At 53.7% G+C, this 69,419-nt stretch overlaps 2 protein-coding genes across 12 annotated transcripts; both read left to right on the top strand.

The window, feature by feature from the left end:
* Positions 1-18,504: 18,504 nt before the first annotated feature.
* TCF3 (transcription factor 3) lies at positions 18,505-54,932 on the top strand. Of its 11 annotated transcripts, none has more exons than XM_036423691.2 (19): positions 18,505-18,816; positions 20,833-20,964; positions 24,340-24,412; positions 37,386-37,459; positions 37,702-37,780; positions 40,461-40,528; positions 41,677-41,809; positions 43,265-43,314; positions 44,514-44,616; positions 44,695-44,864; positions 44,952-45,081; positions 45,573-45,631; positions 45,758-45,836; positions 46,618-46,691; positions 47,062-47,223; positions 47,306-47,429; positions 50,806-50,941; positions 53,575-53,798; positions 54,133-54,932. In XM_036423691.2, exons 2-19 carry the CDS (start codon positions 20,893-20,895, stop codon positions 54,273-54,275), a joined length of 1,953 nt encoding a protein of 650 aa, XP_036279584.1. In that variant the 5' UTR covers positions 18,505-18,816; positions 20,833-20,892; the 3' UTR covers positions 54,276-54,932. The 11 variants fall into 11 exon arrangements, with proteins under 11 accessions (XP_036279584.1, XP_036279586.1, XP_036279583.1 ...); XM_036423693.2 differs by lacking the exon at positions 54,133-54,932 and adding an exon at positions 51,102-51,330 and having other exon boundaries at positions 53,575-53,791; XM_036423690.2 differs by having other exon boundaries at positions 18,506-18,816; positions 53,572-53,798.
* A 7,264-nt stretch (positions 54,933-62,196) lies between these two features.
* LOC118710900 (cytochrome b-c1 complex subunit 10) lies at positions 62,197-65,005 on the top strand. Its single transcript, XM_036423700.2, has 3 exons — positions 62,197-62,360; positions 63,865-64,005; positions 64,842-65,005. Exons 1-2 carry the CDS (start codon positions 62,311-62,313, stop codon positions 63,980-63,982), a joined length of 168 nt encoding a protein of 55 aa, XP_036279593.1. The 5' UTR covers positions 62,197-62,310; the 3' UTR covers positions 63,983-64,005; positions 64,842-65,005.
* The last annotated feature ends 4,414 nt before the right edge of the window (positions 65,006-69,419 follow it).

Genomic DNA, 69,419 nt, shown 5'->3' with positions numbered 1-69,419 from the left:
CAGCTGCCTGCGGGGAGTGCCGGTCTGGCCTCAGCCTGATGCCACCTCTGAGAGGGAGAGCCACGGCCGGAACTCGGTGGGTGCTCAGTTATGCTGCCATGTCTCAGGGTCCCGGTGGAGCTCTTACACCCCGGGGCGAACTTGTAAACCTGGAGGGCAGATCAGGCACGTCCCTGCCTCGCCTGAGACTCTCCATGGCTCCCCAGTGCTCTCCCACAAGAGCGCAGAGCCCCTGTCCAGCTGGAGGGGACGTCTGCGGCCGCCCCTCCACACCTCTGAGCCTTTGCCTGTGCCGGAGGGCCGGGAATTCCCAGGGAGGCCCAGAGACTTGGAGGGAGAACAGACCCTCCATTGCCTACAGGCAGCTGCCGCTGTGCTGGAATGAGGCGCCGAGGGCCGGATACCCAGGCCCCAGGGTCTGCTCAGTGCCGCCTGCTCTCCGGGATGGGCAGGGTCCCTCTCCGTACCCAGGTGAGGCTGCTGGGGGAACACCAGGGCCCCGGGTGATGGAGAGGTAACGGGGCCCCTTGGCTTGGGGAGGGCCGGGGAGGGCCACGGAACAGGTGGATTTGGGTGTTTTCTGAGGGCGCTGGCGAGCCATGAGTGGGTCCTGAGCAGAGGAGGAGTGTGATCGGACTTTTGTCCTTAACTGCCTCCCTGGACCAGCCCACCGGGCAGGCACCCGCCGAGGGCACAGCGCTGGGAGGAGAAGGCCAACCTTCCAGCATGGCCGCCTGTACCCTCCGGTGGGTGTGGTGCCCCGGGGTCGCCAGGAGCAGGGCGGCAGGAGGGGGTCCTGTGAGCCGGGGCGGGGTGTCCAGAGGGGTCAGTCTGAGGTCGCCCCGCCCTTCTGGACGGACAGGAGCCTTCAGGCAGGTCCCCTCCCGCGCTGGCCTCAGTCCCCCCATTAGCCCTCCCCCGTGGGGACATGTACCCCAAACCCTGCAGCCCCCCAGGCCCCGGCCGGAGCCCCTCCCTGGCTCCCGGCCCCGCCACCTGCCGGCCTCCCCTCTCAGGCAACATCTTCATTACGGAGCCGAGTTGTTTAAATAAATGAATTAATATTGACGAACCATCAGGGCCCTAATAAATGATTAGTTAAGGCGCACATACATCACGCCGAGGGGACGCCACAGCCCTTAATTACTGCTTCGGAGGGGCCAGCGGGGCCCGGCCGCCGCCCCAAACCCTTCCCGCGCCTGGACCCCCCCCCCCGGGGCCCCCAGCGCCCTGGGTCCCGGGAGGTGGGCGGGAAGGCGGACCTGGCCCGTCTCTCCCAGCTCTCCATCTCAGACCTGGTTTAGTCCTGCCTGGTGTGTGTGTGCTCTCCGCTCAGCTTTGCCCCAGATTCCTCATCTCCCCGCCTGCCCCCCCCCCCACCGCCTCTGCCCCCCAACATCCCTCCCCTCCCAGGAGCCCAGGCTTAACACGGCTCCTTCCTCATCCCTTCCTTCCTGTGGCTCCAGAAAAAGACCTGGATCCTCCCATGGATCACGACTCCCCCACTCCCCCCACGAAGCCTGGCCAGCTCCAGAGCCTCCCCCCCCCCCCACATCCTGATTCCGGCCTCAGCCTCAGGGCCTTCGCAGCTTCTGCTCCCTCTGCCAGAAATGCCTTTCCCCTGGGCCCAGCGCTCCTGCTCACCTCTAGCCTGCAGCGGAGAAGCCCGTGGAGGGAACTTGTAGGGAGAACCGGGGTGAAACCTGGGGAGGGGCTATGGGGGGCAGGGGGGGGGGTAAGAGGGACCTGAGGGGGAAACCTGGTGGGGACCTGGAAGGAACCACCAGGTGGGGATGGTCCAGGCCCAAGCCCCTGACTGAGGAGTCTCTACCGCCCCCGGGAGCAGCAAGGGGGACCCCAGGCCTTGGAAGCTTTGCCCTCCTCTGGCACCCCTACGCTGTGCCTCAGTTTTCCTAGGGCGGAGGGAGACCCCTGAGGGCTCAAGCCCCACCTGGGGATTTGGCAGGAGGCAGGGGAGACCTGAGAGATGAGCAGCTGGTTCATTTATTCTCTCCCTTCCCCCACCCTGGTGCCCCCGCCATGGACTCACGCATCCAGCCTGCAGTCAGGGCTGGGCCAGAGGGAGGGATAGGGCCCTGCACAGCCCCTCTCAGAGGCCCAGTGACTCAGCCCTCGGGGTCCCCCGCCCGCCCCGGCCTGATGTTCACAGCGCGGTAACATTGTCCAGAGCGGGCAGGGGCCCAGCCAAGGGCACACACCTTGGCGGCTGCAGACCCGGCTCTGGAGGGGCAGGGGGTCTGTGTGGCCCTGAGCGTGAGCCAGCGTCTGCGCTAAGGGAGGCGGCGGTGAGCCCCACACACGCCCTGCCGGGGGCTCTTCGCAGCTGGCCAGCAGGGACACCTGGAGACACCACAGCCAGTGGCTGCTGAGCGGGAGAGGGGAGGGTTCGAGCAGAGCTGAGAAGTAGGGAGAAATGTGGCTAAGGACACAGGGAGAGACATGGGAGCGGGGAGGGGAGACAGAGATGGAGAGAGAGACAAAGAGCAGTAGAGATATACAGAGGGGGCAGAGAGAGACAGAAGGACGGGGGAGAGAGGAGAGTTACGAGGGGCAGGCAGGTGGGACCTCTGGGGAAGTGCGGGGCATGCTCTGACAGGACGGGGGCCCTCCCACCCAGCCTGCCTCTGACCCTGCCCGAGGCCCAGGGCCGGCTCGCAGGCAGTCCCTCCCATGGTCATTGCTGAGCCTCCCTCTGCCTCGATTAAGCGCCTGCATGAAGGCCCTTGTGTCTGGCTGGTCTGGGATCCCTGAGGGAAGCCAGGACACGCTCCCTCCCTAGACCTCCCTGTACTGAGACCCCCCCGAAGGCAGGCCCCCACCATGGCAGGCCCTTCTCCATGGGTAGCCCCTGGTGAAGGCTCCAGGTCGTTCGATGTGGCTGTGGCCCAAACCTGGTACATCTCCAGCTTTTGCCTGGAACCTCCTCCTGACTCCTCCTGGAAGCTCGGGGGGACCCCAGGCCCCTCTTTGGCTCGGTGCCTCAGTTCTCTTAGGTCCAGAGCCTCAGAAACACACGCTCAAGGCCCTTTTCTCAAAGGCAAACCCAGGGTCAGACACAGACGAATCTGGGTTTAGACTCTCATCTTCTGGACTCTGAACAAGCCCCCCATCATCCCTGAACCCCAGATTCCCCCCCTCTTTATAGACCTGACCAGTTATGTTTTCCGCTCATAGACTGTTGGGGTGGAGGGGGTGCCTGGGCCATCCAGTGAGCACCCTATAAATGTTGGAGGTGGCTGAACGATAGAGGTTTGTGGAGACAATGAGGCCGTGGAGGTTATCACAAGTAGAAGTCCGTTCTGAGTGGCTACAATTTAATTTACTACCAGCACCATTACCGCTAAGTACTATTGTTTAGTCAATTGACAAACGCTAGCTGTGGGAGCATTTGGAACTGGGCTCTGAGGGCGTATCTGGGGTGAGGGTGGGTGGCCACCCGAACCAGCTCCCCATGTGCCTCCGCTCACCACCTCCTCAGCCCACAATGAGGCTAAATCTGCCTCCAGCCCCCCCCCCAGGCCAAGCTCCTCCCAGAGGCCTTGCTGTACAGAAGGGGGCGGGGTGGGTGAGAGAGCTGGCCCTCCAAATCCAGTTCCTTCCCTCACCCCCCCACCCCTCCCAGGTTCTCTCCTAAGTTCTCGCCCAGGTGTCACCCCGGTTCTCCCCACAAGTTCTCCGCATGGGCTTCTCCGCTCAGGCTGAGAGGTGAGCAGGAGCGCTGGGCCCAGGGGAAAGGCACTTCTGGCAGAGGGAGCGGAAACGGAAAGACCTGCATCAGGAATCAGGATGCGGGGGCGGAGGAGGCTCTGGAGCTGGCCAGGCTTCTGGGGAGGTGGGGGTGCTTCGTGAGTCACATGAGACGCAGGTCTCTTTCTGGGGTTCACTGGACACATGTGTCAAACACAAGGCCCGCGGGCCAAATCCGTCCCGCCAGGCCTTGCAATGTGGCCCGCACCGCGCTGTCATCACTGCACTCCGCTGTGTTTCCATCACAATGACAGTTTATGACTGTTCAGTAAACCATTCGGCCCGCGATTTAGGCTGGATTTTAGATTTTGGCCCCTTCTCTGATTGAGTTCGACACCCCTAGTTTAGAGTGAGGAAGGGACGAGGCCCTCAGGCTCCTGGAGGGGAGGGATGTTGGGAGCAGGCAGGGAGGCTGGGATGAGGCTGAGCACACACACACCAGGCTGGGCTGAACTGCCGAGATGGAGAGACGGGAGAGACAGGCCAGGTCTGCCTTCCTGCCCACCTTCTGAGACCCAGGGGGGAGCGCGGTGGCCCGGAAGGGGTCCAGGCTCGGACAGGGCTTAGGGCAGTGTGTTCTGGCCCAGCCCTCTGGCTGTGGGAGCGCAGGGTCTCAGTTCCCCCGCCTATATCATGGGATCGTGGACGCCCCCACCCCACGGTGGCAGTGACCAGAAACAGACCTCTAAAGGACAACAGGGCCAGTCGTGAGCCACAGTTGTTATTTATAATAATAACAGCCCCAGCTGGTTTGGCTCAGTGGATAGAGCGTCAGCCTGCGGACTGAAGGGTCCCGAGCTTGATTCCAGTCAAGGGCACATGTCTGGGTTGCTGGCTCGACCCCCAGTGTGGGGTGTGCAGGGGGCAGTCAATGGATGATTCTCTCTCATCATTGATGTTTCTATCTCTCTCTTCCTCACTGAAATCAGTAAAAATATTTAAAATTTTTAAATAATAACAGCAATCATAGTGACGATGGGATGAATGTGTCCCCACATACACCCCACGTACGCCTGCCCCACGAGGCACCCCACAAAAGCAGCTGGATAAAGGGGTCTTCCCGGCGATGGCACCCCTCGGAACCTCCATCTCTAAACCCACAGAATGGGGGCCCCTCCTCGTCCCAGGAGCCCCCACACAAGAGGCCGCCCCCCGCCTCCGCCCCCTCCCGGGCCCTGCGCCCTGGGGAGCCGTTTACAAGAAGCCTTGTGCTTCTCTCTCCCACCGCCCCAGCCCGGCGGCCCTACCCAGCCGGGGTAATCTAATCGTGTTTCCAAGACTGCAGATCAATAACCCCCAGGCGGCGCCAAAACGAGGCTCTTAAAGGGCCAGCAGCCATCCCTGGCCAGCAGGGAGAGGGAGCCCCATAGTCAGGCTCAATGCTGTGGAGAGACAGGCTCCCTGCACCAGCACAGCCGGTGGTGACCCCTCGCCCCCGGGCTGTGTGGTCCTGAACTGCAGCCTGGCCTCCCCAAGCGGCCTCCCCCCTGGAAAGGGTCCCAGGAGGCCCCTGTCGCCACCTGCTCCCATTGCCTGGACGGGGAAACTGAGACCCAGAAAGGGTTTATCCTTTGCATTCTGCTCTCCCTCAAACCATCACCTCCCCACTCTCATCCCCACTCAGCACCCCTGCCCGGAGGCCCCTCTTCACCCCCTCCCGGTGGGCCCAGGCCCAGGATCCATACAAACATACTTAGTGATCAATGTCTGTGCCCATCGGCCTGTGTGGAGCCCCCGCGGCCCCGCCCTCCCACCTGCCTCCTGAGTGCACCCCATCCCTCTGCCAACAGGGGAGAAAGCCGACTCCTCGGCGGGGGGGCCTGCCCTGCCTGGCCCATAAAGGAAAGACAGACGGAAGGCCCCTCCCTGGCTGCTTGCCTGGGACCCAGAACGGTGAGGCGCTCAGAGCTGGAACGGAGGGCTCTTCCAGAAGCAGTGACGGCAGCCGGTTCCAGAGTTCGAATGTGAATTCGGTGTCTGCTGTGCTGGGGAGGCAGCCCTGTGTCTAGTGCCGGCCCTGCCCAGCGCCTGGCTCGGGGGCCTTGTCCTGGGCTGTGAATTGTGACAAGGACCTAGCCTTCCTCCCGGGGGCTGAGGAACTAACTGTGCCTCGCACACAGTGAGCGCTCCAAAAACCGGCCTGGGTTGGATTTGGAGTCTGGACATGCTTTGGGAGAAACCGAGGCCCAGGAGTGCATACCATCCCTGTGTGCCCCAGGGCTCACTTGACCTCTGACCCTGCTGACACGACGCCCAGGGACCCACGCACCCTCTCTGCGTTGCACCACCTTTGCTCTGGCTGAGGGACCCTTGTCCTAACCCCACGGTGTCCTCCCCACATCGCACACCCAGGCCTGACCCCACTTCCTTGTCCCCTTCTGGGACCAGAGCGAGGGCTGCAGGGGTGAGAAAAGATTGATGGAGTGGAAGACCCTGTGGCCACCGTTGCCAAGGCGATGGCCCATGAGGGCTGGGTGGAGGAAGTGGCCAGGCCAGGGGGTGGCAGGGGGACTGAAGGAGGGAAGACAGGGAGGGAGGGGAGAGAGGGAAAAAGGGAGAGGAGAGAAGGAGGGAGAGATGGACAGAGGGAAGGACAGACAAACAGCAGAAAGGAGCCACAGCAAAGGGCCACAGTCTTCACACCAGAGCCTCCTCGGGAGCACGTCAGCTATATTGACAGCCATGGTCAGGCCCAGGAACCAGCATCCACCCACCCCTGGAGGTCTACCTTTGAAGAAGCACTGATGACGGGCTCTTGTCTGCAAACTTTGCCTGGACCCCCTGAGGCCACCTGGCAGGGCTGGGGCCGCGGAGCTGGCACCTGCCTGCTCTCTATGGTGGTGTTGCATCTATTCAGGCCCAAGAGACTAGGAAAGGTGCCCTAGAAGAGGGGCCAATGGCGCAGGGCCCTGCAGGGTGAATAGGAGTTTGTGAGGAGAGAGGGACCGGTAAGAAGGAGGGCGGCAGCTCTGCATCCAGCCCTGGGAGTGGAGAGGAAGGGGGTGGATGGGATGGCAGGGAGGGTCCCTGCTTTGCTAATGGCCGTCTGTAATGCTGGAGCCTCTGTTTGGGGCTGGCGGTGGCTGTGTTGTTGGATCTGGGCGTGGATCCCCGTTTTCACGGCGAGTGTTGGGCTTGTCTCGCAGCCGGGTGCGCCGCCAGGCACGTGCCTGAGCCAGACACACGCCCAGGGCCCCGGGCAGCGCGGGCAGCACGTGCGCCGGGCTCCGCGGGCTCCGTCCCGAATTTCTGGGCGCTGGGCGCCCTCTAGTGGACAGTGGCCGTGGGGCCCCACTACATGTTCATCCCTGAGAGCGCAATTGAGGATCCTGGTTAGGTGGTCCCTTCTCCAACCAGGTCAGGCCGGAATCGATGTGGGGGTCAAATGGTTACAGGAGGGTGAACAATCAGGCGGAGGGTTCCCAGGAATTAGAACGGGAGCCGAGTAGGGCCCCCATTTCCTTCCTCACCATTCAGCCCCTCCGTCCCGCCCTTCGCAGCCCACGTGCCCTGGTCTGGGGGAACCTCTCTGACTTGGTATCCCCTCACCTGGGGACTTCCTGGGGGTCCCGGGGTGCGGGTTGGGCTCCGTGGGGCGGGGGCTCCCAGGAAGACCCGCGGCCTCTCCTCAGGGCGCCACCAGGTGACAGCAGGTGCCCAGGTGACATCTCCACTAAACATGCAGCACGAGCACCACCCCCCCTCGCTGCGCCCTGCCTGTTCCCCAGCTTGCAGTGGGGACGTGCGTGGTCCAAGGTGGCACGGGAGGCCTCTGGGAAGGGGGGACCTTGTAAGAAAAAGACCGGCACACAGGCAGGGCAACAGCATTGCGAAGGCCTAAGGTAGGCCATCGGCACAAGTGGGCATCCTGAGGCTGAGCCAGTCGGAGGACACATGTGGAGGCGGGAGGGTTGGAGAGAGAGACCACAGCTGGGGCTGGGGAGGGGCCCCCGGTTCTGGCCTGAACTCAGGAGGTTGGGTTCATAGCATCCTTCAGGCTCAGTGACAGAATCCAAAGGTTTGAAGGTAGAGTTTGGTCCTAAATTCTCAACTTTTTCCAATATGGGATCCTCAGAATGGAGCCACCTATCGAAATTTCTGTAATCCTGGTCCCCTGGCTGATGCCAAGATTGATGCCTTTTATTTATTTTATTTTATTTTATTTTTTACAGAGAGGAAGAGAGAGGGATAGAGAGTTAGAAACATTGATGAGAGAGATACATCGATCAGCTGCCTCTTGCACACCCCCTACTGGGGATGTGCCCGCAACCAAGGTACATGCCCTTGACCGGAATCGAACCCGGGACCTTTCGCTCTATCTACTGAGCCAAACCAGTTTCGGCAGATTTATGCCTTTTTTTTTGGGGGGGGGGGACGGTGAATGGGGTCCCTGAGATCCCAGGGACAGAGGTACACGGAAGAGCAAGATCTTGTACCCACAGGCAGGGTGAGGAAAGCACCCAGCTTCACCCCCTGGGTACGTTCAGAGTTTCTGTGCCTTTTGTTGGTTTTCAGAGAGGAAGGGAGAAAGAGAGATAGAAACATCAATGATGAGAGAGAATCATCTATCAGCTGCCTCCTGCACACCCCCCCACCAAGGACTGAGCCAGTAACCCAGGCCGGAGGGGAAATGAACTATGACCTCCTGGTTCATAGGTTGATGCTCAAACAACTCAGCCACTACAGCTGAGCAGAGTTTCTGTGCCTTTAAAATAATGCAGCAAAATTAGCAACTCTGCCGTCATTAATATGCAGAAATGCAAATCAGAGGGTGATTAAGCCCCAGCCCCCAGAGGATATTTCTGCAGTGATGTATTCTATTGTTGGTGAGGTTTGGCATATTGATGTGCTAGGGAGGGAAAGGGGGCTGTAGATCTGGGGGTGGGGGGTGAGGGTCCTGGGGGTACCCACCCAGAGCCCTACTTGATCCTTGCAAACCCCTCTCACCCTCCTCCCCTTGGCCTGACCTTGGGGCCTGAAAGGGGGAACAGTGGGCAGGTTCTGCCAGGCCAGCTGGCCAGGTGACCTGGGCTTAGGGACTGGCACTTGGCTGAGGATGGCCCCTGAGCCTCAGGGCCTTTGCACTGGCAGTGTTCCAACCAGCATCACTTCTGGCCTTCACGTTCCCTCCCAGGGACCCCCTGGCCGCCCAGCTCTGACACCACACCAGCCTCAGATGCCTGCAGCAGCGCCGTCAGGGTTGTTTCCCCGTATATGCCTCCTTCTCCCCCGCCCAGGGCACATACCACCAGCCTGCGGTCCCACCAGGTGCCTGTGCCCTGCACTTGTGGGCCCAGAGAGGGTTCCCACAAGCACTCAGAGAGACAGAGGAAGAGACAGACAGACAGAGACTTAGACTAAGAGAGAGAGACAAAGGCAGGCAGAAAGACAAAAAAGAGAGAGACAGACACTGAGAGAGAGAAATAGAAAGACAAAGAGAGACAGGGACACAGACAGAGAGACAGACAGAGAAAAACAGAGAATGACAGAGAGAGAGAGAGAGAGAGAGAGAGAGAGAGAGAGAGAGAGAGAGAGAGAGGAGACGGAGACACAACCCTTCAACAACCCCTCCCAGCAGAGGCTCAGAGTTGGCCCGGGGCCAGCTGCCAGCTGCTGCCTCCCTTCCTCCCTCCTCTGCCCTCCCTCCTGCGCTCCTGGTGGGGGCTGGGGCCCCAGAGGAGCCCCAGCTGCTGCTGCCACACACACAGGCACACAGGCTTGCTTGGTGGCCCTCCCAGCTGCCCTGGGACCCCGCAGCCCCTGGGCTGGAGAAAGTGCCCCCAGGCAGGGGCTTCTGGGCGCCACGAGCTGTGGGACCGGCCTCTGGGCCCCACCTGTGCCATGAGAGCACCTTCACTTCATCCTCTCCATCCATTGGTGCCCACCGTGTGCCAGGCCTAGGTGGGGTGCTGGGGGTGCAGGGGTGGCCTGGCTAGGCCCAGGGGCTGTCCTTGTGAAACTGGAGGCTTTCGGGGAGGAGAGGGGGGCAAGCAATGAACAAGCCGATCAGATGGTTCGGGATATTGATAGGTACAAGGGCGAAAGGTAACAATGAAGCCTGATAGGCTGGAGAGTGGGGAGAGAGGGTGTTCTTGGGAGAGGGCCCAGCCGTGCAAAGGCCCTGAGGTCAGAATGAGACATCAAGTCCAAGGAACAGCGAGGAGCAGCCAGTGTGGCCAAACGAAGGCCAGGCCTGAGTGCACAGGGTATGTGCTTTATGCCCTCCCCCACCTCCGTTTCCTTCTCTCCCCAGTTTCTTTCTTTCCTCTGGTCCTGCCCAGACCCCATCCCTGGCTGGGGGTGTCTGCCCAGAGCTAGGCCCCTGCATTACTGACATAACCAAGCCACAGGTGGGAAGGAATTAGAAACTGGCGGGTGAATTTTCTTGTTCTTCTTTGTGCCAACTCTGCAACCCTATAAGCAAGGCACGGAGAGGCCCAGGCTGGCCTGGGACCCAGCATTCCACTGTGCTCTGCCCTGGGGCTAGCTTGGGGTGGAAGGAAACAGAGAAGCAAAGAGGGAGCCAGGTCCCCCCTCCCCCACCAGACAGTGTGGTGATGGGGAGGCCAGGCCCAGGAAACCACAGCTGAGGGGCTTACAAGGATCAGAGGCAGGCCCTCGAGATAAATGGGGAGCCAGGCCAGCGTGGCTCAGTGGTTGAGCGTGGACCTGTGAACCAGGAGGTCACTGTTCGATTCCAGGTCAGGGCATATGCCCAGGTTGTGGGCTCGATCCCCAGGGTGGGGCATGCAGGAGGCAGCCGATCCATGATTCCCTCTCATCATGGATGTTTTTTCTCTCTCTCTCCCTCTCCCTTCCTCTCTGAAATCAATTTTTTTTTTTTAAATGCTGAGTGGAATAAGCCAGTCAATGAAAGAGAAATACCACATGACCTCACTCATTTATGGATAATAAAGAACATTATAAACTGATGAACCAAAAGTTAGATATAGAGACAGTAAAGCAACAAGCAGACTGTCAAATTACAGCGGGGAGGGTAGGGAGATCTGGGGGAGATAAGAGATCAACCGAAGGACTTGTATACATGCATGTAAGTACAACCAATGGACACAAAACTCTGGGGAGGGAGGGTATGTAAGGGAAGGGGGGGGGTAATGTTAAAATATGTACACAGATAAAATTTAATTTTTAAAAATCTAAAAAAAAAAAAAGATAAATGGGGAAACTGAGAGCAGCAACCGTCAAAGAGGAGGATCTACAACCCCGTTCCTGCCTCCAGGCAGGAGCTCCTCCTTGTTCTTGCAGACCCAGCCTCGACCCTCTTGGGTGTTGTCACTAATCCCCTTCAATTTATGAGAACTCGGGCCCTGAGGAGGATCATGCTGGGCTCTCTGCAGTGCTCCTTGAGCCCTGTTCATTCTCAGGACCGCCCTGGGGCGGGGCAGGGGGGTGCTTCTCAGGCACCCTCAGTTTCCCCCAGAAGACCCCAGGGCAGTTAGGAGCCTGCCCCACCAGGGAATCCCTAGTGGCTTTGTCACTGAAGTGGTTGGGGGGCCCTCCCCGTGGAAACCCAACCCCCCTTTCCGTATCTCTGCAGGGTTACACAGCTTCACACCGAGTTGCAAAACTAAACTTTCTTTCAATTAAAAAAAAAAACAAAAACTCCCCACGCAGAGAGAAAATAAAGCCCGCCCTCCGTTAATCCCACCTCTTAAATATAAACATAAAGAAAGAACTGAAAGTGCCCCCCAACCAGAGGAACCACTGAAACCTTGGCATTTCCTCCTGCACGTTTTTAATACACGCTTTCTTCCTTTACAAAAAAACGCCACCCCAAACCGTGCCGCGGTCTGACATAACCAAGCCACAGGTTAAGCGTGCTGTCTCTGCAGCGCCTGCCTCAGGCATCGTCCTGGCTCAGAGCACACGGGCAGGCCCCTCTGCTGTCCGGGGAGACAGTGCTCGGCTCTCAGCCATGTCCTCTCCCGTGTCCCCTTTGCTGGACGTAGCGTTTTTTCCCGAATATTTGCTGCCCTAAACCACATTCAGATGACCATTCCAGCCTGTGCTACCGCTTCTATTACATTTATGGGTGTTGGCCCTGGAGCTGGAGGAGGGTTCAAAGGGATATAGAGTTCCTTAATCCCAATGAGCACCCCAGGCTGGTCCCCATGTCCACCTTCACCATCGCAGGAGGCGACCAACCTTTTACTGTTTTCCCGACACAAGGACAGAAGGCGGTTTCTTGTTTCTGTATGTGCATTTATGCTTTGTTTTCTCCGTCTCTCCACTGGCCATTTGCATTTCTTCTTGTATGAACTAATTGTTCCTTTCTTTGCCCAGTGTTTTTGTTTGTTTGGTTAGTGTTTTGTTTTGTTTTGTTTGTTTGTTTGCATTTTTATTGGTTTGCAGGAAGGATACACATCTTTCTTCCATTACGATGTTGCAAATATTTCCTTCCCAGCTGTCACACCTCATCTAACCTCATGTGTGGCTCTATTACAATTCAGAAGGGTTTTGTTTTTATGGAGTCAAACTGGAAGGTTTTCCTCCTTTTATAGCTTGGGGCTCTGTCTTTTTTACCCCCAAGAAGGCAAGGAGAGGCAGGGGGAGGAGGGCAAGGCCAGAATTGCATATTCCCCTCCAGTCCTGGGAGTATCCGGAGCTCCGTGGAGTCCAGGCACCGCCTGCCTCTGGTCCTGCCTCACGTACACCCTGCACCGGCCATCTGAGAACGGCCACCCACACAGCAGCAAGCGGGGGCCAGGCCTGAACCCCGACGCCGGGGCAGCCGGTAGATCTGCCTCCCTTCCCTGCTTCTCGATGACCCATTTGTGCAACTTATTTGTTTTCTCTGCAAACACACAGCCGGGCCACGTCAGGCCCAGCCAGGAGGGAGCACAGGGAGTCGGTTCAGCTTCTTTAGGCCTCAGTCTCCTCCCCTGTGATGTGGGACCAACCGCAGCCCCCTCCTCGCTTGGCGGGCAGGAAGGCCACAGCAGATACTGGGCGTAAAAATTGCATCCAGGGCCAGGCACAGAGCCAGCACCTCGGTGACCCCATTGACCTGTCCCTTCTGTAAAACTGGCCTGTCGCTTCTCGGCCTTTTGGCTACTAAGATCGAGTGTAAAACTGGCCTATACACCCACCCACCACCACCGCCCACCCAGGTTCCACGCCCTCAGGAGGTCCCTGGCGCAGAACCCTGCCTAGACTTCCCACCCAGTTGTGTAAGCGGCTGCGTTCCTTTGTGTGTCCGTTTCCCCGTCTACAAAACGAACCGTTACCACCTCACGGGGCTGGGGGTGTGGGTGTGGGGGATTCAGTGAGGTGATACACCAAGGTAAAGCACAACGTGGCATCTCTCGGGCCCAGCCCCCTGATTTTCACAAGGGGAAACTGAGGCCCCAGCGGAGCAGCCCCTGCTTACAGTCCTACAGCCAAGACAAGGAGAGCCAGGATTTATTATTATTTTTTAAATACATTTTATTGATTTTTCACAGAGAGGAAGGGAGAGGGATAGAGAGCTAGAAACATCGATGAGAGAGAGACATCGACCAGCTGCCTCCTGCACACCCCCCACCAGAGATGTGCCCGCAACCAATGTACATGCCCTCGACAGGAATTGAACCCGGGACCCTTCAGTCTGCAGACCGACGCTCTACCCACTGAGCCAAACCGGCCTCGGCCAGGGCCAGGATTTAAACACAGATCTGTTGGTGAGCTGGGCCAGAAGGCTGGGAACAGAACTCATTCTCCATTTCCTCCCCTGGACACCACCTCGCAGGCCCCCCAAACCTTCCCATAAAAAGCAGGAGGCTTCCTGGAGAAGGCAGCAGCCAGTCTAAGGGCCAAAATACGAGGAGGAGAGAGTCAGGCGCAGCCAGAGGAGGGATGGCCTGGGAGGAGGGCACAGCCCGGGCAGAGGCCTGGGCACTCACGGTGTTTGAAGGACAGTGCGGAGGGGAATCCGGAGGCTGCTGAGGCTTTGAGGAGGGAGGTGGGCTGAATTAGAACGAGGGAGGAGGCCGGGGTGGGGGTGGGGTCCAGACAGCGTGGCCGGAACTTGGGTCAGTACCACGAACGGCCACAGGCTTTCCGTGGCCCTCGGCGTGCCCAGGGGATGGCTTGCCGTGCCATCTCCCCGCCTTTACCCAGCTGTGCCCTCTTTCTGGTCACCGTCACCAGCCCGGGGACACCTCAGCGTTTCAGGCTCGGTTCCCAGGCCCCCAGTGAGACCACGTCACCCTCCTGGCTTTCCCCCAGGGCCCTTGAGTAAGACCCACCCACACTCCTCAGCCTAGCAGGTGCTAGCAGTCCGGAGCGCCCTTCCCCCGTTTCTGGAAGGCGCCAGGGAGCTGGTGAGGAGCTTGGGAGGCCAGGTGGATCCCGTGTGGAAGCCCAGCCAGCCTCAGGCGGAAGGCCCCAGCCTCAGTTTCCCTATCTGAACAGTGGGTGGCTCCTGCTTCCTCTTTCGAGGCCGGGGGATCTGGAGAAAGCTCAGGCGGAGCGGGGACAGGAGTGTCTTCCATCTCACCATGAGCAGAGGTCAGCGAGCTCCCCTGTGGGTGGGTGCGTGGGCAGCAGGAATCCAGCCAGGCTCCCTGTCGCCTACCCCTCCCACCACCCCCCTACCACCTCAGGGAACTGGGCCAGACAGTGCCCCTGGGGGAGGTGGGGAAGCACCCCGTGTTTTCACAGGCTGCCCCGGAATGCAGTGGGACAAGCCCTGGGGCCCCTGACTCAGGAGCTTATGAGCTGCCTGGGGCACCAGACCAGGAGGGGGCAGGGTCTGCCCTCAGCAGGTGGCTTGGGCCCTGAGGACGGATGTTCACAGGGTAGGAGAGGGGGTCCCGTGGAGAGAAGCAGTGCCATGGCCAGGTTCTGTCTGGGTCAGGGGACCCAGCCTGGTTTTGGGTTTAGTTCAGGTCACTGTTTGTCCATGGACTCATTCATTAATTCATCTACCCATCCATTCATTCATTCACTCACTCCTCACCACCCTCTGCCACACATCCCTCCTGGCCAGCCCTTTGCGTTAACTGGCCCCAAGATGTCCTTGCTGGGAGAAGGGCAACCACTGTTTATTCATGCAGGTCCCAGCCCCACACTTCAGTTCCTCCTCAAATCTATCCCAAATTTACCTGATTCATCTGCCCAGGGCCAGCCCTTCTCTCCCCCAATGACCATCCCACCTCCTCCCTATGCAGCCACGGGGATCAGGTCCCTTCCAGGCCCTGATGTCCTCACCATGAAGCCCTAACCCCTCCCTGTGGTATCCGAGGCCTCAGCCTCCCACCATGGCTCTTTTGCCTCCATTCTGGGGGCTCCCGCCTCACCGCTTCCGGAAATGCGCCCTGTGCAGCCCGCCTCCCTACCTGTGCCCTGTTCTCCCCCTGCCCAGAGTGCTCCTCTCTCTCTGTCCATCAGCTTCACTCCTCCTTCCGGCCATACCCAGTGTCCCTGGGTCAGGGGATCCATCCCACAGTCAGGGTCCTGTAGAACACATGCAGAGAATCTTCTGGATCTTTATCTGACACCCGGCACTGGGAGGCATGAGGCTGCGGCTCCAGTCACCCTCAGAGCCCCCTGCCCGGCTCTCATGGGCCAGCTGCTCCCCGGTACAAGTCCAAGGTGAGGGGCAGGGGCCAAAGCATTTTGGGGCCCCCTTCCTTCCTCATATTCACCCCTGGGAGTACCAGCGGAGTCAGGCCTGGGGAGCAGCTGGCAGAACTGCTGCCTCACCATCCACTGAACACACCATGGTCAGCACCCCCGCCCTCATCTGGAGAGTTTAATCAGCCTCTTGTCCCATCTCCTGGGGGACCCCCAACCCCAGGCCCAACCAGCAGGCCCAGAAGGAACTCCCAGGGAGAATGAATGAATGAATGAATGAACGAACGAACCCTGGTCCAGGCCTGGGCAGAGGGATCCTGGTGAACACGGATCTGTCAGCACAGCTGGGATGAGAAAGCGAGGTGTGTGTGAGGGGTCTAGCGTGAGTGACGTGTTTCTCCCTCCTGCCACGTCTGAAATGTAGAGAGGAGTTGGGTGGGGTGGGAGAGGGAGAGTGTCTATTCATACTCCAGGAGAAGGTACCCACTTTAGAGACCAATGAAAACAGATGTCAGGAGGGTGGCCCCTTCTCCCCATGAGCAATCGTGGCCCAAATACATATCGGGACTGTCCGCTAGCAGGTTCTGCCACCAAACACTCTCATCCACACAAACACTCGTGGGAATCTGTCCAATGGCATTGATTCCCCCCCCCCCCCCCCCCGCATCCTCACCAGAAGATTTTTTTCCCCCATTGATTTTTAGAGAGTGTGGAAGGGAGGAAGGAGGAGAGAGAGAAAAAAAAACATGGGAGTGAGAGACACATCAATTGGTTGTTTCCAGCACGAGCCCCGACCAGGGCCTGGGATCAAACCGCAACCAAGGTACATGCCCGTGACGGGGAATCTAACCTGAGACCCTTTGGTAACATGGGCCTGTGCTCTAACCACTGAGCTTACCAGCCAGGGCATGGCATTAGTTTTCCAACCAGGAATGGGGTGGCCTCTCTCACCACAGGGTCCTTTACTGGAGCTCTCTGGCTCCAGCCCAAGGCATCCAGATAACAAAGGCCAAAGTCAGGTGGACGGGTGTGGGCTGTGGGCCTACCCAGAGGACCCCTGGCACCAGCCGTTGGCTGCTTGTCCCTGTGCCAGGACCCTGTAGAGTGCACCCGAGGCTTGAGGCTGGGCAGAGGCAGCAGCCTATTGGGGGCCAACCACAGGCTGCTCCACCCAGTGACTCAGCCCCACACCAGGCCTCCCCAGGGAGGACAATGGTGGCTTATGGATGCCAGGAAGACCTCTTGGCAGGTGTGAGCCCTGGGGTGGACTGGCCTGGCCCCCAGGGAGGAGCTCTCTGAGCCTCAGTTTCCTCATCTGGACAAGGGTTTAATCACCCAGGTACGTGTGAGGACCTGACAGTTCAATGTATAGATGGAAGGTGCCACATTTGGAACTAAATCGGGGGAGCTCTGATGGCCCAGCTTGCCTTGGAGGACAGGGACTGGACCCATCAAAGGTATCTCTGTGCCCTACTGTGAAACACTAAGCCTGGCACACAGTCGGTGCTCAGTAATCGCATGGTCTGTGAACGGACCATCACCCACTTCCAGTGCCACCCCAGGAACACTGGCTAGACTCTACAGTTTAAAATCATAGCCTTAGGAGTCTGGCCCACCCTCAGCCCCAGCCTGGTCCCCCGGAAACCACTCCCAGCCTGGGGAAGCCAGAACAGGCCACAGAACTGTGGGGTCAGGATTGGGCCACCAGGAAGGGCTGGGGGCTATGGGGCACTCACGTAAAGAGTCCCAGGTTCATTAGTGTGAAGAGGCCTAGGGATCCAGGCAGGAGCTGTGGGGGCCTACTCTATGCCCATCACCGCACCCTTCCATTTTCCTGGTGGAGAAACTGAGACCCAGGGTGTGGCAAGAATTTGCCCAAGGTCACAGTGAGGTGATAAGGATGAGGGTTTCAAACCCAGAAACCAAGACTCCCCTTCCCAGGCCTGGGGCAGGTGGGGGAGTCTCTGGGCCAGAAGGAAGGCAGTGTCAGGGTGAGAACCAGCCTACGTCAGGCGTATTAGGAGGGGCTTGTGACTTTATTAGGAACCCCTGCCTCTCCCTGGGTCTTCACCCCCTTATTCCTCCTTTCCTTCCTTTCAGCCCAGCTCCCTGGACTTCCTTAACGAAGGCTGATTCAGTGGCTTCAGGTGGAGGCGGAAGAGCCTTGCAGCCAGGGCTTTCCAAGGACAAAGTCCCAGAGGTGGGAATGAGGCTGGCACGTTCCCCAACAGCGAGGAAGCCCTGTGTCCAGGGGCCAGGGGGGGATGGTAGCCTCTTCCCAGGCCTGTGGAACTATTTCTCTGGGGGCGCAGAGAGCCATGGAAGAGTGCGTTAGTTAATTTATACAGTAGTAATTATTATTCCTATTCCATAGGGTCTGTGGTCTTCAAAAGTTGAGGAGCCCCTGGCTTGTGGGGGGGAACTTTGGACCTACAAAGAGATCACGGAGAATCAGAGGCCTTGGTCTGGCCTTAGTCCTGTTCAAACTCAGGTCCAAATTCTGTATTACAGACGGGGAAACTGAGACCAGCGAGTCAGAGGCACAGAGCAAGTCCCACGTGGGGCTCTGACCCTGAAACAGAGCTGGCCTTGGTTTCCCTGCCCATAACATGGGTCTGATTCGTTCGCCCGCTCGCAACACCCGGCACCTGGGCTGGACCTAGGAACGCAGACTCGACGACGCCCGAGAGGCCGCGCGGGCGCCCACGCGAACCTGAGAATGAAACTGCAGAGCCCACCCCCGCCGTTTCTCGTGGCCTCTCTCTCTTGGAGAGTCCCGCCTCTTTCTTCGCTGTCCGTAGAGAGGGCGTGGCCTCTTCGCGAATGGCCGGCGGCACCGCCAATCAGGCTTTCGCGCCCTCCGATTGGCCCTGACCGCTCTGCCTTATTTTCCATCTCACGGTCCTTTCCCGCTGGCGTCATGGATGCTCTCATCCCAACCCTCGTGCGCCTCCGCGCTAGGATATAGTCCCTGTTCGCTCCCCGCGCCGTTCGCCGACGGACCCCCAGGGGAGCCCCCATCCCCAGACTCCGGGCTTCGCGACGCTGCAGCCGCTTCTCTGCGAGCGCAAGGGAGGTAGAACCGGGGCAGGGGGCCCGCTCGGACGGAGGTGGCGGAGGGATTCGCGGCGTCCCGGGACGGGGCGGGCCGTAGGCGGGCCCCGGAGTGGGCGTGGCCGGCGCGCGGGCGGGGGACGGAACATGTCTCCCGCCGCAGGAAGATGAGGCAGCGGTGGCGCCCGCGGACGTAGCGGGCCGGACCGAGCCGACCGGACGCGGCCACGGGCCCCGCGTACTCCACGTACGCCTCCTCCTCCAGGGCCCCGACCGCGCGCGGGCCCGCGGGGAGGGTCCCAGGCCACGGGCCGCCAGCGCGCGACCCTCGGGGTCGGCGGGCACCCCTTTGTCGGGGCGGGGGGAGCCGTACGTGCGCCGCTTCCCGTGAGCGGCGGGCCGGTCCGCGCTGAGCAGGTAACCGCACCGGGACCCGGGGCCGCGCGGCGTCGGGAGCCCCGCGTCTTCCTGCAAAGTTGCTTCGGGCCTCCCCGCGCCCCGGGAGCCGGGAAGTTGGGGCGGGAGGGACGCTGTGGGGTGCGCCCCCCCCTCCCCGGCCCCTGTGGGCCGGCTGCTGGGCGGCGGCCCGGAGTCATTGTTCTCTAACTTTGCGCGCCGGGAGGGAGGTTGGGGCGGACGACGTGGAGGGTCCGGCGCCCGCGAGGCCCGCGCGCACCCCGTCCGCGGCCGGGCCGGCCACTTCGGGAAACTTTGCAGACCCCGGGGCGGCGGCGTGGGGGGCGCCCGAGAGGCCGCCCAACTTTGCGGCTGCGGGCCCCGGCCCCGACACGCGGGCTGGGGGCGCCCCCTCCCCGGGGAGGGGCGAGCCGGGCGCTGAAGTTTGGAGGGAGAGCGCGGGAGGGAGGGAGCGCCTTTTGTCTGAGCGGGGAAGGTGCGGCCGCGCGGGCCGCGCTCAGGTTGAGGGCCGGGGACCGAGGGGGGGCGCGGAGGGAACATCTGCTCCGCGTTAATGCGGGGGGAGGCGGCCGTGGCGGCTCGGTGTGGCGAGCGGAGGGGCGGCGGCGCCCCAGCTTCAAAGGGCTCCTGGGCCGCGCCGCCTGCACCGGCTGTGGCGGTGGAGGGGGTGGGGGGGACGGTTGGTTTCCCGGGCCTCCCCCCCTCAAAGGAAGACTTTCCGATCCCCCTCTTTCGAAGTGGTTCCAAATACTTTCCGAGTCCCCAAAAGTCCTTGTGACTCCCCAAAAGTCTTAGCTCCCTAGAAAAGCCCGTTTTAGCCCCCCCACCCACCACCAGGCTGCCTTAAAATCAGTTTCATCTATCCTACAAAAAAATTGCGGTTTCGTACTCAAAAAGTCGGTTTCACATGGCCTCCCCAAAAGAAAAAAGTTAGCGGGGGAGGGGGTGCCCGGGGGCGGCCGTTTCACACCCGGTCTCTAGTTGACAAACAAAGCGGGGAGTTCACTGAAGTTGGGTCTCCCTCGGGCTCGGAACCCCCTCTTCCCGCAGCTTCCGCGGGGTCCCCACGGCCACCCTGCCCACATCTGGGGACCCGGGAAGGAAGCCAGAGGGGTGTCTTGTCCGTCTGCGGGACAACGGAGACCTGCTCTGCGCCTTTCTCGGGGGGGGTGGGGGGAGGGGGAGGTGGAGGGGGGATGGGTTCTGGCAGGTGGATCCCCCACCCCCGGTTCTAGAACGGAACCCCTGGGACCATGCAGAGAGGATCCTGGTCTAGGAACCCGCTTTCCCCAGTGGCGGGTGGCAGGAGATGTTTTCAAAGTTGCTTAAAAATAATTCCGGGAAACATCAGGGTTGTTTTTTGTGGGGGGAAGAGGAGGGGAGCTTTGAGGGTAGGCCCCCCCCCCCCCCAATCCAGTCATGAAGAGGGCAAAGGGCTTCGCTTTGAGGATTTTTTTTCTTTGAATTTGGGGTGACGGAGACTTCAACGTGCTGTGACAGCTGTTTGGGAGGGGGTCAGCAAATTTCCTGGGGCGGGGTCTGAGTCGCCCCTCCCCCTTCCCAGAGGCGGGGCCAGGGCTGACTGGGGAGGGGGGGTGGAATGGGAGATGTGGCGGGAGAGGGGCCTAGTAGTAAGTGGAGAAGGGACTACTCCCACTCTGCTGCCAGTTTAAAATTTGCGGCTTGAGTCCCTGGTGGTCGCAGAGGGAATTAGGAAATCTGCATTTGCTTACTCCCCCTCTCCCTCATTGTTCAAACTCAGAGGGCTCTGGGCAGGGGTCTCTCAGGGGCTGGGATTTAAAAGCCCTGTGCCACCCCCATGGTCAGGAAGGAACTCAGTCTAGGAGGACCCAGACCCTCAGGATGGTTAGAGGGGCTTTTAAAAACAGCTTCCTCATTCCCCATCTGACTACTTAGGCCACAGTCACTCAAATTTTTCCCCTCTGTTCGTTTCTCCTTATGTGTCTGTCCCTGCCCCTTCTGCTTTCACCACCACCACCGTGGGCTACCAAGCAGGGCCATCTCCAGGACTGAGGTACCCACCTTGGCCCCTGAGCCCACCATTGCAGCTGGAGAATGAACCAGCCGCAGAGGATGGCACCCGTGGGCACAGACAAAGAGCTCAGTGACCTCCTGGACTTCAGCATGGTAAGCCAGGCTCCGCCCATCTCTCAGATACCCCCTGCACCTGCAGGATTCCTGGGAAGGAAGCACCAACTGAAACAGCCCCAACAGCCAGACCTCACACTTGTTTAGATGGAGGGATCCCTAGGGGGAGTTGGGGTGTCCCTCTGGGAGGGGGGGGGCCTGACACCCCATGGCAGTGGGGCCCTTGTCAGCTTCCAAAGGCACCTGTCACCAGGCATTTGTTGGGGCATAGAGTGGGTCCAGTCTACCACTCTACGGGTGGGGAAACTGAGGCCCAGAGAGTGGAAGGGACTGCCCAGAGCTTCCATCTTCTCCAAGGGGAGGCTCAGCCCTGATCTGTAAAATGGATGAGATGGGGTTATTTGCTACATTGTGGATTTTCTTTAAAAGGCGGGGAGGGGTGTCCATGGTTTTAACTAGTTATTGAGCCACAGGGTGGCTAATGCATTCAGGTGATGAGAGGAGACCTCATGAACAGTGAGAATTTGTGGGCAGCACTCAGGCACCACTACTATTACTGCCATTGTTACTGTTGGGGAGAGGCAGGCCCCATGGGGGAAGGGGTTATACTTTAGGCGGTTTGATCCACCCTGATCTGCCCATTTCCTTGCCAGGTAGGTGGAGGTGCAGGGAGAGTACTGGCTTCCATAGGTCACACAGCTCAGACAGGCCCAGTGAGACCAGAAACCAGAGCAGAGCTGCGTTGGGTGCTGGGAGCTGGAGTGCACCTTGCACCAGGATCCTGGGTTTGCTCATCTGTGCAGTGGGCCACTGTGTCAGATGTTAGGGTGATCGGTGTTTCCACACAAATGGAGGAACCCAGTGTGGACGGCTCCCTAAGTCCCCCCCCCCCCCCCCCAAGCACCATTTTTGGTTTGAAATAGGTTGGGGGAGGATACTTTCGGTCTGAATTTAACCCTCCACTAGCATGAGGCTCAGGCCACTGAGGTCTGTCAAAAACAAGTCCCCAAACTGAAATATCAGCCATCCTGCCGAAAAGCAGCCCTTGAGACGGGGCCTCCGCTCAGGAAGGGTCAGACTCATATTTTTAAGCCGTTTTATTTTTGCCTCCCTGGCTGAGTAACCACGTACAGCACAGCTCACTTGTTTTTTTGTTAAACTGACAAGTCACAGACTACTGGGCCAGAACAGACCCGCTTGGGGATGGGGGAGCACAGTTTTAGAGCTGGCCCCTTTGCCTTCTCTATCTCTGAGAACCCCAAGCCACTTGTCAGCCTTCCTCTCCTGCCAAAGGGTCTGAATGTTTCCCCTTCCCCAGCTGAAAAACAGCAACTCGTTTCACAGGCCGAGGGGGTGTGACTGGGGTCTCCTCTCAGAGAAACTCCGAGTGTGGTTCTCATTGTCCCTCCTTGTTATGAGAGCGCGGCCTGGCCAAGTGGGCACAGAGGCAGCCACCTGTTTTAGCTCAGATCCCTTCCTCTGGCCTCCACAGCGCCCCCTCTCACCTGCCCCACAGAAACTGAGTTCATTTATTTCTTTGAAACGCTTTGTTTTTAGACTGAAACAAAGAAACTTAAAGGGAAGCAGCTCTTTTTTGGGTTAGTTTCTCAAAAGTAGAAAAGGCAGCAGTCAAATACACAGAAACAAAGGAAACCCAATTTAAATTGGCCCTAAGTTTCCTGAGTTAGAAAAGAAAGGTGTTGGTGTGATGGTCCCTGAGTGGGCTAGAGATGGTCCCTCTGCCTGACGAGGGGCTGGGGAGAAAAGGGGTCTGGCAGCCCTTATCCTGGGCCTAATTGTGCTCCCCTCTGAGCTTGGCATGTGTCCTGAGGCCCTGGTGCGCAGGACACCTATTTGCTTTGGGGTTTCCCAACATCCCATGTGGTCAGAGCCCAAGTCCATTTCACAGGAGGAAATACTGAGGTTCAGGGGTATGGGGCCCAAAGGACACAGCCCACTGCCCCCTGTGGCAAGTGCCACGTCAGCCCCGGGTACTCTAGGGCAGTGGTCGGCAAACCGAGCCTCAAGAGCCACATGCAGCTCTTCGGCCCCTTGAGTGTGGCTGTTCCACAAAATACCATGGCCTGAGCGAGTCTATTTTGAAGAAGTGGAGTTAGAAGAAGTTTAAGTTTTAAAAATTTGGCTCTCAAAAGAAACTTCAATCGTTGTACTGTTGATATTTGGCTCTGTTGACTAATTTGCTGACCACTGCTCGAGGGGAAAAAATACAGAAGACAAGTCCTAGGGGTTAGCTACTGACCTCCAGGCATGGGGCCCTGCTGGTTCTGGTCCTGGCTTAGGCCAGCCCCTCCCCCAGTTAGGCCTCAGTTTTGCCAGTGGGAGAGGGTCCATCTTGGAGAAGAGGGCCCTGGAGAGACTGGCCCAATTGAAGGAGCACAGCCACACACACACATTTCCCAAGAGGGTTGCAGACCGCATGAGCCCATGCTCCTAACTGAGCATGTGGCCTTAGTTTCTCCTCCTATAGGATGGGGCATGGGAGATAGGACCCCACTTCCCGGGCTCCTCCCAAGTCTCATGGTACCCACAGGAGAGTCATGCCTTCAAGTGAAACACAACGGGCCTCTGGCCTTGATTCCAGCTACTTTAATCACTTGAGCCCCAAATGAAATCTAAAACCCAGATCTGTGGGAAATGGCAGATTTTTTGTGTGTTGTGTGTGTGTGTGTGTGTGTGGTAAAGAGTTTGTTGATGTTGGGTTTTCCCATTTAAACTACTAAGCTGTTTAATCTATAGGGACTTAACACCCAGGGTTTGGGGATGGAAGATGGTGCCCAGGGAACCACTCAGTCATGGGGGGTATAGGCCTTGGTGCCTTCAGCTTCCTACCTCTGTGAGCCTCAGTTTCCTCTTCTGAAGGGCAGGCAGGCATCAAGGTCTGGCGGGAGGGGGGTGGGGATCGAGGGCTGCCCAGGCAGCTGCTGAGCAGAGCCCCGCATTAGAAGACACTTCATCGCGGTCATGCTGTCTGACCCAGCAGTGGGCCTGACGGTCTTCCCCATATCGCTGCCGCTCACACAGGGATGTGCACATGGTGACCTTCGGGTGGCTGGAGGGGCTAGGCAGGGTCTACCTATTGGGTGTAAATGGTTTCGCTTTTTAAGTTGAAACTTAAAACTTTGTGTCACATCTAACAACAAGTAAATTTTATCAAGTATCTAAGTAATTAGTCCATAAAAAAAAAAAAAAAAACCTGGAAAAATATAAACCTTGTGTAAACAGCAGGTTTTAACTTCCACTTGACATTGTTGCCTGTGGCGGGCTGTGCTGTCAGGGGCCTTGGTTAAGGGCTGCCTCTTCCTGCCTGAGCCTCTGATGGGATAGGACCCTAGGTAATGCTGCCTCTGGATTTGCCCCCCTCAACCTCATTTCCCTCTCTCTGCCTCCCCACAGATGTTTCCCCTGCCAGTGGCCAATGGAAAAGGCCGGCCCACCTCCCTGGCTGGTGCCCAGTTTGGAGGCTCAGGTAGGATCCCACTGCCTTGGGGCTGCGAGTTTGCATAAAAAGATGAGCTTGTGTAGAGGGTGGGCTGGAGCAGAGCAGGAACAGGGTACAGCACCGGACCTGGAATGTGGAGTGGGCTGAGTTTGGCTGCAACCAGAATGCCAGAGGAGGAGGTGTTGGGGGAGTGGCGCTCAGGTCCAGCAGCTGGAGTCGGGGCTGGAGAACAAGCTGCTGTCGCGGTCGCACAGCCTGCGTTGAGTACAGCGAGGGGAGCCTGGAGGTCAGCATATCATCCTTTGTCCAGCACTTGGAACCTGGCCCCTGGACCGGGGATGGGAAGCATCTGTGTCACTCACAAGGGGTCCTGTGTGAGACAAGGACTTGAGCCTCTGAGGTCTCTTGGCCGCAGTGAGGTCCTGGGTCTCCATTCCATCCCCAAAGGGGAAGCTGTGGTCTAGAAGGGGCATGATGTAGAACTTTAGCCCTTGACAAATCTTGCCCATCCTGCAAGCCCGGGAGAGGCCCAGCTCCTGGCCTTACTGTATACAGGAGGATTCAGAGGGTTACAGGGACTTAGAGCATTCAAATTGGGCATATCCAGGCAAACCTGGATACCCAAATTGGTCGCTCTACCTGGAACTGAGTGCCATTGACATGCCTGTGGGAGGATGGACAGTGTGGCCTGAAGGAACCTACAGCAGGGGTCAGGGAGGGAGCTTCTACAAAGCCAGGCCAGTTGTGGTTGGTCTCCAAGGAGAAGTTTGAGTAGAGACAGAGTGAAGGAATTCAAGGCAGGGGGCATAGCACATGCAGGGGCCCTAAGGCAGGAACTTGCTTGGCATCTACTGTGCTGGAGAAACAGGGAGGAGGCATATGTGGCTGGAGCAGAGTGAACAGGAGAGGAAGATGAGGGAAGGGAGAAAATGCGGGCTGGTCATGAGTACCTTGTGTGCTATGGTGAGGATTTGGACTTTCATCCCAAAGGAGATGGGAGCCCCGGAGGGCTGTGAGCGGAGAGTTGCCATGTGCATGTTGGGGAGTCCACTCTGGCTGTCGGGAAGATTTGCGGGGAGCCTTTGGGGGGCTGGCTGTTCCGGTTTCCAGCACCTCCGACACTCTGTGGACTTCGGCATCTTTCTGGGATCCCAGGATTGGCGCCATGCCATTCCGCATCTCTGAGATGCAGGAAAGAAGGTTTTGTCTTGGAATCATTTCTGAATCCCACTGGGATATCCAGTGAGGTCTGGTTTATGTTCATGCACCACCCCAAAGGGAGAAATATTGTGTTGCCACCCCCATTGCCCTGCACTGGCCTTCCTCTCTGCCTGAGGAAGTGGCAGCAGGGACAGCCAGAGTCCTCCTTGAGGTATGGAAATCCCCACATCCCTCCCCCCTGAAATAGCCCCCAGGAGTTAGGGTGCTTCCACTTCCCTGCCTCAGGCAGAGGATCTGCCCCTGGGAGCTTCTTGGAGAAGGTGTCTTTATCTTGTCCTGGGTCTCTGCCCTGAGCTGTCTTCTTTAATTTGGTGTCCACTCACAAGGCCAGCAGCCCTTAATAGCCAAAACCGCCCTAGCTGGTTTGGCTCAATGGATAGAGCATCAACTTACAGACTGATGCTCTATCAGTTCAATTCCAGCCAAGGGCACAAGCCTGGATTGCGAGCTTGATCCCCAGAGGGGGTGTGCAGGAGGCAGCTGATCAATGAGTCTCTCTCATCATTGATGTTTCTACCTCTCTATCCTTCTCCCTTCCTCTCTAAAATCAATAGAAATATATATTTTTTAAAATAGCCAAAACCATGGCCCAAGGTATAAAGGTCCCCTCTAGGAACTTCTGTAAGTATTTGAAGATAGATTTTCTGTGGTTTCTGCAGCCCCTGCCCTCCCTCTGGACAGGGAGGGTCTTGTTCACACATGCCCCCCTCCCCCTTTTCATCAGTAAGTGGGTCACCCTTCTTCCAGACAGACTAGGTCAGTTTAAGGGGGGCACCACTATTTATCAAGAGTTTTCAAATGTGCCCGATGGTGTAGCTCAGTGGTAGAGCATCAACCCATGAACCAGGAGGTCAGGGGACCATTCCCAGTCAAGGCACATGCTGGGGTTGGCTCGATCTCTAGTAGGCGGTATGCAGAAGGCAGCCAATCAATGATTCTCTCTCATCATTGATGTTTCTGTCTCCTTACCTCTCTCTGAAATCAATTAAAAACATATATTATATATAGATATAGGTGTTTTTTTTAAGTTTCAAAATGCTAGTAGGTCCTCTACCCACAATCTCCTCACACCTCCTTGTAAGTCCCGGTCTGGCATTTTCCTGTTGTTGGCTTTAAGTTAACTTGCTTCTGTTAAGTTTATTTCAAAAGGTCATTTCCTATCAGAAAATCAGCAGCCTGGCCCTAAGTACTAAGTAGGAGTTGTCTCTGAAAGTAACTGAAATAGTAGCTGAGTGGCATGTTGAGAGTCTGTGGGCAGCCTTGCCCATGGCTGCCTGGGTCATCTCTGCTTTGAAAAAATGGTGTCAGAAAGGCACTGATAACCAACCAATGCCAGGCTGAAGCTTTCTAGTTATTCTCTGGATTGGAAGACATTTAAAACAATAATTTTTCCAGTTTTTCCCCTTGGGAAACCCTGAGGCACAGATCTCTACTTGACAGTGTGTTCTCTGCCAAAGACTACAGGGTTCAAGGCCACATGAGACATCAGGGAGTGCTCATTGTTAGACTAAAGGAAGTGTCTGTTTTTAATTTCTCATAGTTTTCTTGGTTTGAGTAAACCTGGCGTGCTTTGGTAAACATCTAACACTTAGGAGAGGTGGCTTCCACATTGGGTCTTTGTAAGGACCCTGCAGCATATGTGTGTGATTGTCCTCTGGGGAAGTCACTAGCTGACTGTGGCCGTGTATTTGCTGTGAAATGCCCTCACCCCTTAACCAACCTTGGGTCTTTTGAAATCATCATGGATTCACAGGACATTGCAAAGATTGTACAGAGGGACCCCATGTTCTCCCCCAGCCCCCCAGACATACTGCATGTCTGTAATATCATACGGGATTGGGAAGATGACCTTGGTACAGTCCACCATTTATTCAGGGCTCACCAGTGCATGTGTGTGTGTGTATAGTTCTATGCAATTTGTCCTACATTTAGCGCCATTAAGCCACCACCACAGTTGAGACACAGAGCTCTTCTGTCATCCCACTCTCTTCTGTTGCCCCTTCAGTCACTTGCATCCAGTGACCACTAATTTAGTGTTCTCCATCTCTACTTGTGTCCTGTTGAAAATGTTAGATACACAGACCCATATAACTTCTCACCTTCTAAAGTTGGCTTTGCAACAGAGGCCAGGCCCGGAGCAGCCTGGCCCAAAACAGCTCGCTCCTCGCCTGCCCCTGCCCCACGGCTGCCTCTCAGACATGGCTGGAAACTTTTGCGGGAACTTGAGGGTCTGCTGAATCAAGTGATGAAGGCTTAGATCTGGATGTGTTGAGTTAGTATAGGGCTGGGGTGTTGATCTGTGAGTGCCTTCGGTGGGGCCTGGATGAGGCTGGCTGTCCTATTAGGAAATGTCTTTTGTGTGAAGTGTATCATTGGGCATGTGGAGGTATTATTGATATGAGAAAATGCTAAGTAACAGATTTGTTATCTGAAAAGGGATTTACTATCGGGGAAAGGGAGGGAGGAAGAGACTGAACATAAACTGTGCACCAATGGATGAGGATGAGAGGGCAGAGGGTGGGGTGGGAACCTGGTGGAGGGGGGAAGAAACGAGGAACCTGTGTAATAATATGAACAATAAAGATTGATTAAAAAAAAAAAATTAAAGTTGGCTTTGTCCACTCAGCATAAAAGGAACCAACCATTGAAACAGCCAACAACTGGAGATCTGTCCCAGTTGTTGGCTGTTTCAATGGTTGGTTCCTTTTTTGCTGCTTTATAAACATTTTAGCAAAAGCAATCTTAACACTTAACCAACAATAACTTACGTCACCATTTCTTGAACACTGTATGCCAATGGGTCATTGATTGAGAGTCTTCTGTCCCCAGAGGTCAGTAAAATAGGTGTTATTATCATCCCCATTTTAGTTATGGAAAAGCTAAAACAAGTTTAATAACGATCCCAGGTAACCACTCAATGCTTCTCCCCACAATGTGTCTTAGTCCCAACCTATACTGACTTGTTTGTTTGTTTGTTTGTTTTTAAAATATATCTTACTGATTTTTTACAGAGAGGAAAGGAGAGAGATAGAGAGTTAGAAACATCGATGAGAGAGAAACATTGATTAGCTGCCTCCTGCACACCCCCTACTGGGGATGTGCCCGCAACCAAGGCACATGCCCTAGACTAGAATTGAACCTGAGAGCCTTCAGTCCGCAGGCTGACGTTCTATCCACTGAGCCAAACCGGTTTTGGCCTGACGTTTTTTATTTGCAATAATTTTTATATAAGAAGAATGCTTATCGCCGAAACTGGTTTGGCTCAGTGGATAGAGCCTCGGCCTGCGGACCGAAAGGTCCCGGGTTCGATTCCGCTCAAGGGCATGTACCTTGATTTCGGGCACATCCCCAGTGGAGGGTGTGCAGGAGGCAGCTGATCGATGTTTCTCTCTCATTGATGTTTCTAACTCTCTATCTCCCTTCCTCTCTGTAAAAAAATCAATAAAATATATATATATTTTTTTAAAAAAGGATGCTTATCTTTTATTTAAAAAATATTTTTATTGATTTCAGAGAGGAAGGAAGAGGGAGAAAGAGAAACATCAATGATGAGAGAGAATCATTGATTGGCTGCCTCCTACATGTCCCCAACTAGGGATCTAGGTCACACTGGGAATCAAACCATGACCTGGTGCATAGTTCAGTACTCAATCACTGAGCCACCTGGCCGGGCAGGATGCTTATCTTTTGTGATCTATATTGTAGCTGTTTTTTCCCAACTTACCAATTATTGTTAATAATGGAGGTTTTTCATTTGTCTCAGGAGACTATTTATTTATTTAGAGCACATGTGTCAAACACAAGGCCCGCGGGTCAAATCCGTCCCGCCAGGCCTTGCAATGTGGCCCGCACCTCGCTGTCATCACTGCACTCCGCTGCGTTTCCATCACAATGACAGTTTATGACTGTTCAGTAAACCATTTGGCCCGAGATTTAGGCTGGATTTTAGATTTTGGCCCCTTCTCTGATTGAGTTCGACACCCCTAATTTAGAGAGAGGAAGAGAGAGAGAGAAAAAAAATCCATCTATTCCTTCCATATGTCCACATCTAGGAATGTGCCCTGACTGGGAATCTAAATTGCAATCTTTTTGGTGTACAGAACAAAGCTTCAGTCAACTGAGCCAACCAACCAGGGCTGGTTTAATTTTTATGATGTCAAGCCTTTTTCATTTATGATGTGTTTTAGACTTGGTGCCATTTCTGAGAAATCCTTAAGAACTGGATGATAGTCCATTCTGCAGTTCAGATGTGCAGCCATGAATGTGTCTGCTGTTTGTTACATCAGGTTGAGGGCTATATGGGAAATATGCTGGAGGGTAGGAAAGCATGCTGTCACCGTTCTTGTCAGAGCAAAGACATGAAAATTTACTAGGGGACAGCAACCTTAACAGTGATCGCAGCTGAGCTAAACATCTCCCGCCAAGCGCACACACCTGGCTCATTCACAGGGCTGCTCAGAACACACATCCCTGGACCCAGTACCCCCAAAGACCGTGTGGCCTCCAGCAGGGACAGCCCCCAAACCTGGAGGGCAGGAGGCATGTGGTCTGTGTGGTCCCTACTCCATTTCACAACTCACCGAGGGTGGAAGACCAGGCGCCACCTTTCGGACTTTCTTGGGCTGCGTATCTGCTAGGAGTGAAAGGAGTGAGCCACCCGTTCAGCCTGGCTCCTGGCCCTCAGCCAGAGCCCTTCCAGGCCCAGGGACACACCTATCACTGGGGGTGTTAGGAGACAGCGTACCCCTGCTCTTTGGGGAGGAGACCTTTGAACTTCCCCTGGTTCTTTTGTTTTGTTTTGTTTTTGTTGATCCTCACAAGAAGGTATTTTTCCATTGACTTTTGTTGTTAATCCTTACTCAAGGATATTTTTCCATTGATTTTTAGAGTGGGAGGGAGGGGGAGAGACACATCAATTGGTTGCCCCCCACCCCTGAATGCACCCCAACATGGGCTAGGGATTGAACCTGCAACTGAAGGGACTGGAATTGAACCTGAGACTTTTCAGTCCACGGGCCAATGCTCTAACCACTGAGAAAAACTGGCTAGGGCTTTTCAATCTTTTTACCTTTTTATCTGTTACTGTGTTACTGCCGCAGTACTACCCAGTGTTAATACTGTAGCTTTAGGATGTTCTTGTAGTCCTACCTTAGTTGTTCATTTTTAGGGTATTTTCTCACATATTTTCAGAAATGCTGATTCTTTTCCATGATCTTTATTTTATTTAATATTTTTATTATGTTCAAATTGTTATTTTTATAATTCTTTATTGCTGAAAGTATTACATATGTCTTTTCCTAATCTTCAGAATAATTATGTCATGTCTCCTTTCCCCACTCCCCCCATCCCAAAAAAACCTGTTGGGATTTTGAAATGTTAAATGCATAGATAAGTTTGTGAAGAATCATTTGACTTTCCGTTGTAAGAACCTGGTATCTTTTCCATTTATTTAAGTTTTCTTTTTTTATCCATAGTAGTGTTAAAGTAAACTTTGAAGATTGAAGTATAAAGCACTTGTAGTCGTTTTATATAGTTTTTTAAAGATCTGATCATGTCCTTTTCAAGTGAGGGTTATTGCTAGGTATTCCAATAATTTCTGGGCTGTGGTTTGGGATCTTTTTTTAATCATATTTTCCACCTGATCACCTCCTGCCACCCATTAATTATTTGCATTTTCCCCTTGGTTTGCTTTTCCAAATCACTCATCCTAAGACACCTAGCCTCCCCGTCCCAATGCAGATACCATGTCCCTTTTTGCAATGGCTGGTGTTTCTAGAACCATTACAACACATGCTGTTTGCTTGGTAAGCAGGACCAAGTCTGACACTGGCTATTGATTAGATATTGATCTTTCTTGTCTATGTTTATCTTGTTAGGGCGTTTCCTTCCTGTCCAATATGCCCACAACAAAAAATGTCTCAGAATGTCCCCCAGTTTTCCTCGTGATGTCTGCTAATGAATGGTTGTTGTAACCCGCAGACGCTCCTTGAATTCTGTGCATGGCCTATGTTCTTTGTTACTAGGTCTATTTTGCATTTTGCCCGTTTCTCAGTCGTGTTGGCCTGTACTTTTAGGCACTACTGTATGTCTGAGCCAGTCTCCAACAAGTGGTACCTTGTTCCTCTGAACTTGGGACAGCGACCCTGCCCAGTTAGACCCCCATCGCTTATAATCAGCCTGTTGAGATTTTGTTTGCTCCTCTTGTCCATTTTACTTAGACAAAAAATAATTCATTTCAGACACGTTTAAAAATAGTTAATGTTGCTTTTTTTCATCACATATAAAGTCACCTGTCCTTGTAGCGTCAGGAGGTAGCAACCGTGTCTGTCCTAAATCTGTGTTTTTCTGTTCTTTTGTCCTTGATTCTGCTTCCTTGTCCTTTATTCGTTATTGATCTTCCTTCCAATCTGCTTCATTGTTGGATCATTATTTATCAACTGACATTTTCTCCTACCTCTTCTTCCGTGTTGCCTCCTCTTTTTAAAGTTTTTATTTTATTTTGATTTTTAAGTCAAAGACCTCATTTGTTTGCTTCTGTTCTCTCTGGTTTAAAATCAGAGCCCGGGATTATACATTTCCCTCTGAGGACCACGTTAGTTGTATCCTGTTGATTTCAGTAATGGGTATTTTCCTTAGGTTTTAGAGATACTTGATAATTTAATTTTTTTTTCTCTTTGAGTCTTTATTTTGGAAATTTCTGATTTCGGTTGGAAGTGGAGTATCTGTCCCTGGATTAATGAATTTCAATTATAGGTCACCAATGCAGAAATCAATGCAGCATGAGCTGCTGCAGTTATCCAAACAGTATAGAACGTTCCTGCTCTCACTGAAGTGGAGCCATTTTGTCATTCTTCACAAGTACTTGGGGACAGTTGGGTGTGGGACCGTGAGGTCTTTGTCCCACCTGACCACATTTAGGGTTTATTTATTTATTTTAAATGTATTTTATTGTTTTTTTACAGAAAGGAAGGGAGAGAGATAGTTAGAAACATCTATTAGCTGCCTCCTGCACACCCCCTACTGGGGATGTGCCCTCAACCAAGATACCTGCCCTTGACCGGAATCGAACCTGGGACCCTTCAGTCTGCAGGCTGATGCTCTATCCACTGAGCCAAACTTGTTTCGGCTACATTTAGGGTTTTAATTTGTTTGACATCAAGAGAGCAGTTCAGCCCTGGCCGGTTGGGTTCAGTGGATAGAATATCGGCCTGCAGACTGAAGGGTCCCAGGTTTGATTCTGGTCAAGGGCACATGCCTGGGTTGCAGGCTCCATCCTCAGTAGGGGCGAGCGGGAGTCAGCCTACCAATGATTCTCTCTCTTATCGATGTTTCTATCTCCCTCTCCTCCCTTCCTATATTATTGATTGTTTACAGAGAGGAAGGGAGAGGGATAGAGAGTTAGACATATCGACCAGAGAGAAACATCAATCAGCCGCCTCCTGCACACCTCCTATTGGGAAAATTTGCCCACAACCAAGGTACATGCCGCCAACCGGAATCGAACCCAGGACCCTTCAGTTTGCATGCCAACTCTCTATCCACTGAGGCAAACCAGTCAGGGCTTAATGAAAATATTTTTTTTAAGAGAGAGAGAGAGCAGTTTCATCTCTGTGTTTGTTGTTCTCTCGGTGTTCCCCGGGCTCCTGCTTATTTGATTGTACACTGGGTTATCAGCACATGAAACTTGGGTCAGTGGGGCTTCTTTGTGAGGTAAGCCCATCCCAGCAAAAAGCCATCACCTCTCTCCCAGTGAGCAGTTGCCTCTAAAAAGACAGGCTTTTCGCCCTGGCTGGTATTTCTCAGTAGTTGGAGCACAGGCCTGCACACCCCAGAGGATTGTGGGTTTGGTCCCTGGTCAAGGGCACATACCTCCCCTGCAGGTTCCATCCTGTTGGGACGAATTCAGGAGGCAGCTAATCAATGTGTCTCTCTCAGATCAATGTTTCTCTCTCGCTCTTCCCCCCTCCCTTCTGCTCTTCCTAAAATCAATGGAAAAAATATTCTTGGGTGAGGATTTAAAAAAAAAAACCACAGACGTTTAGATGAATATTACAACTCCACCTTTTTGTTTCATGCTTTGGTTCATCTTTGTGCAGCAGATTATTTCTTGTCTTCGGATCTGCTTGTTCCAGAATGTCCTCTGTAGGTGCTGTGGCTTTAGTTTTCAAGAAATTAATTGTGAGGCTTACATTTTCAGCCCCTCATACTTCCAGGTTTGGTTTTCCTGTCTTTCTACCTCCTCCTGTAGTTGCATATATGTCTGACATGTTTTCTAGAATTGGCTTAGAAAGGTCTGTGCTGGTTTGCAGCTCATGGTTTTAAAGAACATCTTGAAAACTCCCATTTCTGGTTTTTCACCCGCAGAGGTGGAGTCACGTGTCCCTCCTGAAGTGGAGGAATGAGCTCTGCATCTCTCCCCACACTGGTATCCTACAGAGCAGTGGTTGCCAGCCGACGGACCGTGAGGTCTGAAAGGTTGGCGACGGCTGGTTTAAGGAAACCTTTGGAGCAGAGTTGCCAACCGGTGATCCTCAGACCACTGGTGATCCATGAGGTCCGGAAGGTTGGCGACTGCTGCTATAAATAAAAGCCTAATATGCTAAGTGCCCAACTGACCATTCGACCAGTCGCTATGATGCGCACCTACCACCACAAGGGGATGACACTCTGACCAGTATGTTAGCTTGCTGCTGGCTGATCAGGACTGAACAAGATGGGCCGGACATGTCCTGGGGTCCTCCTGCAGTCTCCCCGGCCCCAGTTGTGCACCGGTGGGGTCCCTCGGTCTGGCCTGCGCCCTTTCACAGTCCGGACCCTTCTGGGGATGTCAGAGAGCCGGTTTCAGGCCGAGGGACCCCAACGGTGCATGAATCTGTGCACCACACTGGGTCTCTAGTTTAGTAAAAATAAATTGACACTTTTTATAAACATTGTTTTCTCTTCATTGATGAGTTATGTATATTTGCATCCTGCTCAGACAAACGTCCTTGTATTGACTGCTGCTTATTATTAATATGAGACCTTAAACAAATGACTAATCTTTGTGCCTCAGTTTCTCATCTGTCAAATTGGGATATTAGCAGCCACTGCAAGAAACCTGTGAGATAAACCATGAGAGCTGTCCAGAGCAGGGTGGCACGTGAAGACCCCTGGTCCAGTCCTGTTGTTGATTTGATGGTGTCTTCACTTCAAGGCCTAGCCCCACTCATCCTCCTGATTCGCACACTCATGTTTGGCCCCTCCCAGTCTGGAGTGTGTCTTTTTTTTTTTTTTTTTTTTTTTTTGTACAGAGAGGAAGGGAGAGAGAGAGTTAGAAACATTGATGAGAGAGTGTCATTGATCAGCTGCCTCTTGCACACCCCCTACTGCGGATATGCCCGCAACCAAGGTACATGCCCTTGACTGGAATCGAACCCGGGACCCTTCAGTCCCCAAGCCGACGCTCTATCCATTGAACCAAACCAGTTTCGGCTGGAGTGTGTCTTAAGGGATGATTTCCAGCAAGGGAACTTGGTGATGTTTGCCTTGCACAGGATAGTTAAGAGTAGAATTCCTCAGCCACCTGCCTTCCCACCTCCACCTCCTTCTGTATCTGTCTGCCTGTGACATTCAGTGAATGCACATGTTCATCTTAACCTTCTGTGCTTTTTTTTTAATTCATTTTGGGGGGTTGCCAATGAGCCCTTGTGGTCTCCAGCTCAGAAATGCTTGGCCAGCTATGTCTTTCACTCTAGTTTGGGGTGATATGCATGTTATAGAAAGAATTTCCTGATTAGAGGAAAGGAGAAATCCAATGTCTCATGTGAACCAATCATGTGCAAACCTTTCAATAACACACTTGAAAGTAGTATACTTCTGCAGGAATGATTCAGTTTGTGTTTTTAATATATATAATTGATTTCGGAGAGGAAAGGGAGAGGGAGAGGAAGATAGAAACATCAATGAGAGAGAATCATTGATCAGCTGCCTCCTGCACACCCCCTACTGGGGATAGAGCCCATAACCCAAGCATGTGCCCTGACCAGGAATCACATTGTGACACCCTGGTTCATAGGTCAATGCTCAACTACTGAGCTACGCTGCTCAGGCTGGTATGTTTTAGTTAGAGTACAAATAAGGGATGGGTTCTTAAAATGCATAATCGGTGGGGGAGGGACTGATAACTATTCATGGAAGTAGTGAGGGAGGGAGGGCCTGTCCCTATTTTTGTCATTTATAGAAGCGGATGGGGACGGGGACTTCCAGAAAGGGCAGGGCAGCACCCTGTTGTCTCTGCCAGGCATTTGTGGGGCCCATGCCTTCACCATAGTGGGAGCTGCTCCAGAGGGTGAGGGGCCAACAGGCAAGTGCACATAGAAAGTAGGCTCCAAGGTTGCTGGCACTTTACCCAAGATCTCCCCTGCCTCCCTGGCTGCTCTGCTCTCCTTCCCAGAGCCCAAGTGGGAGTCCAGGACCTTTTGGTACAAGTACCTCAAATCTGGCGACCACAGGATGGATTCCTGGAGACCACAGGAGCCCCTTGCTAAGTCCCCTACCTGCTGAGGCAGCCCCTCAGCCCCACCCCCACCATCATCATGCTGGAAATTTTTTATTAGGAAACAAAATCTAAATGCAGTGTATGAATATTCATTAGGATGGGAGATTAATATGCATAATCATGAAAATTAGACAGCAATTAAACACCAGTTCTCTGGGGGAAATGATTAACACAATGTCACCAAAATAGAAGGATACAGTTTGAAGGAAGCAGGGGGCAGGCAGGATTTGGGATGGAGTGTATGGAAAACTCCAACATATGGGATTGGAGGTAGATTGTGAGTGGGATTGTGCTGGTACAGGTGGCCCCCTCTCTTGTTGTTCTTTCCCCCCCACCCCCCGCCTTCCCTAATTTTGCCAAGTGGACTTATTCATAATACCATTTACAGAGGAGGGGAACTGAGGCACAGAGGAGGGGCCTGGGACTGATCCACAAGGGATGGTGTGGGAGCTCTGGCCCAGGAAGGATGCAGGCCTAGGCTTCTTGCTCCAGGGGGAAGATTCTGGGTCCTGGGTGGGTGCCTGGTGCCTAGAAGAGTGTCCGGGGAGATAAGGGCCCCACCCTGCCCTGCCTTGCCCCTTGAGACCAAGATCCTCTCCCCACTCTCGTTAACCCGGGCTGCACCTTGGACCTCTGGTGTCCCAGCCGGCAGGCAGGTGGCAGGAGCCTTGGTGGTTTGTCTCTTAACGGAGACGGATCGTCAGTGACAGCCGCTGCTATTTCCACAGAGGGGTGGCCCACCCCCTGAATTAGCAGGATGGGCAAGGGGAGGTTCACACTTCCCAAGATCCAAGCTGATACTCATGATCCATTTGCTATGCCTTTGTGAGACTGAGCCTGACACAGAAGCCCCAGCCAGTGTGATCAGGGCTGGGGTAAGGATACGCAGTGTGTGTGAGGGCTCTGCCCAGGGTAGGCATGGTATATAGGGGTTTGATGAATGAATGGATAGGAGTTTACCAGCAGTGACATCTGGTAGAATTGTTTACTGAGATGCAGACGTAGGAATATGCCAAGTGCCAGGATGTCTTGGACACTTTACCACTGACAGTGGTGTCAGTACAGGCAGAACTAGAGTCGGGTGAGGTTGGAGCCCTGAAGCTGGTCTGGATTGGGATGGGCCCGGAAGTCATGCCGAATGGAATGAGGGCTCCTCTCCTGAGGTGATGAGGACAAGAGCTAGAACTGACTTTAGAGCTGGCCAGGGGTAAGGGTGACCCTCTCTCTCTTCCTTTCCTGCAGGTCTGGAGGACCGGCCCAGCGCGGGCTCTTGGGGCACTGGCGACCAGAACAGCTCCTCCTTCGACCCCAGCCGGGTGAGGAGCTATTGCCCGGCCTGAGACCCTTAGATTCCCTTTTCCAGGAGCGGGGGCCATATGAGGAAACTAGGGCTTAGAGGCGGAAGTTGGATACCAACCTAGTCTGCAGGGGCTTGGGGCTTAGATAAGTGGGTTAAAGTCATGACTCGGGTACTTAAAAGCATGCCTGCCTCCCAAGCCCGTTTCCCCAGCTGTAACAGGTGCCCCAGCACCCCTCATCCTCACCTGTCTCTCTGCAGACCTACAGCGAAAGTGCCCACTTCAGTGAGTCCCATGGCAGCCTCTCTTCATCTACATTCCTGGGAGCGGGGCTTGGAGGTGAGTGTCTTTGGAGCACAGCTCTTCCCCCACACCCACGTGGGGTCCCTGGGGGGTGGTCAGTGCACTCAGTAGCAACACTTCCGGGACAGAGGATACAGGTGGATATGGCCTAGACATATAGCTTTCCCCCTGGGTCAGTGGGCCTGACCAAGTCCCCACCAGGAAGTACACGTGGGCAGCCTGGTGATTCAGAAGATTGGAGCCTGCTCTTACTGATCATGAGAATCAGCTCAGCAGGCCTGCGCTAGAGTTCCACTCACTAGTCCTGGTTTAGGCTGTCTCCTCTTTAGACTCGGCTTCCCCACCCACAGGATAGGGATAGTCTCAGAACCTTTCTCTTACAGGTTGTGAGGCCTTGTCCAACATTTCTGGTCCCATGACAGACAGACACACACACACACACACACACACTTCTGGTCCCATGACAGACAGACACGCACGCACGCACGCACAAACACCTGCCCCCTTATCTCGCAGATGAGCAAACAGGACTAGCAAGAAAGGACCTGTCCAGGGTCTGTGACTGGTCATTGCTGGCACAGATTCTGTCCTCTGGGACTGTTGGCCTGGACTGTTGTCCTCTGTGCCATCCCTCACACCAGGGGTCCATCCAGGTTAGCACTCCCTTTCCAGTTCTGAGGAAGCCTTGGGATAACAAAAGCTGGCTTCTCTGGAGGGTTGGGGGCTATTGTCCTGGGTCAGCTCCCAACTCAGCCCAGGCTGTAAGTGGGATTTTAGTTCACTACCTGAGAGTCCTAAGATAGCATCTTTCACACAAAAGTTGGTGCCACTGTTAGCAGTTTATAGTCTAAGGTGGTGCTGGGGGAGTAAGTGTGTGGACTGTTGGACCCTTGATGTGACTGACCATTTGGTGGGGAAACTGAGCCCAAAGGCACTTGTACGAACCCTGAGGGGACAGCACTTGCCAGACCCCACAGGTTCTGTGTCCCTTGCTGAGCCCAAGAGGGTGCACAGTAGGGTTGGACAGGCGAGTGTGGCCTGAGAAGAATTGTGGCAGGGGACAGCATCCTTGCACCTTCTTTGCACAGCAAGAGTCTGCACCCATTTCCCAGACCAGGAAGTAAGGCCCTCACGTGGCCTAGGGTAGCCTCTGCACCTGCAGCTGTTCCCCTCTGGTGTTCCTTCCTTCCGCCTCTTCCTGGCCCAGGCAGTTCCCACGCTGAGCCTGGTCAGCAGGACCCAGAGGCAGCTGTGTCCGTCCACTAGCCTGTGGCCAAGGACTTCAGTGAGTGCAGCATAGGCCAGGCCAGGCCCAGTGGGGAGGTGGGTGCAGCCTTGGATCCCTGGGCCTGTTCCTTACCCCTGGACGAGGCTGGAGAGGGCCGGCGCGGCTCACAAGCCTGGTGACAGCCATTGTGGGTGGTGAGGGCCCTGCCCCCGCTCCCCAGGGGGTGGGCGAAGTCTGTTCTTACGTGGCCTCCAGCCCAGGGCGGCCCCTGATGAGACCGTGGTGGTTTTCTTCTCTGCCGTTTGTCCTTTTCCTACTCTAATGCCCTGATATGCGGGTCTAGCACATAGATTAGGTGCCTGATGTATGCCCATGGGTCTTCTCCCAGATGCTCAGCTTCTCCTTGCTTCTGCCACCCCATCTCTTTGGAAACCTATATTTGGCACCTGCTCTGTGCAGAGCCTAAACAGTGGCAGCCCCTTCGGACAGGGAGAGTCAGAGGTCTAGGAGGTAAAGCTGCTCCCCAGGCAGAGCCCAGAACCCTGGCTGGGCCTGCCAGCTTTGCTCCCACACGCACCCTGAGAGGAAGGAAACAATAACATGCCCCCTCACTCCTGCATTGAAGGTGAGCCGCCTCTAACCTCCAGGCCTCAGTCTGCTTATCCCTAAGATGACCCAAGGTCACCTTCCCTGAGGGGTCACTGGGTGTTGTGGGTGGGAGCATGACCCTTCTCCCCACCCCCAGCATACTTTGCTCTAATCAAAATCCTACTTTTAAAATAAAGAAAATGAGATTTTTTTTCTCCCCTAAAAGGTGGAGAATGATTCAAATTAGCGAGCTGAGCATTCTGTTTCCTCACTCATGTTGCGATTGGTATCCAGGTTAAGCCAAAAACAAACTTAAATGTCTCAGCTATTGATTGATTCAGGTACCTGCTTCAGGCAAGGATGGATCCAAGCCTCTGTGCAGTCGCAAGAGTTTGTCCCCAGTGGTGGCTATCAGGCAGCGTCCCCACAGCCCACATAGGAGAAGGGCTTTTTCTCACCAAGTCACTTAAGTCAGCGTTCCCATGAACTAACCCCTGGCAGGGGCCTGGGCACTAAACTTCACAGACTCAAGGAACTACCACCACCACCACCCAACATCAACCTGCCCTGGGATCCCAGCACCCTGGGGAGTTTTATTCTCATGATCTCGAACAGAGGAAATGAGATTCAGAGGTCAGGAGTTCTGACCTCGGCACTCACCCATCTCAGAGACCTGGAGTGTGTGGTGGACTTGCATGAGCCCCTCTGGGTCATCAGGGAAGGAATGGTGTCTATCCAGATTCCTGCTTGTCTGCGGCCATTGGGAAGGCCAGACTCCCACTTTGGTTCTCTCACTGTTGTGCACTTGTGGAGCCACTGCTTTATGCAGGCATGAGCCGGGTGCTTGGGATATGACCTCCCTGCGGTTGGCTCTGAGTGACCCTTTTTCCTCCCCTCCAGGCAAGGGTGGCGAGCGGAGCGCATATACTGCCTTCGGGAGAGATGCAAGTGTTGGGAGCTTGACTCAGGTGAGGTCCTGTCTGTAGGGTGGGAGCTGCTGGGGCCCATTGGCGCTCAGCAGTCTGCAGAACCCAGAGAATGGGGTGGGTGGGACCCCACTTTTCAGACTAGAGGGGCATCGTAGACAGACAGGTACTGTCAGAGAGGGAGTGAAGCTAGTGGAAGCTACAGTCACCGCTCCACCCACCCACCCACCTTTAAAAATTTTAAACAAATTGGTAGCAATTTCCTCCCCTGATCTGCAGAAGGGTCCCTGGCTGAACCAACTGCTGGTCATTTTTCCAGCAGCTAAAATAGTAGTGGGACCTGGGGCATGCTGAGCTGGCCAGAAGTGAATGAGTGGGGGGCGGGGGAGGCAAGGAGGCCATAGCCCTATGACTCTCCAAAGATACCAGGCCAGCCCAGCAGCCTTGGGGTCTTGCCCTTTGTTTCTCCCAGGGAGCCAACCCCACAAGCCCCCAGCCCTGGGCGAAACTCATGCCCACCCCAGTTGTGATGCTGACAGCACTGGCTGGCCACAGTGGTGTAGCTTTCTGTCCAGGTCACCCCACACACACACCTGAGGGTTTCATTCCTGCCCCCTCCTGTGCTTTCTGAATCTCAGGGTGTGGCCATGCCTTATCCCAGGTGGCAACACTTGTGCTCACACCAAGCCTGTTCCAGAGTGGCAGCAGCCCTGGCTTTTGAGCACCAACTGGGTACCAGGCCCTGTGCCAAGGGCAGAGCTCATAAGGCCCCCGTTGATCTCCACGACTCCCTGAGCCAGTATGCCCATTTTACAGATGGGAAATATCAGACATAGAGCAGCCACTCAGATGGAGCCTCAAATCCCAGTCTCTCATAACTCCTAAGGGAAGAAAACTCATTTGAAACTAATCATGCAAAATTAAATTATCTACTTTAAAAAAAAAGATATGCACAAACTAAATCAGCCAGATTTAGTGATGCCCAGACACACGTTTGCACGTTTTACATCCCAGAATGCAGTTCCTTTTCAGACTTGGGTGGCAATTGTTGTTGTTTTTTAAGTAATGCTGATGTGTCAGGAGATAAATGTCTCTAGCAGGGGTTATTGTCACCCCTTGGACTGCCAGGCTGGGTGCTAAATACCAGCTTAGCTCCTGGTGACGACCTCCACCCTCACTCCCCTTCCCAGGCTGGTTTCCTGCCCAGTGAGCTGGCCCTCAGCAGCCCCGGGCCACTGTCCCCCTCAGGCGTCAAGAGTGGATCCCAATATTACTCTTCCTACCCCAGCCATGCGCGGCGGAGAGCTGCGGACAGCAGCCTTGGTGAGTGGGGCTGCTGGTAGGGCTGGTGGGGTGGGGGCAGAGAGGGGATCTGTCCCACTGTGGGCCTCTTAGACTAGGAGATCAGATGAGTAGAAGGGTGGATAGTGACCCAAGAAAGAAACAAGTGTGTTCTTGTTTTTGCAAAAGTTCTGTCATATCAAGTCACCGTGAACACTGATTCCCTGCTTCTGGGGAAGTGGGAGGGTATGTTCTTGTCAGTCTTTGGTCAACAGATCGACACAGCCTGTGCCTCATGTATTTTTAGCTAAAGGCGCCTTATTTCACATAAACCATTGCTTCATTAACACGGAACTGGCCAGTGGTGCCACAACTCCAGCCTGAATGTCACTGATGTATATTTTCCCTTTTCTTTCACATTTTTATTGATTTTAGAGAGGGAGAGTTAGAGATAGAAACATTACTGACAAGAGAGAATTGATAGGCTGACCCCTGCACGCCCCACACTTGGGATCGAGCCCACAACCTAGGCATGTGCCCTGACCGGGAATCGAACCATGGCCTCCTGGTTCATAGGTCAATGTTCAACCACTGGCTGGGCTAACACATTTTTCATGTCCCAGTTTTTGCACTCAGAGACACTAGCCAGCACCAGGACACCATGCATGCATAGGGAGTGTTTTAAGCAACAAAACCACCCACAAAAAGCATGTAAGTCAGGGCTTTCAGTAGACTAAGAAAAGGACCCTGGTTTATAGTCTGAGCTGGAACTGGAAGACAGAACACCACCTAGTTCCCCCTCAGTGGGCACCTGCCAGGTAGCCACCCATGTTTCCCCACTCTGTGCATGGCTGTGAGTGACCCCTAACACTGTATAATTTGGGGAAACCAGCTTCAGCAGATTTGCAAGTCTTGGATCTGTGAACAAAAAGGAATGACTATGGGTGTGGGAGCGGGGGTGAAATGGGAGGCCTTGGAGCAAGGCCCTGGTTCAAGTACCTATTGACTCCCTGCTGAGGCCCCCCTCCCGCCCATGATTCTTGCACAGTATCAGTCCCTTGCATGTAGACCCAAGCCGTTATTTAAATTAAGAGGGAAGCTCAAGCCCTAGTTGGTTTGACTCAGTGATTAGAGCATTGGCCTGTGGACTGAAGGGTCTCAGATTTTATTCCAGTCAAGGCATGTACCTGGGTTGCAGGCTCGCTCCCTGGCCCATGTCAGGGTACATGTGGGAGGCACCAATCAATGTGTCTCACGTCGATGTTTCTATTATCTCTGTCTTTCCCTTTCTCTTCCACTTTCTCTAAAAATCAATGGAAAAATATTCTTGAGTAAGGATTAACAACAAAACAAAACATGTGGAGTTCAGGGGTCTCCTCACCAAGGTGCAGGGGAAGGCTATCCCAGTGATAGGCGTGTCCCTGGGCCTGGAAGGGCTCTGGCTGAGGGCCAGGAGCCAGGCTGAATGGGGTGGCTCACTCCTTATACTCTTAACAGATACGCAGCCCAAGAAAGTCCGGAAGGTGCCGCCTGGTCTTCCATCCTCGGTGAGTTGTGGGATGCATCTGGGACCCCACAGACCACATGCCTCCTGCCCTCCAGGTTTGGGGGCTGTCCCTGCTGGAGGCTACACAGTGTGTCTTTGGGGCACTGGGCTGTGTATGCTGCTGCAGCCAGAACATGTAGATCCATGTGGCCTCCTGAGTGTAGGCATGTGGGTTCTCTTGCCCCAAGAACTCAGCTCTGACCAGAGACGACTACTTTGGGAAGTTCTTTCTGAGGTTTAGTCTCGATACTCTAAAAAATCATGTCCTGTGGTGTCTTAGAAAGGATATGGATGGGGTCCTGGGAGTGGGAGCGAGTGGGAGCACCCTGACAGCCAGTTAAGAGGTCTCCTTGCCCTGTCCACCCAGGTTTGAGCCACCCTGTATCCCCACCTCATTGCCTGTAGGTTGGCAGGGTGCCAGGCCCAACAGATGGTGCTATGCCATTCGAGATTTAATCATGGGAAGAAAAGGCAATTTGTCTGTTTCCTCAGTTTGGCTCTGCACCAGCCTTCAGGAGCCCCTGGGCCTAGGGGTCAGGCAGAGCCCCCACAAGCTGACCTAGCCCATTCCAGGCAATAAGCTTGGGTGTTAGTTGACAATCTACAGCCAGGAGGTGCAGTCAGGCTCAAGACTTAAGGCTTGACTCCTGGTGCCATTTATAATGTCATTGACTCTTCATTTTCCTCACTTAAGTCCCCACTCCAATTTCCTGGAGCTGACAGCTCCCCAGACCCCCCCCCCCCCCCCCATCCTGCTAGTACTCGGTACCCCTTTTTATACTCCAGTGTTGGGACAAACATTACAAGTTGATCCCAGCACTTTCTCCTGGGCCCTGCCTTAGTTTTAGGCAGTAACCAGTGATCCTAGAAGACCTTTGTTATCTCTCTGCTCTGGGTTGCCCTGGATGGTAGTCCAGGACCCTGTCTCTGAGGCTTCTGGGTCTTGCATGTTTAGGGCTGAGGCCAAGGGAGGTTCCAGCACTGGGGGGAGAAGGAAGGGCTAGGGCATCATAGCCGGGCTTTGATCAAAGGAATTTGCTGGATTAAGGAGAGAAAAGGAATTCTGTGCAGGAGATTCAGCTCAGGGAAATGGGGTGGTGGGGTAGACTGCTGTCAAGTGGAGGACAGGACTGGAGAAGGGATTGGCCCAGGGATGGAGGGTAAGTGAGTCCTACCTCTTCTATCTGACCATGTCCACAGGTATACCCACCCAGCTCAGGTGATGACTACGGTAGGGATGCCACCCCCTACCCATCTGCCAAGACCCCCAGCAGCACCTACCCAGCACCCTTCTACATGGCAGGTATATGGGGGCTCAACCAAGATGGCTGGGACAGGGCCCCACCCCTCTGCCTGCTCATTCCATCTCCCCTTTTTGCAGATGGCAGCCTGCACCCCTCGGCGGAGCTCTGGAGCCCCCCGGGGCAGGCGGGTTTCGGGCCCATGCTGGGTGGGAGCTCATCGCCCCTGCCCCTCCCACCAGGTGGCGGCAGCTCCGTGGGCGGTGGTGGTGGCGGAGGGTTTGGCGGCCTGCATCAGCACGAGCGCATGGTAGGCCTCTGGATATGGGTGGGGCGTGCATTTGGGTAGAACCCTATCTGACCCCATCTCATTCCCTCTGACCTCATCCCACCACAGGGCTACCAACTGCACAGTGCGGAGGTGAATGGTGGGCTCCCAGCTGTGTCCACCTTCTCAGCCCCCACAGCCACCTTTGGCAGCGTTGCCAGCCACACGCCCCCTGTCAGTGGGGCTGAAAGTCTCATGGGTATGACCCCCTCACCCTACCCTGATGTGGCCCTTGTTATTAACAACGTCCTCCCTCTCAACGTCCGCCATCTCTGATATTTGAAAATGGCTTGTTACCTTGAAACACTTTCCATTTAATTCCCTCTCCTGCCTTTTGTGCTATTGTTACTGTTTTTAATGATACTTATATTTTAAACTACACACACAGAGGTTGGATCTTTAAGGAGTGGATTCTCCCACTTTACACTTGGGAAAACTGTAGCTCGGATTACATTTGGGAAAACTCCAGGGCCCACAGTCTTCCTGTCCCCAGAGCCTCCGTGGAGGCAGTGGCGAGACATCAGGCAGCAACCAGTCCAGAATCAGGGGCTGCTCAGTCCTGGGCTTGGGCATCCATGCCTAGCAGCTGAGTTTAGAAGGGAACTCCCTGTCAGTTGGGGCATCCAAACTAAGCCCAGGTACTGGTGCACCAAGTCCCTGAGGTTAGGTCTCACCTCTGTGCACCCACAGGCTCCCGAGGGACCACAGCTGGCAGTTCTGGGGACGCCCTTGGGAAGGCGCTGGCCTCGGTGAGGCTCAGGGCAGGGGGTGGGGTGGAGTGGGTGGGGGTAGCAAGGGTGGCTGGGCCATGACTGTGAGAGGCCAGCCCCTGACTGGCTGGCTGGTGGCCCTCTCTCTCTTCATCCCCGTTGCAGATCTACTCTCCGGATCACTCAAGCAATAACTTTTCATCTAGCCCTTCGACCCCCGTGGGTTCCCCACAGGGCCTGGCAGGTCTGTACAGGGGGAGGGGGAGGGAGAGGGAGGAAGCGGGAGGAAGGGCGCTGTGTCTGCTGCCTCCAGTCTGGAGCAGGTGGGAAGGGGTTGTCAGGCTGCAGATATGAGTTAGGGAGCTAGACACCACCTGCCTTGGAGTGTATGTGTCTGTGGGCATCCAGGGAAGCTTCCAGGAGGAAACTCTAAGCCAGGATTTTTAGGTCACGGTACGGGCAAAGGCAGTACCCAGATGTCAGGGGCGCCCAGAATCAGAGCAGCTGACCTGAGACTCTCACCTGGGTATTTGTCCACCCAACAGATATTAGTTGGGCACCAATTGTATGCCCCATGCTTGCTCTGTCAAAGGGGTCAGGTCCTCCTGTTCCCCATTCCCTGCAAGCATGTACCTGAGGAGCATCGGAGACGGAGGAGGGGGGCCAAGGAGGAGTGAGGGCCGATTTCTGGAAGACCTGTGTGGCATGGCAGGACTGGGAGGAACTGGCCTCTAGGACACCTACTGTGTGCCTCTGAGCCAGCACCTTCCCTGTGGGGGAGGAGGGGTTGTTGATTCTGCATATGGGAAAACTGAGGCTGGCAGATGTGAATCTGCCTGGACCTGGCTGGACTTGAACAGCTCTGTGGAAGTGGACGCCCCCTTGTGGCCAGCCTGAGTATCACAGATCTCTCAGTTTTCTCATCCCTGCTTCCCAAATTCCTTCTTCCCTCCCTCCCTGGGTCTGGCTACACCAACATCCTGCTTCAGGTCCTCCCAACCCCATGTGTCTCCTAACCTTTCCAGGGACGTCGCAGTGGCCCCGAGCAGGAGCCCCCGGTGCCTTATCTCCCAGCTATGATGGGAGTCTCCATAGCCTGGTGAGCTTCCTGCTTGTCTGGGGGGGAGGATATGCCTTTGTGGGGACACCCTGGGGAGGGGATGGAAGCGTTTATGGACACACACACAGGGGAGGCAGCCCATCGGGGGCAGCTCAGCATGTCTGCTGTGGCCATGTTTCACATGACTTTGAAACTGAGTTTTCGTTAGAGCCATTGGGTCTCATGTGACCAGCAGAATTTGCATTAGGCCCTAGGCATCCTTTTGACAACAATGAACTTTGTAGTTAATAGGTTGGGAATAAGGTCCAGCACTGTCTCCGTGGCCAGCCAAGCCTCATGTTTCAGGCCAGACCACACAGGGCTGGGCAGGGGTGCTGGCAGCCAGGTTACTCACCCCCCGCTCTCACAGCAGAACAAGATGGAAGACCACCTGGATGAGGCCATCCACGTGCTCCGCAGCCATGCCGTGGGTACCTCGGGCGATGTGCACGGGTTACTGCCCAGCCATGGAACACTGGCCTCAGGCTTTGCCGGCCCTGTCATGCCACTGGGTGGGCGGCACACCAGCTTGGTAAGTGCTGGACAAGGGAGGGGCGAGGTTGGCGGTTGGTGGGAGCCTGACCAGCCCTGACTCATCCACTCCTGGTCTACAGGTTGGAGGCAGCCATTCTGAGGATGGCCTCTCGGGCAGTGGCAGCCTCATGCACAACCATGTGGCCCTCCCCAACCAGCCCAGCGCCCTCCCTGACCTCTCTCGGCAACCTGACTCCTACAGTGGTAAGTCCCAGCATCATGCCTGAGCAGGGCAGCCAGCATCTCAGTCATCTGTGCTCTGCCTCCTAGGATGCTCAGTCACTGGGCATCACTTCTCAGGAAAACAGGGTGACAGAGAGGGCTTATGACACTGCATCAGCCAGGCTGGGCTAAGTGTTTATTCTCTGTTGGGCTTGGGATTATCCTACCTCCATTTCCAGTTGAGGAAAAGGGGGTGCAGGTGGATTGTACATTTTTTTATTTTTTTAATGTTTTTTATTGATTTTTAGAGAGGGGGAGAGACACATTGACATGAAAGCCAATCATTGATTGGCTGCCCCCTGCATGCCCACCACCGGGGATCAAGCCCGAAACCTGGGCACGTGCTCTTGACCTGGAATTGAACCAGCAATCTTTTGGTGCACAGGACAATGCCAAACCAACTGAGCCATACCAGTCAGGGCTGGATTGTATCGATAGTTTTAAAGATAGTGGGGGAAGCAGGGTTGTGACATGTGAGCAGAATCAGGGAGGAGCAAAAGCAGGGGAGGCCTAGAGCAGAGAGGGGACAGGGGAAGGTCCTGTAGGACCTTAGGCCACACAGAGTGTTGGGCTTTTATTCTGAGAGAGATTGGATCTCTGGAGGGCTCTGAGCAGAGGAGGGACAGGTCCAGACCGGGATACCCTTTGGAGGCTTTGGTGAGGACAGACTGGGGAAAGGCTAAGGCAGGATCTCACTCAGGTGCTCATTGCTGCCCTCTGGTGACTGCTGCTAGGAGGACAGACTTTAGGGACGAGGGAGGAGTGTTGTGCTGGTCCAGGAGGAATAGATGGGGCAGGTGCTGGGCCTGGCCGAAGTGGGTGGGTTTTGGATATTCTGAAGGCAGAGTCCACAGGACTTGCTGATGTGGAAGTGATCATAAGAGTTGGGTCTGGAATTCAGGGTGAGGCCTGGGTATCATTGCATATGATGGAGTTCAAAGGCAAGAGCCTAGATGGGGCAATAGGCATTGTGTACCAAGCGTCTTCAAACTACGGCCCGCGGGCCACATGCGGCCCGCAGAGGAGTCTGATCCGGCCCGCCAGGTTTTTGGGCAGTGAGCGCAGCCGAGGTGTTACAGTAGGAATTAGTAGTTCATATAGTCCGGCCCTCCAGCTCTCTGAGGGCCTGTGATCTGGCCCCCACTTTAAAGAGTTTGAGGACCCCTGGCCACTGTAGACAAAGCAGAGCCCAGGCCTGAGCGTCAGGCCAGATGGGGAGAGGCACTGAGTGAAGTGAAGGAGGGTAGACTGTGTCAGACACCAGAGTGAGGACCTAGACTAGGGGTCAGTGACCTGGGCAGGGGCAGCACCAGTGGAATGCTGGGGCGTTACTGTCCAGGGACAGGAGTGGGAGGGGCGAGGTCTAGAGGTTTTCTTTCAAGACTGAATAGGTAATGTGTTTGAAGGTACTGGGGCCAGTGAGGGGAGGCCCTTGGTAAGCGGAACAGGTGTCCATTTGGTAGAAGGTCTTCACAGAAGAGGAGGGAGGAATGTGACAGAACTCAGAAGCACCCACCAGGGATCAAGGGCCTGGGTCTCATTGTGGCCAGTTCTAGGATCAGTTGATGCTGGTGCTGCTGCAGCGGGGGAGAACAAGGCCCAGTGAAGGTCCAGGGATCCCTCACCATGCAGTGGCCAATCCCTGACTTCTACCTACCCCATCCTTGTATCAACCTAGTGAAAAATATACATCATGTGATACTAGTGTGATGTTGGTATGTGACAAGGCTGCCTAACATACCAAGCACCCTGGGATCCACCATGCAACCCAAATTATAAAAAGCAGGGACGCCGAAACCGGTTTGGCTTAGTGGATAGAGCATCGGCCTGCAGACTGAAAGGTCCCAGGTTCGATTCTGGTCAAGGGCATGTACCTTGGTTGCGGGCACATCTCCAGTAGGGGGTATGCAAGAGGCAGCTGATCGATGATTCTCTCTCATCGATGTTTCTAACTCTCTATCCCTCTCTCTTCCTCTCTGTAAAAAAAAAAAAAAAAAAAAAAAAATCAGCCGGGACCGGTTTGGCTCAGTGGATAGAGCGTCGGCTTGGGGACTGAGGGGACCCGGGTCCGATTCCGGTCAAGGGCTTGTACCTTGGTTGCGGGCATATCCCCAGTAGGGGGTGTGCAAGAGGCAACTGATCGATGACTCTCATCGATGTTTCTAACTCTCTATCTCTCTCCCTTCCTCTCTGTACAAAATCAATAAAAAATATATTTTAAAAAAAATCAAATATATTTTTAAAAAAACGTAGGGTCTCTCATGCCTGCCTGGGGACCCTCCCCATCCTGTCCCACCCCCAAAGCCAGCCTGGCTTTTAGAGAAAGTCAGCGCTTTCATGTCTCTCCATACCCAGAGTTTCACCCAGGGGAACCTGGCATCTGTGGTTCTCATGACTTGGGAGTGCTCCCTGGCATTGAGTGGGTGGTGGCCAATGATGCTCACCACCCCACAACGCCCAGGACTGCCCCACAGAGCATGACCCAGCCCCAGTGTCCACAGTGCTGAGGGGGAGCCCTAAGCTTTATGCGCAGATTCTTTCCCCTTCCCCTCAGCTCATCCATGGAAGAACCCTGAGCTATTTCCTGTGGTCGGCATTTTGCCATTTGTACCCCAATGTAGTTGAGTTCGGTGTAACTGTTTCCCCTGAAACCATATATTTTGTTTACATGGTTTTTGAACTTTCAAAAATCGGCATCCTGCAGATGTTCCCTTGCATCTGTTTGCTTGCTCATGCTGCCTGTGACGTCTGCCTCCCTGTAAGCGGCTAAGAATGGGCCCAGGCCTGACCTGGGACGATAGGTTGCTTCCCACTCTGCTTCTGTCAGGTGCTTTCTGGAACTTCTCGATGTGATAATCCAGATTTCTGCGTCTATGAAACACCTGCTCCATTTTTTGCCCGTTTCCCTGTTGAGGAATCTGTTCTTTTCCTATTGATTTGTATGAGTGGAGATCTAGCCTTTGCTGATTTACAGGTGACAAGTATTTCTATCATGTAGCATATCTTCTTAGATATCCTAGTGATCTGAAATTCTCGGAGTACAACAGTCAAGTTTATTGATTTATTTTGGAAACAGTTCTTTAGTGCAGCGGTCACCAACCTTTCAGACCCATGGACCATCAGTCGGTTGGCGACCGCTGCTTTAGTATTTATAAATTCTTTCTCTGTCCCTAGGCCACATTGAAGCTTTCATGCACGTCTTTCTAAAGGTCTCCTTAATTTTTCTGTAATTAGGTGCCTGTATGTGTGTAAGGTAGATGGGAGGGGTGGGAGAGCTCTCACCCCTCCTAAGAAGGTCTAAGGGGACTTGCCAAGTGGCCCTGGAGGTGGCAGTACCCTAACCCCCAGCCTCTTGCAGGACTTGGTCACAGGGGCACCTCCTCAGGTACCAGTGAGATCAAGCGGGAGGAGAAGGAGGATGAGGAGAACGTGTCAGTGGCCGACAACTCAGAAGAGGAGAAGAAGGAGCTGAAGGCCCCCAGGATCCGGACCAGGTGCCAGCCCCTCCTTGGTCCCTACCCCACCTGTCAGGACTCACATACGCACACAGTGCTCACACCAGTGGCGCTCACACCGCGAGGCATCGGCGGGCCCTGCGCCTGTTCCCCGTCTCACTGTCTCCCTCTGGCCCCCCGGCCTCCCCCACCCCCGTAGCCCGGAGGAGGACGAGGACGACCTTCTCCCCCCAGAGCAGAAGGCTGAGCGGGAGAAGGAGCGCCGGGTGGCCAATAACGCACGAGAGCGGCTGCGGGTCCGAGACATCAATGAGGCTTTTAAGGAGCTGGGGCGCATGTGCCAGCTGCACCTCAACAGTGAGAAGCCCCAGACCAAACTGCTCATCCTGCACCAGGCCGTGTCGGTCATCCTGAACCTGGAGCAGCAGGTGCGAGGTCAGTGGGGGCGCCGCTCCCCTCCCATCGCCTCTGCCCGCGCTCTCTCCTTCCCCTCCGAGTCCCTCTCCTGCAGTGACTGCCCCCTGCAGTGACTGGCTTTTCATAGGGACCTTCTCCCTGCAGTGAGCATCCTCTTCCAGTCCCTGTCTCACACACACACACACCCCTCGCCCCCTAATGACGGTCCTCCCACCCCGAACCAGCTGCCTTCTGCCTGGCCCCGTGTCCCCTCTGGAACGGGAGATGAGACTGGACCCCTAATCCTACGGTCCTTGGCACTGTGGCTCTAGGGACCCCGGTCCTTCCACCTCAGGAAAGCCCCAGAGCCTGGCCAGCAGTGGCCTGTGGTCTCCTTGGGCCCAGAGGCTGTCACTGTCTCTGAGCAGATACCTCGTAGGACCCCATCAAACCCCATCTGCAGGTGGAGTTTAACCCCTTTCCCAGGGCTGGGAGATCTGGAAATCACCCTGTCCCGCCCCCACCCCACCCCACCCCACCCCAGGTGAATCCCTATCCCCACCAGCTGCTTCCTTAACTCCTCCCGTCCTGCGCACCCATTAACCCTTTTTCTCCTGCAGCACTGTCGCTTGTACTGGAGCTGGGGCTCTGGCCCACCCTGCACTGTCCCCTCAGCTCTCAGGTTTCCGCATCTGCACTTGGTGTGGGCGTCATGCCGTGTGTGTCCTGCATCCTCTTCTCTGCTCTGACTTCTGCGCTCTTCCCCCACCCAGCCTGTCCGTCTCTGCTTCCACCGGCAGCCCCTCCTTACCTCGCACTTGCTGCCCAAGCACCGGATGGCTAGGAGCAACCTTGGGCCCTTTTTTCCCTCAAAGCCACCTGTGGAGACTTGAGGGATGAAAGAGGACCGAGGAGCACCAGCCTCTGGGCCTGGCTGTCAGTTTGGTCTGCGCGCTTGTCCTGGGCTCCGGGGCCAGCAGGCAGGGTGAGGGCAACAGCCCCCCTCCCCCCAGCACAGGAGCAGGACAGGGCACCGGAGGTCCAGGTTCCCACATCTTGGCACACCATGTGCCGGGCCTTCTTCCTTTGTCTTCAGCTGAGTGTGGCAGGTGTCCTGATTTCAGTTAGCCCCAGTCCTGCCCAGAAAGAAACAGGCACAGAGTGAGGTCACTTACCCAAAGCCACATGGCCACGCAGCTCCTCGGGGCCGGGCTGAGTGTAGCCCATCGGGAGGCAGTGTCTACGCTCCCATTTAGATAGATTCTCAGCTCAGTGCTGGCACACACCGCGCTCCATAGATTGGAGCCGCCGCGGAGCCCCAGGCCCAGGGAACTAACTCCCACCCAGACTCGAGGGCCAGCTGTCGGGGCAGCCAGAGTCCAATGTGGGGGTCTTGGAGGGTGTGAACTGGTGGCTCCTTGTGGGACTGAGTATCCTAGGCCATTCCCCAGCCCTAGAGGTCTCCCCAGGCCTTTGCCTGCTGTGGCAGTCTCCCGATCCCCTCCACCTGGCTTGTCAAGCCAGGCAGAGCCAGCCTCCCTCACAGCAGGTGACTGCTCTGAACGGGGAAGGTCGTCGTCCCAGGAGGGGCGCTGGCCAGTCCGAGGGCACGTGGGACGGGCAAGCAATAGATGGGAATCAGACCCACTTCCATTCCCATGAAGCCTCCTGGGGACAGGTGGGCTTTGGTCACATCTCCAACACAGCCACACACACAGCCTGGCCTGGGACTGTCACGGGCACACTGTAAGCTTTCCAGTCCAAGAGCACATTTTCTTTCTTTTTTTAATTGATTTATATTGATTTTTTACAGAGAGGAAGGGAGAGGGATAGAGAGCTAGAAACATCAATGAGAGAGAAACATCGACCAGTTGCTTCCTGCACACACCCCACCGGGGATGTGCCCGTAACCAATGTACATGCCCTTGACCAGAATCGAACCTGGGACCTTTCAGTCCACAGGCCAACGCTCTACCACTGAGCCAAGCCGGTTTCAGCGAGGAGCACGTTTTCATGGACATGAGCATGCACACACCAGGCACACGCACTTACCCTATGGTGCCCACCCACAACACAAGTCACAGACCTGACCCTGCACTGCCATACAGCGCGCGTGCGCGCACGCGCGCACACACACACACACACACACACACACACACACACAGCCAATGGGTGCCCTCTCCATGACCCTGGCCCTGCTTACCCACCTGCCCACTGTTCAGCCAACCCCTGCCCCGCACATAACTAACAGAGGCCCTGGTGCTGTGACCCAGCAGTACGGAGGAGGTGCTGTCCCTGGAAGAGAAAGACCTGAGGGACCGGGAGAGGCGTATGGCCAATAACGCGCGGGAGCGGGTGCGTGTACGGGACATTAACGAGGCCTTCCGGGAGCTGGGGCGCATGTGCCAGATGCACCTCAAGTCGGACAAGGCGCAGACCAAACTGCTCATCCTGCAGCAGGCCGTGCAGGTCATCCTGGGCCTGGAGCAGCAGGTGCGAGGTAGGCGCCCAGGCCAGGAGTCCCCACCCTCTTCCCTTCCCACCTGCATGCCAATGGTGCTTCACTGGAGACAGGTGTGCGCTGCTCCTGGGCTCCCTCCACATCTCAGACTCTGATGTCCCCCGAACACCCGACCTGTTCTTTATAATTTACAATGTCCCAGCCCTGTTCAGCCTTCTCAGTGGACGGGAAACAAGTCAAGAAAGGGAGGCAGCCACGTAGCTGAGGGCCTTTTGCCTCTCCCTCTGGCGCTCTGCCATGCTCCCCGCTCCCTGCCACCTCGTGTTCTCCCTCTCTGGGGTCATCTCCCACAGTGCTCTCCCTCTACCACCAGAACGTAACCTCAACCCCAAAGCAGCGTGCTTGAAGCGACGGGAAGAGGAGAAGGTGTCGGGCGTGGTTGGAGACCCCCAGATGGTGCTTTCAGCAGCCCACCCGGGCCTGAGCGAGGCCCACAACCCTGCCGGGCACATGTGAAAGGTACGCCGCCCGCCTGGGATGAGTGACCTGACCTCGGTCTAACCTGGAAGGGTCACACAGCGTGTTGGGTCCATCCTCAACGTGGCCGGCCAGTCCACACCTCACATACACCTGTGGTCAGCGTTGAGCCTACACCAGCCGAACGAATGAGGCTTCGAGGGATGGGGGCCCTAGAGGTGACAGTGGGTCCAGGAGCCTCCTGGAGACCCTGCTGTCCCCGCCCCCAGGCCTCAGCCACCCCACATGCTGGGACTTGCCTGATGGATCCTGAACCTGCATCTCAGCCTTGCTACCAAGCCCTGGCTGGAAGGAGCTTTCTTTTTTGTTTGTTTTTGTTTTTTGGTAAAAACTGGAACACAAACAAGAAATATACACTTCATCAGAAAAAAAAATGCCTTAAGTATAAGACATGGGAAAGATAAAACATATCACTTGGAGAGACGCTGTGAAAAACTGGCTTGTTCTTCAGAAGCCACCAGCAAATTGTGCCTATGCCTGGTTTTTTTTTTTTTTTAAGGAAAATAAAAACGCTAGTTATGAGATTTTTTTTTTAACGTAGAAGAAAATTAGCAAGGAGGTTGCCTTTGTTTTTTTGTTTTTGCATATGTTTTATAAGCAACAAATGTTTTGTATAAAAGTTTCGTGTCTCTTGTATTTCTGCTGCTGTTTCTAGAACTGAGCATTACATTTCACGATCAACCAGATTAAAAGTTGTATTTAAAAGACTCCACTGTAAACCTGAGGTCCCCGCCCCTGTCCCAGGAGCCCAGCCGCGGGTCACAGAATAGGTGGGTGGTCTCATTTCTTTAGATGTTTGGATTTTGTTTTCTTGCTTTGGAGTAAAGTGGGCCTTTCCCCAATGGGGGCCTCCCCACCCTATCCTCTCCCTCCAGGAGAGAGACCTGGTCTCCGGGAGGTGCTCCTCCCAGGCGAAAATGCCAAAGGCCCTCCAGGTGTCACTGGACCCCAGGCACCTCCCCACACCTCCCCCGGAGCCTGCAGTCCTCCAGAGCGGGGAGCTGTGGTGTTACCCACATTCCAGGGCATGGGGACTGCACTGCTGAAGCACGATGCTGTGGGCCTTCCCAGACTCCAGTCTGTCCTTCATTCCTTTGACCTGGGGACCCAAGCCCCCTTCTGCACTCCGGCAGTGGGGCAGCAGCTTGAGGCCAGCCTAGAAAACTCACCCCCTGCCTACCCCACCAAGTGGCTGTCCTGGTGTGGAGGGGCCAAAGATAAAGCCATGGACAGAGCAGGGAGAAGGTCCCTCTGCCCAGAAAAACCCCAAGGCTATGCACCTGCCAAAATTACTGTCCAGCTGCAGAACCAGAGGGGGCACCCTCAGGTTTATGTGCCTGGTGTCCCAGGCCTCCTAAGTCCCCTCTGTCTTCCATGTCACGAGGAGGTCTATGTCATCCCATGTTTACACTGACCATCTGCATCCCTGGATCCCCTGCAGTTCCCAGGGAAACCGGAATGGTTGGCCACCCAGGAATAGGCTCAGGCCTGCTGGGGTCTTGGTTTCCTTACCTTTATTTCTCTCCCCTCCTACCCCCCCTAAGAAAAGAGGCCTTAAGGACCCCCAGGCTGGCTGCATTCACCCCACCAATAGCAGCCTTTCCCCAAGACTCCACCCTCCCCAACTTCCAGAGCCACCTGACCCCCATCCCAAGTGCCCTCCCTCCCCCACGACTAACACCCCAAGGCTGGGAGCAAAGTGCCCTGCAAGACGCTCCAGGGAATCCCATGGCCAGCACCAAGCAGGAAATTTGGGCTTGAGGCTGGGGCCACCTCCTGACCCCTGACATCGTGGAGGTTCTCCTCTGGGGTCTTCCTTCCAAAGCCCATCAGGACAGTGAGGAGCCATCAGCTTGCAGGGTGGGGGGTGGACTCTGCCTGGTGACCCTATTGGTCTGTTGGTTCCTGTTTCTCGGGGAACCTGCCTCAGTTTCCCTCTTAATTCTGCTTCTGGTCTTGCTGAGGGCCCTAGTGCCCTGGAGGTCTGCAGACTTGAACTACGTCTTACATAAAGAATTTAAATTATGTAAAATGTGATGAACCCAGTAGGGGAAGAAGTAGCACTGGGGGAGGGAAAAGCCACAGTTAAGGGGGATTGTGCTCTGAGTGCCTCAAGATAACTAGTTAAAATTTTTTTTAAGAAAAATAATTTTATGGAAGTGTCCACACAGCTGGCTAGATTCTTTGGAAATTTTAAATGACCCCTTTAAAGTCAATGTGGAGACCTGTCCTGTACATGAAGCACTATAGCAATAAACGTGACATCAGACAATGCTCGCTGTCTCCGGATTTCTCAGGAGCTGTGTGCTTAGCAATGAAGGGGGCAAGGGGCGGACAAGAAAGTGGGAACCTGCAACCAAGGTATGTGCCCTCGTCCAGGAATCTAACCGTCAACACTTTGGTCTGTACGCTGGCACTCTAACCACTGAGCAAACCGGCCAGGACACTCACTGCCTATTACTTTTTTAAATAGATAATGCAATACTTGGACTGTTTTTGGCTTGATGGATAGAGCATCGGCCTGTGGATTCAAGGGTCCGAGGTTCGATTCCGGCCAAGGGCATGTACCTTGGTTGTGGGCACATCCCCAGTAGGGGGTGTGCAGGAGGCAGCTGATTGATGTTTCTCTCTCATTGATGTTTCTAACTCTATCCCTCTCCCTCTTTGTAAAAAATCAATAAAGTAAAATAAAAATAATAATGCAATACACCCAAACCCATGGAATTGTCGTATTAAAGGGGTAAACGGCACAGTATGTGAATTATATCTCAACAAAGGTGTTTAAAAATACTTCTTAGCCCAGCTGGTGTTGCTCAATGATTGGATGTCAACCCATGAACTGGAAGGTCAGAGTACCATTTCTGGTCAGGGCACATGCCTGGTTTGTGGGCTCAGTCCCCAGTAGGGGGTGTGCAGGACGCAGCCAATCGATGATTCTCGTTTCTCTCCCTCTCCGTTCCTCTCTCTGAAATCAATAAAAAGATTTTTTTTAAAAATACATCTTAGAAGGTGCCTAAATCCTCACCAAGTGAGGCATTCCTTCTCTGTCTCAGCAAGGGTTGGCTCCATGGAGATTTCTGGAAGGAGAGTCTGCTTAGCTCAGAGAAATCCTGTGGGCAGGAGCTGGAGTTCAGGGAAACAGAACGATGGGTATGTCCATGTCTTACAGTAGTGATGTCGGTGTGTGGTTTGTTAGGTGCCCATTGCACACCTCCATCCGGGCCCCCAGGCAGCCCTTCCAGTTCTCAGGAGGCAGCCACACAGGGCCAAGGCTTGATGAGGACCCGCTGAGTCCAGCCTCCTGGACCAGCCCTGTCACAGGCCAGGGAGGGAGGCCATTCCATTCCGTGGTGGGCGACCTCAGGTCACTGTGCTGCAGCAGCTGACGGTGGACCTGGAACCCGTCAACAGCGCCTTACAGGCAAACCTTGGAAATACGCTGGGCTCAGTCCCAGACCACCGCAATGAAGCAAGCTGTAACCATTTTGCTGATGGAGGGTCTTGCCTTCAATTTGGGGCCTAAAGAATGCCCTCTCTGGTGGCTACATGCCCTTCTGAGCTGCAGGAGAAGCCTCTGAAGCCCCGCCGAGCCCGCCTCCGTTCAAGGAGACACCAGATGGTGTGTGCGTCGTTGAGGAAGGAAAGGAGGACTGTGGACACCTAATGAAGGTCCATAAGGAATGCGTGAGAACTCTGGGACTTAAGATATGAAATGCTGGAATGCTCTGTGAATGAGTAATTCCTGGAAAATGGAGATGATTTCCCAGAGGAAATGAGGAGATTATAACTTGGACCCAGCCGAAACCAGTTTGGCTCAGTGGATAAAGCGTTGGCCTGGGGACTGAAAGGTCCCGGGTTCGATTCCGGTCAAAAGCATGTACCTTGGTTGCGGCCACATCCCCAGTGCGGGGTGTGCAAGAGGCAGCTGATCGGTGATTCTCATCAATGTTTCCAACTCTCCCTCTCTCTTCCTCTGTGTAAAAAAATCAATAAAATATATATTTTTTTTAAAACTTAGGACCCAAGAGTAAATTTAACATTCAACATAAAATAAGTGCTAAGAAAAGTGAAGGGGAAAAAACGATTAATTGGGGAATTCCCTGGTCAAACAAAAAATATGCAACATCTGTGAAGTGCAGTCAAGTGAGGACTTGCATTTGAAAACAGGCTTTGCATATGTAATCAAGGAAAGGATCAGAGATGAGGTCATTTTATATTATCAGGGTGAGTCCCAAATCAATGACTGTCCCTATAAGAGGACAGGACAGAGAGAGAGAGAGGCCACAGAACCAAGGAAGCAGACTGCAGTGATGTGGCCACAAGCCAGAGACACTATAAGCCCCAGTAGCTGGACAGGGAAAAAGGACCCTCCTGTGGAGTCTCCAGAGGGAGCACAGCACAGCCCGTGACACCTTGATCTCAGACTTCTGGCCCCAGAACTGGGAGAGGTTAAATCCTGTTGTTTCTAGCCAGCTGGTGAGCAGAGTGGTCAGTTGTTATGGCATCCATAGGAAACTAATATAGTGTGTCCTTCTTAAAATAGTAAAACAGCCAACACCGGTTTGGCTCGGTGGATAGAGCATTGGTCTGCGGACTGAAAGGTCCCAGGTTCGATTCCAGTCAAGGGCATGTATCTTGGTTGCGGGCACGTCCCCAGTGGGGGGTGTGCAGGAGGCAGCTGGTCGATGTTTCTCACTGATGTTTCTAGCTTTCTATTCCTCTCTGTAAAAATTCAATAAAATATATATATATATTTTTTTAAAAAATAGTAAAACAGCCTGACTGGTGTGGTTCAACTGGTTGAGCATTGTCCCATGCATCAGGAGGTTACCCGTTCAATTCTGGTTAATGCAGGTGCCCAGATTTTTAGCTTGATCCCCAGTAGGTGGTGTGCAGGAGGCAGCTGGTTGATGTTTCTCTGTTTCCCTTCCTCTCTCTGAAATAAACTTAAAAATAATTTTTTAATAAAATGGTAAAACATACAAATACCACAGGACTCTCGTGATTGGTGGATGGCTACAGCTACTTCAGAAAACTGGTGGCACACCTGAAGCCAGTGTAATGTCATTTATCAATTATACGTCAAATTTTTAGTTTGGCAGTTTCTTTTTTTTTTTTTTTAATATATTTTATTGATTTTTGTACAGAGAGAAAGGGGGAGAGAGAGTTAGAAACATCAATGAGAGAGAGTCATCGATCAGCTGCCTCCTGCACACCCCCTACTGGGGTATGCCCGCAACCAAGGTACATGCCCTTGACCAGAACCGAACTCGGGGCCCTTCAGTCCCCAAGCCAACGCTCTATCCACTGAGCCAAACCGGTCCCGGCGTTTGGCAGTTTCTTTAACAATTACATATACGCTTCCTGTGAGCCAGTCCCTCCACTCTCAGGCACCCACCCAAAAGAAACCAAGACACATGTTCTACTTGGACACGACGGTCCACTGAAGCTTCATTTGTAATAGAAAAAAAACGAAACAACCAGCATGTCCTTCACCAGGTGAGTGAAAGGAAAACACAGATCTATGCACAGACTGACAACAGCTCAGCAACAGAAGGAGCCAGCCAACCACTGACAGATGGAACAAATGGATGACACTCAGAATACTTATGTTCCGTGGAAGAGGCCAGACACCAAAGACAACGTACTATATGACTGTCTATAAAGAAGTCTAGAAAATGCAGGCTAATAAATAGCAGCAGCGAGCAGACAAATCGTGTCTGGAACTGGGAAAGGGGCAGGGAAGATGTTCATCATATCAGCAGTGGTGATGGTTTCACGGATACACCCATGTCCAAATACCAACCTGTATGTGTGACGTGCATTTTTATATGTCAATAAAGTTGTAGAAATCTAAAAAATGTCCACAGATGCGTGGACAAACACAATGTGTCCGTTCAGATACTAGAATATTACTTAGCCATGAAAAGGGCTGGGGCACCCGTAATAACTATGTATGGTGCCAGTTGGTGGGTACTAGACTTATGGGGGGGATCCCTTCGTAAATTGTACAAAAGTTGAACCCTATACTGTACACCTGAAACTAATATAAAACTGTATTGAATATCAACTATAACTGAAAAAAGGAGTGAAGCACTAACACTTGCTACAGTGTGGATGAACCTTGAAAGCATGATGTTCAGTGAGAGAAACCAGAAAAGCCATACAGTGTGATCCCGTCTATGTGAAATGTCCAGGACAGGCAAATCCACAGAGACAGGAAGTGGACTCATAGTTATCAGGAGCTGGGGAGGGATGGGGTGTGACTGCTAATGGGGATGGGACTTCTTTTAGGAATGATGAAAATGTTTTGGAACTAGATAGGGGTGGTAGTTGTACACTTTAATGGTTAATAGTAGGTTATGTGAATTTTGCATCAGTAAACACAAGAAAGGAGTTCTGTGTACCCCCCTTAGAGGCAGATAGAAACCCCCAGGGAATCCAGGAGGCCTGGGCAGAGGGTCAGCAGGGTGGGAGTGAGGCCAGCAGTCCCTGCCACCCCCCATCTCCTCTGGTCACAGAATCTGATTGTTCTCTTGGGGATCCATCCTCTTCATTTCAGCCCATGTCCTCGTTTAAGAAAGGTGGGCTCTGCCCTGTTTCCATAGCAGGTTAACAAGAACCAGCTTTAGGGCATTTCCTGCAATTACTGGGAAAGAGGTACCATCTTCTTGCAAAGGCTGCTGAAATATGAACCCAGAGTTTGCAGGAGATACTGCCCAGAAAGAGTTTGCCAGTGAATGAGGGTGACACGGAGAAAAGGGCTGAGAGGTGAAAAGGGAGAGATTCATAATGATATTGCTAAACTCCTGAATCCAGCCATGTCTGAAGCTACACAACATGCCATAAAACTTTTCTCTTACACTGGTTCCTGCTTTTCTTATCACCTAAAAGGAAAAGCATTCTGCCTTATGAGCTGGCATACATTATGCAGGAAGAGCATTAGAGGTAGAGCTTCAGGAACTGCTGGGTCAAGACCCGTAGCCCGACATTCATGCCTATGTTCGCTAGTCTTTTCAGAGAGCTTTATTCTGGTTTTTCTCCTCTCTCGACAACCATGACGGCCCCTATTTCTTACTTTTTAAGTTTCCATCAAGGACAGAGACTTTTCAGGTTCTCTCTCATACTTAAACTCAAAAACTCTCAGGCAACTGAAAAGAATGAGGAACCAGACCATCGTCACTACATACTATGGCCGGTTCCCAGTCTCAGGCCAGGAGTCGGGTCAGGTCAGAACCTGCAGCCCCTGTGGGTGGAGAACGGAGGCCACGGCAGGGTTTGGTAACACACCCACGGCACCCGGGGCTTACCTCCGGAACTGCAGCCTCCACGCTGGGCGGCTGTCAGCCATGAAGGGGAGGACCTGGCCCGGCGGCGCATCTATCAGGAGACTCGGGTATCCTGAGCGCCTGGGTCTCGCCGGAGCACCGCACTCACGAACGAAACGTGCAGAAAATCTCCAACAGACAATCGCGGGGAGCAAACAGACTTGGGGAAGGTCTGCCTTTTGGCCAAGGCCCCATGGACAGCGGGTCAATAACAGCCCGACTTTTCTAGAAGCGGGTTCACCTCGCACCCAGCCGCTTTGGGCAACTCTGGACAAGTCCCCTCCTAGCTTGGCCTCAGTTTCGTTAACTGTAAATAAAGTCTGGCACGGAGTGAAAACACGAAGCTCCCGGCCAAAGGTCGCGGGGCGTCCTTAGTTGCCCCAGGCCGTGCAGCCGAGGGGGGTGGGCCACCGGGAGCGACAGCGGGCAGGAAAGAGAACTGGAGGGGCTGCACCGGAGTTCCTGCGTCACGTGTCCGTAAGCCCGCCCACTCTCGCCCGCGACTAGACGTCATCCGTCCCGCCCCGGAAGTGACTGTTTATGTATTCCGGGTCTGCGCGCGCAGCGGCCAGGGGTTCCGGAAGTCGCGTGGTCTGTCGACCCGGGGCGGGGCATCTCTGCGCGCCTAGGTCGTGCGTCCCGGCCTGGAGCAACTGGGGTCACCCTGAGCTGCGGACCTCGACGCGATGCTGAGCAAGTTCCTGGGCCCGCGCTACCTCCAGCTGGCCAAGAACTGGTGAGGTCGCGGCCTCTACCCTTCGTACCCCGCGCCCACCCTTCCCGGTCCGCCCCATCGCTGGGCGGCCCCAATCCGTGCGCGCAACGCCGCCCCCAAACTTTGTGCTGGGCCACAGATAGGGTAACCGAGGCACCGAGAGGCGGAGCGGTCTGGCCCAGGCACACGCTCTCGTACGGGGTGGTCTCCCGGCCGTGGCGGGACCACTCTGAGCCCGTTTCCCCACCTGAGGCCGCGACGTTGCCCACCGGGAGGCGCGCGCCCCCTGTCCCGCCCAGCATCCTCGGCTCAGCTCTTCGGGCCTGAAAACTAAACCTGTATGTTCCCGACTTTGTTTTTGACTTTTTAAATGACCTTGGACTGGGAGCATGAAGCCCACGGCCGCATCTGCCTCTGAACCCTTGTGAGAAGTAGATGGGGTTGGGGTGGCTGCATAAGGAGCTAAGAAAGGGGGGCCTACACTTGGCAGGCCATTCTCCGAGCTCAGGCAGGAGCGGAGCGGCCTCTGGACAATGGCGGACCTCCAGGCGGACGCTGATGTCGATTGACAGCTGGGTTGACCCGTGCGCGGGACGGTTGAAGGCTGTCCCTGGTGCATCTGGTGAGACCACCAAAGCCGACGCAGTCTCTCCCCTGTTGGCTCTGGCCTCCCGAACTAGGCTCAATTGGTTCGTTCTCATCTGGACTTGGTCAGAGCAGCTACAAACGCATCCAGGCTTTGTTAGTAAGCACTTGCTGAGCACCCACTATGTGCTAGCACACAGCACTGTTGGGTGCCAGAGACACAGCAATAAATGGAACCTTTGTGGCTGATGTTCTAGGCAGTGGACAAAAGAAAGTAAACGAGATCTATAAGACTGTCCTCAAGGGAGTAACTCACCCACTCTGTGCCTGTTCTCATCTGTAAAACAGACCCTGATATTCATGCCTCCTTCAGTTCTAGGCTGTTGCAGGGGATAGCCAATCACTGTAAAATGTATATATATGGTGCCTGTATGCACATATTAGCTGTTGCAATTGTGGTTACAACTTGTTTGTATGTGTATGTGTGTGTTTAAATTGATTTCAGAGGAAGGAAGAGGGAGAGAGAAACATCAATGAGAGAGAATCATTGATGGGCTGCCTCCTGCACACACTCACGCGCACCCCTGGGAATGGAGCGTGCAACCAGGAGATGTGCACTGACCAGGAATCGAACCCTGACCTCCTGGTTCATAGGTCAGTGCTCAACCATTGAGCCATGCTGGCTGGGCAGGTTTGGATTTTTTTTAGTAGCAAATTCCTCAAATAAAATCTTAGGCAGATCCCAATTTGAAAGCAGATCGGAGTGGAGTCACTTCAGAGTCCTCTGTTTGTGCCCACCCGGCAGGATCATCAGCAGGATGTGTTCACACACTGAACAGGGGCCAGTGCATGGTGGGTACTTGATATTACAGTAGCTGGGGATGGGGGAGCGACCCACATGTGCTACCAGGAGGCCTGACCCCTCACTGTCCTCTCACAGGATCCCCACGGCCGGCATGTGGGGCGCCGTGGGCGCCGTGGGGCTAGTGTGGGCCACCGACTGGCGGCTGATTCTGGACTGGGTGCCCTACATCAACGGCAAGTTTAAGAAGGACTAAAGTGACCTCCTCAGACCCCTCTGGTGAGTTCAGCAGCTGTCAGCAGGTGAACCCCATGATTCTCCCATGGCAGAGGAGTGAACTTCCGCAAGGTGGGTTCCCATATTTCCAGGCCTGGGCCAGCAGAGCTGATAGGCTGGACTGTTCACTCTGGAGAATCCGGCCTAAGGGTAAAACTCTTGGGTAGGCTCTTCAGGTATCTCCTGCCTATTGGCACAGAGCTACCAGCTGGCAGCCTCAGTTTATGGGACAAGGGAATGGGCACTGTTCACTGCTCAGTCTGGGAGAATGACCATGCACCCTGCTTGCCATCTCTTTTTTTTTCTTTTTTTTTTAATTGATTTTTACAGAGAGGAAGGGAGATAGAGAACTATAATAGAAACGTCGATGAGAGAGAAACATCGACCAGCTGCCTCTTGCACACCCCCTACCAGGGATGTGCCCGCAACCAAGGTACATGCCCTTGACCGGAATCGAACCCGGGACCTTTCAGTCCGCAGACCGACGCTCTACCACTGAGCCAAACCGGCTTCGGCCCTGCTTGCCATCTCAGTCTGCCCAGCCCTGGGTAGGACAGAGGAGCCCATTTTACAGATGGGGCAGTGGAGTTGGTGGGCCACAGTAGTGAGACTTGTCCATTAGTCCCCAGCATGACCATCATCACTGTGCTGTATTACTAGCTTGCCCTCCACATGAGTGTCCATGGCTTTAACCCCATGTCACAGATGAGGACCTGCAGCACAGCTAGACCTGGTTCTGGAACCTGGCTGCAGCATCTGTGTTCCTCACACTCAGTGCCTCTTCTCCCATAAGAACTGGAGCCAGGAGACTTCTGCTCACCCTCTTGTTCCCCCTTTAGGTGACTGGTGGTGCCAACAGCTTCCTTCTCAGCACCTGCTGCTTCTGGAACAGCCCCAGCCTTCAGCATGGATCGAGAGGAAATCTACAGTGTGACTTAGGACTTTCTATGTTTCTGAAAATAACTGTGACGTGTGAATGCATTAAACCTTGCTCTGAAACCTGCCTGCGTGGACATGGTGATGCTGGAGACTTGGTAACCTGGTGGCTCCGGAGACCCAGGGGCCCTTTCAGCCCCCAAATTTGCAAATCTCTGAGTTTCCTAATGGCTGGCAGAAATTGGTTATTTAGGTATTTGATGGGTAATACCTATAAAGGGTATTTACCTATTGTTATCTTAAGAAATTACCCCATTATGCCCGGCAAGTATGGCTTAGTTGATTGAGCATCATCCCATACACCAAGAGGTTGCTGGTTTGATTCCAGGTTGGGGCACATGTCCAGGTTGTGGGCTCGATTTCCCAGTGTGGGGCCTACAAAAGGCAGCAGATCAATGTGGGTTTTTTTGTTTTAGTTTTATTATTATTTTTTTAAATATATTTTATTGATTTTTTACAGAGAGGAGGAGAGAGGGATAGAGAGCTAGAAACGTTGATGAGAGAGAAACATTGACCAGCTGCTTCTTGCACACTCCCTACCGGGGATGCGCCCACAACCAATGTACATGCCCTTGACCGGAATCGAACCCAGGGACCTTTCAGTCCGCAGACCGACGCTCTACCACTGAGCCAAACCGGTTTTGGCTGTTTTATTATTTTAGAGAGGGGGGAGAGAAAAAAGAACATTGATCAGATTCCTCCCACATACCCCCCTTCTGGATATCAAGCCTGAAACTCAGGCATATGCCCTGACCAGGAATTGAACCAGCAACCTCAACAAACTGAGCTACACTGGCTGAGCAATAAAAAATATGTCTTAAAAAAAAAATTACCCTAATGCAAACATTCATTATTTTCAGTTTCTGTGGGCCAAGAATATGGGAGTAACTTATCAGTTTTCCTGGCTCAGGGTCTCTCATGAAGCTGCAATCAAGGGGCCACCTCATCTGAAGGGAAGACCGTGGATGGAGGAGCCAATATGTCTCCCTCATGTGGCTGTTGCACAGCGAGGCCTCGGCTCCTCTCCAGGTGGCCTGGCCACACTGTGCTGCTTGGGCACCTTCACTTAGGCTGCTAACAACTGCTCCGCCCCCTGCACCTCCCAGTGAGTGGTTTCACGGTGACCAAGCAGAAGCCCATTCCCTCTGCTGCCCCTGCTCAGTTCTCTCATTCTTGCCAAGTTCTTGAAAATTCTAGAAACCTTCTATACAGACAGCATATTTTTTTAAATAGCTGTTAAATTAGTCTGCATGGGCTATCAAAACACCACAAACTGGTGGCTTAACAGAATTTATCTTATTTTTAACAGAATTTAGATAATGAAAGTAGTTCCAATTTCCTCACAGTTCTGGAGGCTGGAAGTCTTAAGATCAAGGTTCCAACAGGGTTGGCTTTTGTGAGGACCTGATTCCTGGCTTGCAGACAGCTGCCTTCTCACTTGATGCCTGAGTAGAGGGAGGAAGAGAGAGCAGGAGGGCTCTCTGGTGTCTCCTGGAACCATACTAATCCCAGGGTGTCAGGATCCCACCTTTCTCATCTCACTTAACCTCTACATCCTGAGAGGCCCCATCTCCAGACGGCTACACTGGAGCTCAGAACTTCAACATAGGAATTTGGGGGCAGGAAGCACATATTCAGTCCAAAACAGCCGTATATTTTTAACACAAGTAGTGGCATTCACACACCTTTCCACACGTACTTTGTTCATCTAAGGCTTATTTCCTGGATGTGTGAATGCATTACACCTTGCTCTGAAACCTGCCCTGCCTGGATGTGGGTGGTGATGCTGAAGACTTGGTAGCCTGATGGCTTGGGAGACCATTTAAGCAGTATCCTTAGTGTTGTTTTTGTTTGTAGTTAGATTGATATTTCTCAATGAAATGCTTATTAAATAAGTACCAAAGCATGCATTTCACTTCCAGTTTAGAGAACTTTGGTCAATAAATCCTTTCCAAACTACACATTAAAATGTTTATAAAACTCAAGCTTTTAAAAAAAGCTTTAACATGTCTAGCTTTCCACATCTGTGCAGCAAGGAATAATATTGCACATAAATGTAAGCAGTACAAAAATGTGGAAGTGGAGCAGTGTGCTGGAAATTGAATACAGGATTATAAGAAAGCAACGGAACAATCAAAATAGCCAGAAAAAAGGAAAACTACATTAGGAATTAGGAAAGGTGAAGAATAATACCCATGTTATGATATAAGTAGTTAATGAGCCCTAGCCAGTTTGGCTCAGTGGACAGAGCACTGGCCTGCGGACTGGGGGCCCCGGGTTCTATTCCGGTCAGGGGCATGTGCCTTGGTTGCAGGCACATCCCCAGTGGAAGGTGTGCGGGAGGCAGCTGATCATCATTTCCCTCTCTCTTCTTTATTTCTAACACTCTATCCCTCTCCCTTCTCTATAAAAAAAAATCAATAAAACATTTTTTTTTAAAAAAGTTCACTGCCTCAAATGCAGGGAGAAACAATCCATCAGGTACCACGAATAACCAAGGGCATCACATTCCCTGACTCAGTCACAGTAATTAACGGTACCGTACTGGCAAGAAACACACACAGATCAATGTAACAGAACTGGGAGTCCAGAAATAAATTCACACATTGGGCAACTATTGGACAAAGGAGCCGAAAACACAAAATGGAGAAGCCTCTTCAATGAACGGCTTTGGGAAAACAGGAAAGCCACATGGGAAAGAATGAAATTAGACTGCTGACACCACACACAAAGATTAACTTAGCCCTGGCTGGTGTGGCCCGTGGATAGAGCATTGGCCTGAGGACTGAAGGGTCCCAGGTTCGATTCCTGTTAAGGGCATATGCCTGGGTTGTGGGACTGATCCCCAATAGGGGGCGTGCAGGAGACAGATTCTCCCTCATCATTGATGTTTCTCCCTCTCCTTTCCTCTCTGAAATCAATATATTTTTTTTTAAAGGCTTCTGCATAGCACCAAAAACTATAAAAAAAAAAAAAAAAAAAAAAAAAGAAAGAAAAGAAAACCAACTAAATGGGAGGAGATATTTGCAAATGATACCTCTGATAAGGTTAATAACCAAAATGCAATAGGAACTCACATAACTCAACAACAAAACATAATCCAATTAAAAAATGGGCAGAGGACCTGAATTGACACTTCTCCAAAGAGGATATACAGATGGCCAATAGGCATATGAAAAGATGCTTTATTATCACTAATCACCCGAGAATGTTTAAACCACAATGAAATATCACCTCACACCTGTTAGAATGGCTATCACCAATAAATCAACAAACAAGTATGGGCAAGGAAGTGGGTAAAAGGAAACCCCCATGCACTGTTGGTGGGAATACAGATCGGTGTGGCCACTCGGGAAAACAGTATGCAGGTTCCTCAAGAAAGAATGGGCACCCTGTGAACACCGTGCTGAGTGGCATGGAGGTGCAGGCTGTGACCTGCAGCCTCCCTGCTGCCTCACCCACCACTCCCTGCCCACCACAACCCTGAGGCCTAAGGGTGGGTGCCCTCAGACACTGCGCCAGCCCCAATCTGCTATCGGTGTGTGAATTCAGAGAAACATGAATGGGTAACAACAGAAAATGGTACTGGAACAGTGGGAATCAGCAATTTTGTACAGGAAGCTTTGGGAGATTTTGTGTGGGCAGTCAGTCAATGATTCTCATCATTGATGTTTCCACCTCCCTCTCCCATCCTCTCTGAAATCAGTAAAAATATATATATTTTAAAAAAGAGGTAAAAGGGGTAAAATGCAAGATGACAGAAGGAGACTAGTCCTCAGGTAGTGAGCATATAATGGAGTACATGGATGCTGTATTATATGCCTGACATTTATATACTGTTGCTAACCAATGTTACCTCAAGAAATTTAAAAAAAAATTTTTAATCTAAAGGTGCTCTAACTGCTTTGGATCAGTGGATAGAGCGTCTGCCTGCGGACTCAAGGATCCCAGGTTCGATGAACCTTGGTTGCAGGCACATTCCCAGTAGGGAGTATGCAGGATGCAGCTGATCGATGTTTCTCTATCCCTCTCCCTTCCTCTCTGTAAAAAAATCAATAAAGTATATATTTTTTAAAACCTAGAGGTGGAAAAGAAAAAGAAAAATCTAGAGGTGGAGAGAGATGTTTACAAATATACTGTCCACAACTTGGCCACGCCCAATGGTTAGAGCATTGGCCTCCCACCAAGGGTCTGAGGTTAGGTTCCCAGTCAAGGGCATGAACCTGGGGTGCAGTCCTGGTTGGGTGCAAGAAAGGCAACCAACCCATGTGTCCCTCTCATATCGGTATTTCTCTTCCTCTCTCTCTCTCCTTTCCTTCCTCCCACTCTCTAAAAATCAACAGAGCCAAAGTCAGTTTGGCTCAGTGGATATAGCTTCGGCCTCCAGACTGAAAGGTCCCAGGTTTGATTCCGGTCAAGGGCACGTACCTTGGTTGTGGGCACATCCCCAGTGGGAGTGTGCAGGGGGCAGCTGATCAATG

The sequence above is a fragment of the Pipistrellus kuhlii genome, unplaced genomic scaffold (assembly GCF_014108245.1).
Source record: "Pipistrellus kuhlii isolate mPipKuh1 unplaced genomic scaffold, mPipKuh1.p scaffold_m20_p_8, whole genome shotgun sequence".
Classification (NCBI taxonomy): Eukaryota; Metazoa; Chordata; class Mammalia; order Chiroptera; family Vespertilionidae; genus Pipistrellus; species Pipistrellus kuhlii.
This window is presented reverse-complemented; position numbering and strand designations above follow the sequence as displayed.

What these genes read in the sequence shown, in the direction of transcription:
- TCF3 (XM_036423687.2), top strand. Translation starts at nt 20,893, where the DNA reads ATGAACCAGCCGCAGAGGATGGCACCCGTGGGCACAGACAAAGAGCTC. An exon ending in GTGTTGGGAGCTTGACTCAG is followed by an intron (nt 40,529 to 41,676) that starts GTGAGGTCCTGT and finishes TCCCCTTCCCAG; the next exon opens with GCTGGTTTCCTGCCCAGTGA. An exon ending in TTGGGAAGGCGCTGGCCTCG is followed by an intron (nt 45,632 to 45,757) that starts GTGAGGCTCAGG and finishes TCCCCGTTGCAG; the next exon opens with ATCTACTCTCCGGATCACTC.
- LOC118710900 (XM_036423700.2), top strand. Translation starts at nt 62,311, where the DNA reads ATGCTGAGCAAGTTCCTGGGCCCGCGCTACCTCCAGCTGGCCAAGAAC. An exon ending in CTCCAGCTGGCCAAGAACTG is followed by an intron (nt 62,361 to 63,864) that starts GTGAGGTCGCGG and finishes GTCCTCTCACAG; the next exon opens with GATCCCCACGGCCGGCATGT.